Source organism: Botryllus schlosseri, chromosome 2 (assembly GCF_051294905.1).
Source record: "Botryllus schlosseri isolate E-star chromosome 2, Bs_hap1, whole genome shotgun sequence".
Taxonomy (NCBI): Eukaryota; Metazoa; Chordata; class Ascidiacea; order Stolidobranchia; family Styelidae; genus Botryllus; species Botryllus schlosseri.
The window spans coordinates 3,424,160-3,484,921 of record NC_137237.1 but is presented as its reverse complement, the minus strand read 5'-3'; the positions used below and the strand labels follow the sequence as shown (position 1 = coordinate 3,484,921).

The 60,762-nt window shown below is 40.0% G+C and overlaps 1 protein-coding gene across 6 annotated transcripts; it reads right to left on the bottom strand.

Annotated features, from left to right (window-relative positions):
• Positions 1 to 6,951: 6,951 nt before the first annotated feature.
• LOC145433034 (transient receptor potential cation channel subfamily A member 1 homolog) lies at positions 6,952 to 57,278 on the bottom strand. Of its 6 annotated transcripts, none has more exons than XM_080309925.1 (30): positions 56,049 to 57,242; positions 51,003 to 51,177; positions 49,961 to 50,052; positions 48,348 to 48,545; positions 47,475 to 47,633; positions 45,188 to 45,293; positions 43,422 to 43,544; positions 41,047 to 41,248; positions 39,959 to 40,142; positions 37,651 to 37,758; positions 36,003 to 36,205; positions 34,748 to 34,892; positions 34,608 to 34,628; positions 32,042 to 32,255; positions 30,894 to 31,009; positions 29,400 to 29,525; positions 28,597 to 28,617; positions 26,885 to 26,977; positions 24,634 to 24,868; positions 22,436 to 22,466; positions 21,507 to 21,648; positions 19,129 to 19,344; positions 16,992 to 17,192; positions 16,069 to 16,266; positions 15,249 to 15,317; positions 14,518 to 14,697; positions 11,397 to 11,567; positions 9,539 to 9,724; positions 8,044 to 8,252; positions 6,952 to 7,251 (listed from the first exon to the last, which is right to left on the bottom strand). In XM_080309925.1, the coding sequence occupies exons 1-29, from the start codon at positions 56,178 to 56,180 to the stop codon at positions 8,064 to 8,066; spliced, it is 4,236 nt and encodes a 1,411-aa protein (XP_080166051.1). In that variant the 5' UTR covers positions 56,181 to 57,242; the 3' UTR covers positions 6,952 to 7,251; positions 8,044 to 8,063. The 6 variants fall into 6 exon arrangements, with proteins under 6 accessions (XP_080166051.1, XP_080166054.1, XP_080166052.1 ...); XM_080309928.1 differs by lacking the exon at positions 56,049 to 57,242 and adding an exon at positions 55,510 to 56,015; XM_080309926.1 differs by lacking the exon at positions 28,597 to 28,617 and having other exon boundaries at positions 56,049 to 57,238.
• Positions 57,279 to 60,762: the final 3,484 nt, after the last annotated feature.

The window sequence follows — 60,762 nt, the reverse complement described above, 5'->3', positions numbered from 1 at the left end:
AGTTTAAGCGAATGAGAAATTGGTCACACTCCAATTCATTCCTGAAAATGACAAATGTATCATCTACATATCGGCGGTACAATAGTGGTTTGGCGGACTCACGCTGGGACAGAAGCTCGCCCTCGTAATACCCTACGAAAATATTGGCCAAAATAGGTCCCAGGGGACTTCCCATGGCTAAGCCGTCTATTTGGCGAAACATGACCTCGTTAAAGCTAAATTCCACGCAGCAAGTTGCCGCTTGTAAAAGTTCAACAAAGACGTTACGCGGGATTGATGGTGGCGGTAACTTACCACCGTACAGCGCGTTGGCACAAATATCAATAGTCTTATGCAGCGGAACGTTCGTAAAAAGACTAGAGATATCAAATGAGCTCAGAAACACGTCTGGATTCGGCAAATCCAGGTTTCGTATTTCACCAGCGAACGTGAACGAATCGCGAACACATTCCGTGCCGTACAATTCCCGAACCGGTTCCAAAATGTCAATAAGCCATTTTGCCAGCTGATGGTGAGCAGACCCGATCATGGAAAGTATAGGTCTCACTGGGACATTGTCTTTGTGAGTTTTTGGCAGTCCGTACATGCGTGGTCTTTGCGATCCCGTCGGTCTGATGGCGCTGTATGTTTCTGCCGTTAGGACACCGTTTTTCTTCAATGTCAGCAAACGGTTGGTCAGTCGTCTTTCAATTTTAGGTGTATTATCAAATTCCGAAACCGAACCAAGCGAGATAAATTTGGTTTTGTCATGCAATATTGATTCCATTTTCGAAATGTAGTCAGCTTTGTTCAGAATGACAACACCGGATCCTTTGTCTGGTTTGGTGATGTGGATTTCAGGGTTGGATCGCAATGCTTTGATGGCTAGGAAACACTCTTTGTTCATCAGGAAGTCCGCCTTGTCGACCGGGCATCCACAATACGAATGCGCCAAATCTGATAACCGAGCTTTGAGAGCAGGTATACCCTCGTCTGATTTAGAATCGTGGTGTTTTAATTGGCCGAGGAGAACTTCAAATTCCGCAAATACCTCCTCATTCTTGACAGTGGTAGGCGGCAGGCAAAAATTGAGCCCATGGGATAAAACAAATTCTTCAGTCGGGCTTAGCTTATGATCTGATAAGTTGAGTATATTCTTCTTGCTTGGACTTGCATTGCTACCGAATCGCTGGCTAACTAAGCGGTTAATGCCACGTTCGTTCCTTGTTGAATTCTGCTTTTCTTTGATAGTATCTATCGATGCCAAATAACGGCAGAAGCGAAATAAGTCGAAGAACGACAGGATTGAACGTACTTCCTTCTGCAGCGATCGACAAACACGGCGGAGAGTAGTAACCAACTTCTCATTCTTCCCAATCTCGTCATATAAAAACGCTTGTTCCATTCTAGGATTGAGGCGGATTGGCCCCATTTCCACCCGCTTTGAAAAACAATTGATTTCTGCTGTAGGTAAATGTTACGATACAGTCAAAACCAATGTGATTTTTACAACAACACAACTGCTCCCTTCAACACGCAAAGACGTGCTTCCTGCACTTCAACAAAGTAATGTAGTGTACGAATATAGGTGCCACTGTGATTGTGGCTACGTGGGAAGAACGTCAAGACGTCTGCAGGACCGCATAAACCAACATGTCCCCAGATTTATCAGAACACGTGCGTCACGCGATGTGAAAAGCTCACCCTTGACTCATCCACTTAAGATTGATGCTGATCGATCAAAGGCAATTAATTCTGCCATCGGCAAACATCTGTTGGATAATCCGATTTGTGCGAATAATTATCGAGACGACCGATTTCGAATCGTAGGTCGAGGCCGTTCACAATTCCATTTGTGTGCCTTGGAATCAACTTTTATCAAAATACACCAACCAAAACTCTGTCAACAAAAGGAGTTCGTGTATCACCTAAAAATAGTACATTGAACGCTCTCTCATTCGAAATTTCATGCTGGTGACGTCATATTTTGTGATACGATTGTTGATATACAATGTTCTTTCCAATTCTCTACTAGTTGCTGACGATTACCCCTGACGAGTGTCAGCCGAAAATATTCGGGTTCATTTCAATATGAATATACTATTTAAGTTTAGGAGGTATAATATTGTTCGGGAAACTGGAAATATCAGCACCGCATGCTCAGTTGACCATTTGTTAATGGCGGACATGGCGTCTGTCATGTTACAGTAGGTTAGGGTTACGCGTTACTGCTTTTTCAGAGTTTCGTAGTAAACAACCAACGCACAACTGTGACATCACAAGCAGCGTCTGGTTAAGTAAGTACAGTAAGTAGTGAACATCACGTGGAATAGATGTCAATTTATACGAGATTAGATGGAAAAGAAAGGGACTATATGTAATGATAAATGTTTATGTATGAAAAAATACGACCTAAATCAAACATGGCGTAATCAAACGTGGCCAGTAAATATTATCGGTGGGATGTCAGCGGATGAATACCACTCATTTTGAAATCGTTCGAGTGTCGTATCGTCGTCTGGCCATTATTGAGATTTGAGCAAAGGGTGGAGCGCCAATATGGAATCGGTGTCTCGCTAAACGTACCGGGATTCCAACCCGGGTGGAGCGAAGCTTGTTGTGCTTGAAGAAAGTGGATCGTTGAAGATTCCTAGGAATGCTGAATGGGATACGCATCGTAAAAGGTACAGTACTGCATAGTATTTGTTACCGTGAATATCTACGACTGTGCACACCACCAGGATGACTTTAATTTCATTATTGAAATATTTCATTCGCCGCATTCTCTGTTCTATTTTGGGATATTAGTCGACTTACATAGTGACCTGTGACACCACATAGTCCGCCACAGAGGAGTTGAAACTGTTGGCTTGTTCATGTAATTTTCGGGCCATAGCACAGAGATGTTTCCATCCACTGCTGGATTTGTTTGGCACACATGCCACCTCAAATGAGGAACCTTTTGCTTCAATACATTAGATCAGTGGCTCTCCACCTGCGGGGCGCGAGAAATAAACTAAGTCTGTCTGAATTCTGACTAAACATTTGTTTCACAACCATTTTCAGAAGACAATTGTTGAAGAAACTTATTTCGTATTCAAGAAAGCTCGCCAAATTCAAACTCCAGCAGTCGCACTCAACTTCATTGGAACAAATTTTTGATATTCTTTGAAGATTTAGAGCAATTCCCACGTGTAAGTCATTCATTACTTCATAGATTTGGCAGTAGCCTAAAGCTCAGTGCGCTGGGTAGCTGTTGGTAATAGCTGGTGAACTGCAGACTTGATGCAATATAGGTTGCTATGCGGCTATGCCCTGGAATGCGGCCTTAGGCTACCCAAGTAATTGAAATGTGACCGTGATTAGCAAAAAGGTTGCCTATCTCTGTATTAGATGATGTGCCCTTGGCGCTTCTTCGTTATACGATCATGACAAGCCAGTGTTCCCCATGACACCAATAAATGTTTCCCATGAACACGAACAAAAATTTATAAACGCCAAAATAAATTGTTTAGGGTTGGGGAAAGGGGGATTGGATGCGGGTTAGGGCCAAGGTTGGGGTAGGGTATCCCAAGATTAGGGTTGGGATATGTTAGGGTTGGGGGAAAGGGGGATTGGATGCGGGTTAGGGCCAGGTTGGGGTAGGTTATCTCAAGATTAGGGTTGGGGTAAGGGGGGATATTAGGGTTGGGGGAGAGAGGGATGTTAGGGTTAGGAGGGTTAGGGTTATGATTAGGGTTAGGGGAGGTGGGATATTAGGGTTAGGGGAGGTGGAATATTAGGGTTAGGGGAGGTGGGATATTAGGGTTAGGGGTTAGGATTAGGATTAGGGGAAGTGGGATATTAGGGTTAGGGGAGATATTAGGGTTAGGTTAGGGTTATGATTAGGGTTAGGGAGGTGGGATATCATGTCCCTAACCCTAACCCTAACCCTAACCCTAACCCTAACCCTCTTCTCCAACCCTAATATCACCCCTCTCCCCAACCCTAACATCCCCCTCTCTCCAACCCTATATCCCGCCTCCCCTAACATCACCCTCTCCCTCAACCCTAATATTCCCGTCCCCTAACCCTAATATCCCACCTCCCCTAATCATAACCCTAACCTAACCCTAACCCTAATATCCCACCTCCCCTAACCCTAATATTCCCGTCCCCTAACCCTAATATCCCACCTCCCCTAATCCTAATCCTAACCCTAACCCTAATATCCCCCTCACGTAACCCTACCCCACCCCACCCAAATATCCGTCCCTACAAAGACACAAAAAAACAATTTATTTTGACGTTTATAAATTTTTGTTCGTGTTCATGGGAAACATTTGTTGGTGTCATGGGGGAACACTGGCTTGTCATGATCGTATAACGAAGAAGCGCCGTGCCCTTTTTGACGTGGCAATAAGTGAAGGGGGCGCAAACTTTTTGGCCATCGCCGAGGGTGGCGCATGTCCAAAAAGGTTGAGAACCGCTGCATTAGATGAAGTAAGTCATGAATCTCTGCTATATCATGTAAACGGCGGAGCCCTCATCACACAATGTACCAGTACCGGTACTTCAAAAATTGTTATATTTCTGCTAGCCTATTTGTCTTGGTAGTTATTGTAATGTCATGTCTAGGTTAGGAACTTTGCTTAATATAGCACTTATGCATGAGTTCTTTTTAGTGGAACTGCAAGATACTAGTCGCACAGAAGGAAAGAAGACGAGAAAAAGAAACAATTGGAAGTTTATCCGGCGGTGGAATTAATTCGCCTTTTCTTGGGACCACTTGTGCTATATTTGCATTCCTCCTAAAGAAGAACTAGACCTCCAGCAGCAATACTTTTTCATCGTGAATCGTGAATGAATATACAGTTGTCCCAATGTCGTTTTTAAAGCGTGAAGAAACTTTTGCGGTATTTTGGCATCGCGTTGCTTTGGGATAGGTATGGATGTACGTGAATTTAGAAGCTGGCATGTAATCTGATTTACGAAGGACAGCATGTAGGGTTGTAGGTACTAGGTAGGCGGTAAAATTACAGTCTCGCTCGTAAATGTACAGGAAAGAATGTAAATTGAATATACCAGAGGTGACTATAACATTACAGTCTGGCGTGTAAAGCTAGATTACCGGACGGGTGTAAGTTGAATTTACATTGAGTGACGGTAATGTTATATTACTGCCAAGTGGCTGGCCACCCTGCTTCCAGACATTTCGCGGTAAATCGAGGTAAATTTTTTTTTGTGTGTGGATATATTCAGAATTTCTTAGATACACATAAATAGTGCGCCGATTTAATCGCGAAGCCGTGCGCGTTTTACTCGTCACTATTACGCATTCTAGACGGAAAACATGTAGTGTAGTGATTCTCAACTCTTTTGTCTGTGCGGACCCCCGTTTTAGTTCAAATTTAGCTCAATTACCATGCAGCGGTCATCTGTCGTGCGCTTATATTAACTGTTGGTTAGTGCTAAACAGCAAAAAAATGACATTTCTTTAAAATAAAATCATATTATTCATTTAGAAATTTGCAAGACTTTTATTATTTCAATGCGAGCTTTGTCGCTACATTCCTCGAAATATGCGGCCATGTCTTGAAAATATGCGCCGACGATTTGATATGAACTAATGCCGAATGCATTTCCACAAATATATTTGGTGGCGAATGTAATAATAATGCGTTACGCTTCCGACGGCAGCTGTGGGTATGATCGCAAAATATACGGCACCAAAATTGAGAAACAGATTTTTAATGAACATATCACGCCCAGCCTAGTCATTGCTACTTAGTAGAGTCATCTTGAAGTTATTCCGGATTAGCGATTATATATGTCACCGAAGAACATGGATTTTTTCAAACATTTTTTTCCAAATCGCACACAAAACATCTGTAAATAGCAATATGTTTGTATTAGTAGGCTATTGGCAATTTGGTAATTAAAATAATATGGCACAGTAGAATATTTCATCTTAGACGACCGTCCTTTTTATGTGAGTAGCCTACTGAGGTTTCAGCAGTTATGAAGAGAAACTGCCTCATGATTTCTCCAATTAAATATACATATATAAATTAGGTTATCAATCAGTTTGCAAATTTGGAGGTTTCGCGGACCCCCGGTTGAGAGCCACTGGTGTAGTGAATTCGATTATAATCATAGCAAATAACGAGGCTGGACTGGAAGAGGCATGCGTGATCATCGTGTTTGGGGCAGTTTCGTGAGCATATTAATTCAAAATTTTGTGAATAACGATATTTGAAGCGCGTGAAAGCAAATGGTCGTGACTTGCTTTCAGTATTTGGGGGCAGAGAGAGAGAGAGAGAGAGAGAGAGAGAGAGAGAGAGAGAGTGGGAAAGAGAAATGGTGAGGGGGGTGGAGGATACAGTCTGTTGAAGTCTGCAGGGAGAGGGACAGCGAGGGGGAGAGTAATCATAGCCTAATTACAGCCTGTTGAAGTTTGCAGGTCGGTCAGTTACAGGGAAAGGCGTTCTAAATGTAATGCGGCCACATTACAGTTGAGTGTGTGAAAACATTTCGGCAGGGTCGCCATTCAGGTTATTGAATAAACATGTCAAAAATAATGTGAATAGGGAGGATAAGCAATTATAGTGTTTTATATATTCGATAGTAGGCTAATGTATTAGATGTGCAACGTCGAAGATTTTTCTTTTTATGATAAGGCGAAAGTTTCGGGTTCGCCGGAGGCTTGCAGATTAGCGTACCGGTTTCCCAAGTTAGTAAAGGTTCAAGAACGCCACTGTCTTGAGCACACGATTCCGAAAGGCCACTTCTTGGAGGGTCGTAATTGTTCTTTGCTGTCTGCACGTTGCACAAACCTAACCTAACCTGCATAATAACTTTTTATACAGCCATGGCAATGTACATGTACAATATGTACATTGTACATGCCATGGCAACCATTGATTCGTACTGAAAATTGACGTACTGCGATACACCTGTTGCATTACACCATCTCAAATTATACGAATCACACCGTATATGGCTCCGTGTATTAAATCAAATAAGCCGAGACATTACCACTTTTCTATACTATAATACTATTATATGTACAACAGCATGTACTGACAAGCATCGTGGAGACATCAAAACAAAGTATAGGCCTATGACGAAAAATCCATCTTTCCAGATCTTGAAGAAATCTATATGCTCGGTAACAGGGATCGTCGGTTCGTGCTCACGGACGGTTTTATATCAATGCAACCTGTTCGCGTCCGCGAAGGCACAAGAACGGTCTTCTTTGTAACTCTTGCTCAATGACCGAGGTCTGGAGTCCTGGAATTGAGCAACGGATTAATTAAGTTCCAATGAATTGGAAATATCAAGATACTATTGGAGGTACAGAACTTCAATATATAATTGAATAATATATTCATTTTGAAATGAGCCCGAATATTTTCGGCTGACACTCGTCAGGGGAAATCGTCAGCAACTAGTAGAGAATTGGAAAGAACATTGTATATCAACAACCGTATCACCGAACGCCAAATATTTAGTGATACGATTGTTGATATACAACAAGAATACATTATGCATTCGAAAATATGAAGGATATGCAGAATATAATTCTTGAATATTTGCAGTGCCTAAAATGAGACGACGATGCCACTATTAAAAATATGCGAAAATTAGGATATCGTCAGAGAAGCAATTATACAGTACATAAAACCGCACAGGGTGTCATTTAGGATTTGGGGTTGGGGTTGTGGTATGGGTTCGATTTAGGGCTAGATTTACGGTAAGGTGTTTTTTGGTTGGGGTTGAAGCAATGGTCATATTTAGGGTGAGGTTAGTGCCTATGGTAGATCTAGGGTGATTGTTGATTTTGGGATTACGGATACTTGTATCGTCCAGAGGTGGTCAAAGTAGTCATTGTTGGTACTCAAGTAGAAGTAGAAGTAGTGATTCACACACAGACAATTAAAAAGGTAAGTATATGCTATACAAATTTCCCCAAGTCGAGTCGAGTCATTTTCCATATTTTAGAAAATTACTCCAGTCAAGTCGAGTCACTAAAAAAATCACGAGTCAAGTCATTACAATCCTGTCACAGATCTCAGAACTTACTTTACAGAGCATGGTAATCACTAAACCGATGTCATGTATTTCTCCTTCACTAAAATCATCTTCATTTCCTCGACGCTGTTCAGAACCTCGTTCCTGGTTTGATCGATTTTCTTGTTGCATTCCTCCAGCGCGTCCTCCAGCTCCTTCCCTTTCCTCTCCATGAGCTGCTGCTGCATTTGAGCCATCTGCTCTTGCAAATCCTTGCGTACCTGTTCGTAACATGTAGTTTGCGTCAGTCACGATATTCATCAAGCAACCCCGAAATAAGCCATCCGATTAATTGCTAGCTTGAGTACTTCTGAAACCTTAATTTAATACTTCCATGTGAAGAAGTTTTGGAATTCTTCAGAAATCAGTACTCGTACTTGTTATTGTATGGAATCAGATACTGTTACTTCAACTTCTACTTGAGAGACCGAGGCCGACAATTTTAACCGCCTCTGCACGATACTGCTACAACACTATACATCAGGGTTGTAACCAAGTCACAAGATTCCGAGTCCCAAGTCAATTTTACTTTTTTTAGTTTTGACACGAGTCAAGCCGAGTCATTTTATATTCACCACCAGGTCACGACCGAGTCATATTGTTAAGACTCAAGTCGGAGTCCAAGTCATAGCGTTTATTGTTCAGTATCGAGTTCAATTCAAGTTCAACTCAATTCTGTAAAACTCTTGGGTGACATCGAAGGCCTCGGATTCATAATATACTAAACACGTTTACCAAAGACATAAAAGATCGTTTCTGGGCCGATTTTTTAAGTGTGGGTCGTGATATACGAGACTGGAATCAGTCATCTAGAATTTGTGAAGTCACGTGACTTGGTCGAATCATGCGCAATGACTCACGTACAAGTCGAGTACAAATTGACTCAAGTCGAGCCGAGTCATTCTCTAATTTTACGAAAATGACTCGCAAAACTGCGACTCGAGTCAATACAGCCCTGCCGTACATGTAACTAGGGCTAGGCAAAATGATTCGAGTACTCGAATCTGAATCGAGTAATAATTTTAATGATTTGAGTCGAGTAGTAAAATACGATTTTTTCGAGTACTGACATTATACGCCTCTCGCCACTGAAAGTTAATTTGTCAACGAGAATTATAGTTTCGATACCAATTTTCACTGTTGAAGCATTGAAACCTTGATCGGTGGTATCGTAATATACGAAACATATAATACAAAGCGACGAAGGTTACTGGACATAGCACACTTCCGAAATCATGATTATCCCACAACATTGTGACCAAGTGGATTGAAATCGGTATGGTCGGGAAAATACCACAGTATCATTTATGAGATTGATAACAGGCATAAACGGTTTATATTTGAACTTTGACGATTTACATTCTGCGATGACGTCATAATGGGTGATACTCGATTACTCGACTCGACTCGAAGCATATTACATGATTCAGAAACGAATCACTCAGGTACTCGATTTTGCCCAGCCCTACATATAACATTAAATGTTAATCCACGAGAAAGCCTATACCTCCAAAATCACGCTCCTGGTATCGTTCAACTCATCGTGAAGACTCTGCACCATGGCCCGAGTGTTTTCTATCGACGTGCGGGTGTTGCTGGATTCAATTTTGGCGAGCGCGGTGAGACCTTCGCCGGTTTCCCCCAATTGACCGCCGAGATATTCCCGAGTTTTCTGAACCGACTCTTTCAATTCCTAGAGCAGAATGGAAACATGGTTGTCAAAGACGGGCATTTCTCTCTAGCCGAGGCGCATCGTGTAGCAATAGGGTTACCATATTTTGTGATCGGGAAAGGAGAACACTTTTACCAAATCAAAAAGTTAGTTGATCAAAACTGAAAACAGCCGGTTTCGCTATTTTTGGGGTAAAATTTGGTGAGTTGACTAAAAAAGGGTCATCACTTTCGTTCGACTCCCAATTTACACAGTTTTTACTTAAATTTAGTGGTATCGACTAAAAATAGGGTCGCCACTTTCGATCGAACCACGAATTTCCCGCTCGAACGTCCGTCTATGCTATATCTAACGTCATTTATGCCAATTTTCACTCGAATTTGTCCATTATCTTAGCTGTAAAAGCTGTAAAGGAGAACGAATTGCCAAAAAAAGAGGACATTTAGGCGTCCTCGGAGGACAGTTTCAAAAACCTGAAAAAGTAGTACAAATCCTTGTAAAGGAGGACGTATGGTTACCCTATGTAACAGTCGCTGCTGTACGCGCGCCTCACTCTTGGAGGTAGAGTACTTCAATATACAATTGAATAATATATTCATATCGAAATAAACCAGAATATTTCAGACTGACACTCGTCAGGGGTAATTGTCGGCAACTATAGTAGAGAATAGAACTTTGTATACGAAAAATCGTATATAGTTATCAGCAAGTATATAGTACATAGTTTAACAATCCATCACTGCTACAAGTGTAACTCGCGGAACCAAATTTTCCTTACTCAAATGAGGGACAATATTCTGTATACCAGAGCGGTCCGAACTACCTTACGTAATATGATTTTGCCTAGCAGGTTCATATGTCAGAGATGAGCATGGATTTGGATTGGAATCGAACATTTTGATTTGGATTTTACGACCCCTCACATAACTTGAAGTTAATACCTTATGGTACTTTATGACAGAATAAACGACTGTATTAAATTTGCATATGAGTAAGGTGATGCAGAGCGCCCTTGATACGAGACAGGTTGGAATTCGCAAAATCAGTTCGAATTTTTACCACGTAATTCAACTACTGTGTCGGCCTATATTCCGAACACACTGGGATTGCTAGATATTTCTATATGTCTACTTTACCTACTTTAATTCTAATTTAATTTCTAAATGTTTCTATGTTCTAATTGTAATTCTTATCGAATTTCTGGTGCCCCTGAAAATGGTTCAGGAAAACGGTATGGTGCGAAACGAGTCAAGCTTGCTGTACAGACATTTGCCGTTCTTGTGCTCACGAGAATGAAATCTGAACTCTGAAATTAAACTCATGCCGAGCTCATAAATCGTGATTGCTCTCAGCAGACTGCACGGCCCCAGCACATGCTTTCACGCCCACAATTTGAGAAACACTGTGCTGATTGAAATTTAATTCGGGAAAGATGAAAAAGTTTTCTAGGTTCACCAATCTGTCTTGATGCTTGATTCCAAAAACGGAGTTTTATTTGAATGCACGAAAATCACCAATCATGTCGTCTTATAGTCCGAGTTCCATACTATGTACAACGTTCTTTGCAATTCTCTACTAGTTGCTAACGATTACTCCTGACGAGTGTCAGCCGATAATATTCCGGTTCATTTTATATCAATATATTATTCAACACTATAGTAGGCCTAATGCTAAGAATATAGAGGCATTGTACCTTCGATGCGCTCTGGCTCTCCATCCTCGACTCGCGTACTTGCGAGCGCACCGCGAAAATACCCATCTTCACTTCTGACTGTTCTCCAATCACGTCCGTCAGCCTGTTTCGCAGCCGCCCCATTCCGGTCAGAACTCGGTCTAGCGAGTCCCGCATTTCGTCTTGCTCGCCCTGAATGATAAAAATATTGATACAGAAGCGCCTAAACCGATTCTTGAAGAGTAATGTAAGCTTGTTAGCACACTGATCAGAGTGTATGTTGACGCGTACAAGCTGATTGATGTTGATAAATTTGAAGTCGGAGAAAACAACTCAAAGATTGATTATGATTATCTCCACAATAGCGCACGCATAAGTTCTTGTTTGTTTAGGAAACTGCGTTGGGTGTGCTATGCAGTCGATGACAGACACGAGGGACGGTAAGTGTGCTGAGATTGCTTTCGAAAATTGCACCTATTTTGTAGTATTGTTTATAATTTTATGTTGGCTGCGAAGATGAGCCTTGATATTCCAAAGTCACTCTCGATTGTCTGGTAAAAGTGTGCGACCATATCCACCTTTTGAAACTACTTTTCAGGCTTTCATTTCTACTTCCATTGAAGTATGTACGGCATGTTTTAGAAATTGTTACTTGCCCGCTCAAGTACCAATAAGCCCATTTACATGGTCAAGTCGTGTTGAAGCCAAGTCGTCTTGGAGTGACGTCATGAGACGGCTTGCCAAAGTGATCGAGTTTACATGGTCATGTTTATCGCATCTCGAGTGATACACAGCACTTTGGGATTGAGCTCGGGAATATGCTACGGCAGTTGAGATATCCAGAAATACTTTAACACAATTCTAGAATGACCAAATACACCGTGTATATATTCTTTCTGATAGTGAGTTGGGCGGTTATATTGTTGGCTGTACCCGCTTCATAAGTTGTGACGCTGAACAAATAAGACCACGTGCATATTATAAAAGCAGTATCATGTACTGATAGAGCTTTCACATTCACCCAGTTGAAATACGTGCCGGTTTCGTGAAATATGAACATGAAATGTTGGAGGGTTGCTGCAGTCTGGATTCGTTCCCAAGTACCGTTACTATTCCAGCCGTCTCCGAGCGACTCTGCAGAACGGATTGAGCTCAAGACGGATTGAAGCCGTCTGCCTTTTTCTCTTTTTCAAAAACGAGAGAGTCGGATTGACGAGTCAGCTTCGAAGCTGACCCAAACGGCCATGTGAATGGGCTTATTGATAACTAATTGTGACCACCGTCATAACGGCTAGCGTGCATAAAATCTGATCAAAATATTCAAATCTGATCAAGGCACGCAGTAAATTGTATGGAATATTTGTTCGATAAGGTATCATCCCAAGCACGATAATCAGCAGGCCGATCTCATAAAAAATCACAACCACAATTAGAGAACGTTAAAAACGCAACCGCAATGCAAGATATATTTGTCGATCGCGGGATCGGGCGTGATTAGGTTTAATCATTTTCACGATCCTTACTTTTTCGTCCTTATAATCGCGGTGTCGTCCCTAAACGCATTGAAATCTCTACAATCAATCAGAAAATCACAGCATGGTTTCATTGAAGTGAAATCAAATATCCACAAAAACGTACGTAGGACACTTCATCTTCTACATGTACGAAAAAGGTACATCCAGCTCTCTTGGCCAAGTAGGATATTCAACTAATAGCAATGTGCGGAAGATTGTCAACCCGATGATGACCTTATTATGACCGAAAGTCTGATTTCTTGCTCGACAGAGGGCCTGGACCTGCACTCTTTTAGTCGAAATCAATGTATCTATAACTCAGGTCACATTAGTTATAACGATGGTTTGCAATACTCGCTGTATAAATTCCTTATTCAGTGCTGTTTCGCCGTGGTTGATGACCTAATGTGTGATCGCATTTCTTGTCATTAATGTACCATGGATGAATAGCAGGATGCATGATACATCATATACATCATATACATCTGAAAAAGGCATGCTCTCAGATGCCATACTCCTACATTTCAAATTTTTCTATCGGAATACGTGAATGTAGGTATAACAAGACAATAAAAGCAGATAGTCGACAACACGCAGTGATTTAATCACGAGATTTAATGTTATGAATGAGCTTTTTACAATGCGAGCACCGTAAACTCTAAAATCACCAGTGTTGGGATCAAGTCACTACCTTCGAGCCACGAGTCATTTCGAGTCATTGCAAATTTTGACTCGAGTCAAGTCAAGTCAATCGATTTTCGAAGGTGACTCGAGTCAAGTCAAGTCACTCGATTTTTGGAGGTGACTCGAGTCAAGTCGAGTCACGTCAAGTCAAGTCACGAGTCAAGTCACAATTCAAGTCAAGTTGTCTTGTCGAAGTATGAGGCATGATTACGTCATTGCAAGAAGTCGCTGTATCGGTCACATATACGTAGAACTGTTAAACTACGTAAGTAATTGCATAGCCTCAGATTATTGTTACCAGTCAAAATAGAGAATTGAGAAACGAATTGATAAGATGCAATACATTAGGGCCTATCCATTTACAAAATGACATGATACAATTCCTGCTTGCGCCAATGGTTCAGGACTATATAAACTATTCGAATTCAATTTCAATAACACAAGAGGTTTGGTTGACGTAAGAACAGAGAACAGAAAACATGAATGGACATGTTTCCATTAAATTATTTTACTATAGCTTACGACAACGTAAGCTGCAAGCTTCGATCACTTCGTTTGCGGTCAATTTATTAGTGAGAGAACAATGGAGGCTCAGTAGAAAGCACGATCATTGGATGATTGGTCGCTCTCACGGGTTACATCAGCGTTTTGCGAACAATCCGAACATGTGCAAGATACAGTGATTTTAATCGACACCGATTACTTGATGACTTGAAATTGACTTGTGAATTTTGCTCCGAGTCACGAGTCAATCCACATTTCTGATGCGCCGAGTCAAGTCAAGTCAAGTCATTTTAGCAAAGTGACTCGAGTCAAGTCAAGTCATACGAAAAAGGTGACTCGAGTCTGACTCGAGTCAAGTCATGACTCGAGTCATCCCAACACTGAAAATCACTGATTGCAACTTCTCGGAAACTCTGCATGCAGCATAGAGGTCTCTCTACCTTCTCGCGGTTCAGAGACTTGTTGATGTTTTCCACCGTGAGATCGGAATCTTCGAAGAAGAATTTCTTGAACGCGTTCGCCCGCCGGTACTTGTTCACTTCGATGGTCTGCTTCCGGAGACAGACTTTCTTCCGGATGAACTCCGGCAAGGTGAATTCCACGTCAAGCGCGAGATCAACCTGTAGTTATTATTTTTAGTAATATTCAGGGTTGTGACCAAGTAATAAGGTCCGGAGTCACAAGTCAATTTTCAAGTATCAATACTGATCGAAGAAATACTAATTCTGCGGAAATTTAACTACTCCTTGAAGTTTCAATGAAATGCCTGTCTATTACTACCCTGTCGTTTATAAATTGCGTAATGGTGAAATAATTACCGACAAGATAGCGTTATGGTGAAGCGTCCGGCTTCTTGTTCGGTAGGTCGTGGGTTCGATCCCCGGCCGGATCAGACCAAAGACCTGATTAGTAACACTGGTATCCATGGCTTCCCTGCTTGGCGCTCATGCATTACAGGGATAGCATGGAGGGGTGGTGCACGACTTAGAAAGCCGTAAAGGCTAGATCTGCACTTCCTTGTCCAGCGGCATATGCACATCAAGAGCTCATGGTATGCATATGCACAGATCGTGTGTATGTGTATAATGAGTCGGTGTATATGCCGCGAAAACATCAAGGACAAAAATAAACTACGTCCTTTCCTTTCCTAATCAAATTCATCGGTACTTACCGTCATGCCTAATCTTTCCAAAGTTGCGTGTTCTTGAACTTGTATAATATCACCCACTGCCAAACCGACCTATTGAAAGCATTCCACGATTAAACTTGTTGGCTAGGCATACCATATTTTCAGCACCCAAAAAGAGGACATTATATTTTGCCGGTAAATAAAAAGAAAAAGTAGAATTGTTGCTATGCCACGTTTCCTTGTCAGTTGCAGGCAAAAGTTACAAAAACGCGGCAAGCAAAAGTTTTTCAAGAACACACACAAAAGCAAATCAAATTTAATTTTCAGATTCAGCCCATGAATACTTTGCGGTCCCTTTAACGTTTTGCCGATAAAGAATGATAATATAATTTGAACGAGTTCGCGAAATTGCTCCCAGGATATCATTGAAATTATATACAACCGTCAGGATCTTCGAAAATGATTCAACCAATAAGCGTGTTAAGTTCGAACTTGCGCCAGAAAAATTGCGCCAGATCCTTACATGTAAAAAGGCTCTGATGTTACAGAGATTGTCGAACAATGTTTGCAACAGCAATCAAGAAGGCATGGCTGGTAGGGTAATTTGTTGGTAAACCAGCAATTCAGCACGTTTCATGGCTACAGTAATTTATTGGAAATGAATACAACGTCTCGATAAAAGTCTCGTTGAAAATATAAGTCACTAACTTAAAACGCGAAAAAAGTAGGCATTTGGGCATTTTTGAGGGACTTGCAGGACCAATCATTTTTCTCTGGAAAAGAGAATAAATCATCCTAAAAAAGAACGCATGGACGCGAAGATCGACCACAGTCTTATGTAATAGCTATGAAAGCGACTTACCAGCAAATTCATGATGATAATAGTCATCACGATGAGGAAGATATAGAACAGCACGTAGCTGACTGTTTTCGTATAAATGCTATCGAAATATCCAGCATTGTCCTCCTTGTCGCCGAAGAATATCGATCCGTAGTCCAATTCGCCGATCATCATCACGGTGGTTTTGATGATGGAATCGTACCACGTTGCAAATACATACTATAAGAGAACGTCATAGATCGAATTAAAATTTGAAGATTCATCCAAAACAAGTACATCTTTTTTGACAGCAAGTAAAACGAAATTAGGCTTGTTACGTTTTAGTTTGTTTCTATATATTTCTCTGAAAGTTGCAGGCAGAAGTTTGAAAATGAATAAATACAAATACAGACAAAAAACAATAAAATAATTTTTCAGATTCAGCCCACGAATACTTCGCGGTTCCCGTAACTTTCGTCGATAAGGAATGATCATTTTTAACGAGTTCGTGAAATTGTTTACACGAAACATCATTGAAATTATACACAGCAGTCAAGATGCTCGAAACTGATCTAACTAATAGGCTGTCTCGCCTGAAGGACATTTGGGCACTTTATCGTTTTCGGAGGACCGTTAGCTTTTCTTGCGAAACGAGGACAATTCGCCCTCAAAGAGGACATATGGTAGGCCTAGCAATAGTAAATATGCTTATGTAGCTATTATTATTTTCATTTTGAGACTTTGCACGACAAGCTGTCTGCGATTTCGTTGTGACACGTCGCTGAGTTATAGTGGTGTTATGTAATTATACTCAGCATATGCAATCTGGCTTTTGGGATATCATTTATTCGCCTATGCTATATATATGCCCACTGATATATATAAATATATATGATGTGTCTGTTTATGATTGACTTGGTTAATAGATATCGCCAAGTCATGTGTAGCTGCTACGAAAACGTTACCTGGTTTCCTAGTAAAATGTTGAAGGCGAACGCGAATCCCAAAATGAAAAATAAAAAGACGAAGAAAAACTGTGCAAATGTCTTCAAGATGTCCGTAAACATGACCACGAATATTCCCAGATACGGGATCTTTTGAATGAAGAGCAACAGCCCCATCCAGGCAAGAAAGATCGCAAATGCGCCGACTTCGCTTTGCCACTCCTGAAGTAAATAATGTTTTTCTGTAATCAGAAGTAACCATAACCAGGCACTATGAACAGCCGTGAAAAGACGATAAATTGAATCACTGCTTCAACTCATATTTAGTTTGTGCGATATTGTAACTGTGGACTCAACAGGCCCATTTTTCGTTCATAAATGTGCAATTTCGAACTATATACCAATTCTGAAACAATTGATTGAGAGAGAGAGAGAGAGAGAGAGAGTCAGAGAGAGTCTTTATTTTCATCATCCAAAATACATAACACACGGCAGTGATGGTGGTACAGCAAATATGCTGGCACAGTATTCGGTATTAGATAGGAATGATCGATAAGACCGTGAAGGTCATCTAGTCTGATCACACCAGCATCAAACAGGTACACTTGACTCTGAACAGTCTGGTTGTAAAAAAGGTTACAGTAGTTAAAAAAATAAAATAGAAGAAAAATTAAACGATGGTAGCAAATGATGAATGAAGCAATGCCTGGGCGAGGTAGGGCAACAGGTAGGGCACAGTGTTAGTGTAACGACAAGAGGTGATCAAGTAGGGCTTTTTTGAATCTATTATAAGGCAATTCACGGATATGTGGTGGTAATACATTCCAGATGATAGGTCCCGAGTAGTCGATAGATCTCTTAGTTAGGTTGCTATTAGGTGGGGGTAAGTAGATATTTCCTTTTGACGAGGATCTCGTGTAGTGGGAGTGGACATTTTTGGCAGGCATGAAAAAGTCATCAAACACAGGAGGCAAACTATTGAAAAAATATTTGTGAATGATTTTTGATACTTCGAAGCGATATAGTTTGTCAACGTGCAAAATTCGATGCTTACGGTAGTAAGGCGATAGTTTGGTACGTAAAGGTACAGATGAGATCAGCCGTATCGCACGGTATTGCAGGGTTCGAATTCTGCACAAAAATGTTGTGCATGCACTTCCCCATACTACGATTCCATATTGCAGGTGAAAATGGAAAAGAGAGAAATAGATGGTTCGTAGTATTGATCTGGAAACCAAAGATTGCAGACGGGTCATTATTCCCACACACCGAGCTAGTTTTGATATTGTGCATTCAATATGCTGCTTCCAAGACATTTTGGCATCAATGGTGACGCTGAGATATTTTGCTGAGTCACATATGGAGATTTGTTTATGATTGATGTTCACAGTGAAATTATGATTGGCATTATTTAAAAGGAACATCTCGGTCTTATCTGCATTCAAACTTAGTTTGTTCATAGCTGCGCTTAATCTGGTGATTTACTAGCAAATTAGAGCTTTGCATCCTTATTATCATGAGAACGACAAATGTATGTAGTCCTAGCTTAGCTCGTTTCGCACTCAGTTGTCCTGTAGCATTCAGGGTATTCAGGAAAACCAAAAACTATAATTAAATTAAAGCATAGAGACACTTCACAAATTAGATTAGAATTATATTACCGGCATTTCGCTCTAATTAGAGAGAGAGAGAGAGAGAGAGGGATGATATTATTTTTCGCCTGCACCATCGAGATGCTTTGACGACGGACACGCGATACGACCGACAGGTCACCTAGTTCTGCATCCCCGTTTTTTCTGCTCCATGCTATCCGTGGATGCTGCGGATACTAGTTTTCGAGTCTTTGGTCTGACCGGGCCGGGAATCGAAACCACGTCCTACCGATCGAGGAGCCGGACACATCACCATTACACTATCTCGCTCGGCAGTATATTTAGACAACTAATCTGCTACCACTACCCTAAGCCTAATTCCTTATACATGCCAAAGTGTCACACGCTGAAGTGTCACAACTATATAGCTAGTATGTCGCATGGTGTTATATCCAGACGCGAAAAAAGATATACAATGCATAGTTGAAACAGGTTAGGCAATATTTCAAACTTAGTTTAGTGCAAAAGGTGAAGCGTGTATTGCTAATCAAACTTAAACCCCATACCTGGCGCAGCCCAGTGTTGAATTGAAAGTCTGCCATGACTTCGCTACTATTACTGCTACTCGTGAAGGCTAGGTCCTCCGCCGGTACGGTAATAGGGTCGATGTAATAGCTCTCGTAGTCCAGCGTCAGCAACAGTGCCAGCACGTAGAGCGATACTTCGACGAAATTTGTGAATTCCGAAACGTATCGCAGGCGTTGGTTAAAAAGTTGGAAAAACTGTCAAGTAAACAAAGAGACACTATAACTAGATGGAGTAGAGAGGGGTCAGTAACGAAGTACTCAAGTAGGTTTCGTGTACCCGCACTACTTACTCAAGTACTTATGTTTTCAAACTGCATCCACCAATGCAAAACCACCAATAACTCTACAAATAGCAAATATATATTAAGTAGCGTGTTAGAGACATAATATCTATATGTAGATTGTGCGGTTGTGCATCATTCACCTTTAGTTAGAACCCTTTGGCGTCATGTCCGGCTTAATTCATTTTATGTAGTAGATGGAGCGAATTTGTAGTGAAAGTAGAGCCGGGAAAGTTGGGAAATTTTTCAGTTTGGGTTTGGATTAGATTGTGTATTTATTGAAGTATTTTGATTTCAGTTTACCGGATTCCTATTAGAGACATTGTGTCAACTTATTAAAGATTCAAGAGACGCAAAGAAGGTTGTGCTTTGTCTTCCATCGAGTACACGTTGAACACTACCGGAAAGATACCCCTGTGTGACCTTGCATAACGTAAATTGCCTGGGAACGCAATATAGCGCAGTGGTATAATCCACTGCTGCAACACCTATGGGTTGCGGGTTCGAGTCCGGCCGAGGTCGACTCCCGAATTCCTACCTAAGTGTTGGAGGTTTATCTAGGCTCCTCGCCATCTCACTCATCCGCGTAAGCGGCGTCTTATAGAAGTCGTCCGTGCTACAAGTCGGCAGCTTCGGAATTAAAATCAAGCACATTGGTCTGGCGGAATTGACCATAGTAGTCGACAAACACCATGAATACCACAAAACAAGCAAACAAGCAGTGACGTGCGGTCAGGGGAGGCCACTGAGACAGTGCTTCACCAGTCGTCAGGATCAGTAAAAGACAATTGTGACAACTTCAATGACTTTAACACCTATAATTATGTGTATTTTCCATCGATGATCATGAACGACTAATTTTTAAACATGGTAACATACGAAATCACGGAGTTCACATATTTATTGTTCAACAATATAGCGCGAAAGGGAGTTGAGGCACGGGCTGGCCAAGCCTTGCCTGTGATGGCGCAATCCATCATAAAAATCTCAGAATTTGTATTAACTGGCATTAATCGAATGCTATCGTCGCAATGATTCCGAAAATATAAATATTTATCACTTACGATTACCAGTACCCCTCAAAATCGCAAATGAATTTTGAAATTAGGCATTGTTACGTACAATGACAGCGTAGCGAAACAACGACCAGGTGAGGCACTCATTGTAACTAACAATCCGACAATCGCAGTGTAGTTATACAGTGCGCCGTCGACTTCACAAACCAACGGCGTGGATGTAGAATGAATCGTTTAGTGGCCAGGGCAAACATGTAGCGCGGAGCAAATACACTCCCTTACTGATGTATAGCCTGTATGTATTTATGTATTTTCCGTCCACACCTATACCTTCAATTGTGGATAGGGTTGCATTTAAAACATTAATGAATTTTAAAACAAACATGTTTATAAAAAAGTTAAAATCAATTGTGACGTCATAGTGGATTGACATTGACAATTAAAATATAGGGAAAATAATAAATATAGCTACTTTGACGAAATATCTGTACTATTGCTGTTGAACCGACTATTTTGAGGGTTCCAACCATCCCATATCGATATTCGTCGGCTATATTCGGCGGTAATTGTCCGTAGGCACATACAACATCTTTTTGGAAAGTATTTACACAATTATGGCATGATTTGACAACTTAAAAAGACACAATTAATTTTTGAAATGGCCTTTATTTAAAACACTGTTTGAAACATGTTTTGAACGAAGTGTTTTTAACAATCATTTGTTTTAAAATCAACCCAATTAGAAACTACGTCTGAGATAAGTTTTTTCATTTTTATGAGTGCAACTCAGTATAATATTTGGTATGACAACGGTCGTTTTGAGTTAACAGCGTATATATATCTTCTAATCACGACAGTTTAAAAAATACTTCCTTGAGCAGTACAAGTCAGATATTTCAATTTCTACTTCCAGTGAAGTAGTTTTGGCATGCCTAGGGAATCATAATAGCTTTTATTTGTAATTGAGTAGAAATGTAAGGTCTATGTGTGTTAGCTCTACTGCCTAGCTTAGCTAGTCGAACTTTCACACACACAACCTATAAATGGCAAGTTAAATCACCTCTCGCAACAGATTGAAGGCCGAAAATACGAATATTGCCCATCTAAGTCCTTCAAACGTTGTCGGCAGCCGCTGGCATCCCCGGTCGTATCCGGGAAGACCCAGCAATTCGTCACGATAATAATAACAGTCGAGCGATTGCCTGAGGAATTCGATAGAAATTTTTATCAGATGAAAGACAGTTTTTTGTATGGTAATCAGATTCGTAAACAGGTCGTGACTCGTGGGGAACGTCTGAGGGAAGGTGCTGATCTGTTATTCGTAATCAGCGCTCTAAATTTTAAACTGGATCACAGAACATTTTGGGTTGGATTGGGAAACTATGCCATAAGCCAGCAGACTTGGACAAATAGAGAATTCTAGCTGTATAATTATACTAATTACAGCGAAATGCCGGCAATCTAATTCTAATCTAATTTGTGAAATATTTCTTTGCTCTAAATCTAAATCGAATCGAATATGTGAAATATTTCTATGCTCCTATTTTAATTCTAATCTAATTTCTGGTTTCCTGGTAATGCTACAGGTGAACTGTATAGTGCGAAACCAGCCATGATTGCTGCACAGACATTTGCTATTGTCATGCTCATAACAATGAACTGACTTGATATTGATTGAACTTGACTCAATGTCCAAGTTTTCGTTAACTTAGCAATACTAATTCTAATCGAACCTGAAAAAAAACTGTGCAGCTATAATCCTAATTTTACTGCAATTTACAAAACGAAAACACTTTGTAGTTGTAATTCTAATTCTAATCTAATTTGAAAATGCGGAAAATTTTCTAGTTGTCCAAGTCTGTAGGCCATAGCATACAAAATTTTCGATATAATAAAGAAAACGTCATCTTGAACCGTGTAGTTCCTTGTGATGGCATACAACTGACTTAGTAAAACGATATTATCAGTTAGTATGATGAATTCACTCACTGATCAGGTTCGTAACCGGCTGCGATGATCTCTGCAAAATTAAGTCAACATATTACCACTCAAACAATACCATGTTCTACCAGCGAGTCGTAATGAACGCTCTCGGTAGGCATAATTTAATGCGGTCTGTAGTTTTGCTCTCATCCTTCTCAAATCGGCATTTGCGTGGCTGAAGAGTGAAGACGCGCGCGCCGTCGAGACAGCGTGTCTGCAACGCATTTATTTACGGTAATTGATGTCGGATTGTGTCGTCTTAGACATAATAAACATCAAATAACAAGGTATCAATGAACTTGCACGAGCAATATATAATTACAGAAATGAACAGCGGCCTAGCGCGATTAGAATGGAATATATCGTGGCCATATCGTGGACCTCCCATACCACTCCTTCAAAAAGGAATTATTCAGTCACCTCATCTCCCATTACCAATGATCCGCTTGTCTCCCACCAAATTTGTAGTTTCTTTAGTATTTTATTTTTATGCTGAGCTGAATTGATTGATCCCAACCAATGCATCCAAATTTATAACACAATATCTGTATTTGTTAATGCAGGGTGTGATCAGACTAGTTGACCCTACCCAGAGTCATATCGGTCACACCCTGTCCTATACCGTAAGTTCATTTATTGTTGTTGCATGTGCCAATGATGTTTTCTTTACGGTTGGACAAATCAATAAATATCTCTCTCTCTCTCTCTCTGCTATTGGGCGATTACGGTACCCTTCTCTCGTACCGGCATGTCGAAAAATAGACGCGCAGGTGCCAACCGGCTAAGAGCTTATTCTTGGAGCCACCGAACTTCAAATACAGTATACACAATTGAATACGGAAATATAGTGGCTGACACACGTCAGAGGTAACCGTCACCCCTGAATATGACTGTGAATTGGAATATACTATCCCATTGTATTCGTGTGGTTTTGGTAAACTAACTGATGCCGTTGCTACTAAATTGTTACTGCTCGTGATAACTACCAGAGCTGAGGACAATGATTTGAGTGCTGGAGTCTGAATCGAGTATTAATTCTAATGATTCGAGTCGAGCAGTGATGATTTCGAGCACTGAAATTACACGTTTTTGCCATCGAGAATTTTAGTTTCGATACTATTTCCCACCGTGGAAGCCTTGAACCCTCGATTGGTCTTATCGCAACATACGAAACATCAGGGTTGTAACCAAGTCAGAAGGCTCCGAGTCACAAGTCAATCTCACTTTTTTAGATTTGACTCTAGTCAAGTCGAGTCATTTTCAATTCGCCACCGAGTCAAGTCCGTGTCCAAGTCATCGAGCAGAGGTTCGAGTCCGAGTCATAGTATTATGACTCGAGTCCGAGTCCAAGTCATTGTGTTGACTGCTCAGTTTCCAGATAAAGTCTTATTAAACCCACTGTTATAACTCTGTTTGGTGATATCGAATGGTTCGCATTTATAATATACTAATTTTCCCCACTTGTGTTAGTTTTTGGTCGCATTTTCAAGTACCAGTACCAATAGACGAACTCCCAGTAGGGTGGTTATACTTTGCTACTTTTCGAAATTACAATGAAACGTCGCTCTTGGCCGTCTGAATCTCGAGTCATATGACTTGGTTCGAGTCATGCGTAATGACTCGAGTCCAAGTCGAGTCAATACACATATTGACTCGAGTCGAGTCGAGTCATATCCGTATTTTGAGAAGTCAAGTGAGTCAAGCCGAGTCATCAGAAAATCGTGACTCAAGTCTGACTCGAATCGATTCATGACTCTAGTCATTACAACCCTGCGAAACATGTAGTACAATGCTAAGCGTACGCACGTTGGTGGAAATGACAATAGCGTGACGTGATCAACTCACAGCATTGTCGTAAAGTGCAATGGAATATGTATTGTCGAAAAAATATAAAATCATCTTCAGTGTGATGTAGAACTGGAATCAAATTCCAGTCGCATGAGAGGTACATATTTGAACTTCCCGCATCATTCATACTGAAATGGCGCCATAAAAGTGATATACGAATACTTTACTCGAAGCCCAATCCTTGATTTATGAATCGAATCACTCAGGTACTAGATTTTGTCTTGCCATACTAACTACATTATCGCGTGCTATCCAACAACAAATGCAACACATATATTGTATGTACAATGTACATGTACAATTGTGAATCACACGTCTGTTTTGATTTGCTTACGCTTGAAGTTGATGAAACGTACCTGCCTCTCCAGAAGTACTGTTGTTTAAGATGTACTGCCTGGAATTGACGACTAAAGCCCAATTAATTTCGTACGGTCGCGGCATGACCATCATGTAGACGTTTAGCAGCACGAGGTACACGATGAACAGAGAGAGATTTGAGTAATAAACGTATCGGCCGAATCTCCGCCATTTATAATTCAGAAGTCCGGTGACAACGGGGTGCAGTAAAAGCTCTTCACGTTTTGCAGACACCTGCAAATAGACTATGATTATATGGCGACAGCTTGAATCAGTATATGCACGGATATATAGGAGTTGACGCTAGCTGACCAATTTCTTTCCTAATGGTTGTTTTGGTATTTCGTTATCACAAAGCAGTGAAGCTCGTAACGGAAGATTTCAGTCATTGACGAAGAGAATCCCGTCATTCAAATATGCAGGCAGGGCCGTAACTGCCGCACCAAAAACCCCCAAATTGGAGGGGGGGGGGCGAGCTCAAAGGGGGCCTAAATTATTTCGTGAATTAGCATAAATTATGGAGCATTTTTTGAAAATCCATGCAACTTTTTAAAAAGTTTTTCGCGATGCGCGCGATTTCGAGCCGCCAGATATCTTAATTATTGGGTCCTCCCCCCAAAAAAATACGCAAGATTTATAGAAATACACATATCGTCGTTGGCCATTACCGTGCCACGACGCACCAAGACATATAAAGTTTTCGGCCATGCAACATGCGACTCCAAGAAGTGTGCCAGAACGATCGGCAGCGAGACGACCTTGACCGTAAAGGACTGCCCTTATGCTGACCGAAAACTTCGTTATATATACAAAATACATATAAGCTTAATTGCCCATATGGACGCCTAAATGACTGGCGCCGAATGTTCCTATCTTGGCAATCTGAACCTCACAAGACAAATACCATCCCACAGGAAAAAAATTATATGCCAGTGAAGAAATACCGATCCGAAATCGTGTGATCGGGAGGTCACGAAATAACATCATGTAACGAAGTCATAGCAACGGGTCCGCCTGACCGAAGATGTTCAATTATTATTTACAGGCTTTACAGTTTCAAAGACACCTCACTAAGCTCTACTGGTAAATCTGATTACGTGATCAGAGAGGACAAGACATTGATAGCAATATATATGCATTTCCCGATCTTATTGACCGATTTTATGACGGATTATCGAAAATTTTCGCGCTGCGCGTTGGCTCACTGAACGGTACAGCTATAATGTCGTGGTCCAAGCGAACAACGTGATGATGGGGGTCAGTTTATCACCCTATGGGAGCCCAGGACTCAAGTTCGTTTTTTGGGAGGGGGCTGACGAAGTGCTGTTTCGTTCCTGCCAACGGGTAGGCCTACACACCAGGAGATGTTTAATTATTGCTGAGGGGTCCTACCCTTTCAAACACACTTCACTCAGCTCTACCTGTCAATCAGATTATGTGAGCAGAGAGAGGATAAAAATTGATAGCAATATATATGCAATTCCCGATCATATTGACAGATTCAGTCATGAATTATCGAAATTTCGCGCGCTACGCGCGTTTCCGCGAGTAGAGCCGACTCATTAACCGGACAACCAATGCATCAGATAAGTAGTGGCAAACAGCGTATAGCCTGAGGGGGTCTGGGGGGGTCTTCGGTTTATCACCACATGGGGGGACCAGGACCAACGTTTTTTGGGGGGGGGGGCTGACGAAGTGCTGCCGGATACTATAAATTAACATATCATACAAAGGCTAAATGCCCACAACTACCTATAGTTTAGCGGTTCAGAACCCGTGTTCAAACGAATCGCAGGTGTGCCCGAGCTCAAGACAGAAACCAGACTGGTACAGCAGAAGTCACGCTGGTCTACTGTAAATATTCATTATCATCATCTTCTTGTTTTGTGTGAATATCATGGTGAAAGTTTTTTCTCCTTTAACGCTGTTGTTGATACACAGTTTATGTTGTGCAACAGTATTCTATATTAATGCATTTAATGTGAAATGTGGTAGTTTGTCGTTTTTGTTATTCGGAGAAAATTTCGGATTGGCAGCCGGCTTGTAGATTATCGTAAGGTTCCACCGGTTGGTAAAGTTCAGAAACGATGTACTAATATGCAGGCTACTGAATAATCATATTCGAAAGCGAGATGCCAGAAACTAACATCAGTAGTTACCATTGAAGAAATTTCTCCTTGTATCGTAAATAGCACTGATATATTCTACATATATAGTAGACTGGCTCTCTGGGCAAGTTAGCAACTTTACCATTATCTTCAAAGGATGATTTTTCTGCAGCTCATCCGAATCTTTGGAATACGTTCTCGATTCGGGGGTGAGGCGGCTGTTGTCATCATACACCTGTGGCAAGTATAAAATCTTTAGTAAAACGGGAAGTGTTGCGTTCATGAAAGTTACTGCTCAGTACAGGGATAATGTAATACCCTTTCCATAGGCTAATTACAGAGCTGGCCAGTAACGAAGTACTTACACAATTCACGTACACTTAACTTACACTTACACTTACACTTACACTAGCAGTGCTTACTTGTACTACTCTGTCCAGTGGCATATTACTTCCACTTTTAGTTCGAAAATGTTTTAGAAGATTGCACCTATTTCTAGTATTAACACTAATTTTGTGCTAGTTCCAATGATGGAACTTACTATCACGAAAGTGAAGAATTTACTATCGCGACCGAATCTACCCTTTTAAACTACTTACTTGAACATATTTCATATCTTTCATTTGCTGCTTCGATTTCAAGCAGTTTTGAGATGTCTTGAAAATTAAAATTGCTACTTCTACTTCTACTTGAGTAGAAACGCTGATTACTTTGAGCATCTCTGTCCGATTGCGTAAACTGTGTCGGGAACACAAGTTATTTCAAACAAATATCATGCAATGTAAGTATAAGATGTAAATCAGAAGCCCCTAGGGGTGGATCGCACAGATGCCGATCAAAAAGTAATCTTCGATCGCCTTAATCGGGGATAATTTAATCCGCGAGTAAGGTCACCCGCTGGTTAAACGGCGATCGGGATCTGTGCCACCCACCCTAAGCCACTAAATTTCAAGCATCTGTAAGTCAGTACGGGCTACCGTTACTTTTTCTATCAAAACTGATTAGCAATATACTGAGTTAGCGGGCGAGGAAAACTAATAAAAGCACAAATCCAAATGGTATAACAGTGACTCATGACGAACGCACATGCTAGTCAGCGATAATACGGAATATGCACAAAATATTCGGGAGAAAATCGCAGTAGATCTTCACCAATGCAATGCCATTTAATAACCGTGTGCACAGGTGCTCACGGTTAGACGAAAAATGATGTACTGCCATATGCCTTCATTGAGGTGTACAGTAGCAAATCCGCTCCGCGTATTCCGGAAAATACCCCCTTTCTAGCGACACACTCAAATTGTACAAAATATAGTCTTACGGTCCCGGTTATGATTCCCAATACCCTACGCAGGCTTGGACAACTATATAATTCTAGCGGTAAACTATACTAATTAGAGCGAAATGTCGGTAATATAATTCTGAACTAATTTCAATTCCTATCTAATAACGGGTTTTCCGGATATGCAACCAGAGAACTGCACAGTTCTATCTCGTGCTTATGAAAAGGAATTCTGATTTAATATGAAGTTAACTGTATTTTGTTACGATGTATTCAATTTCAAAGTTTCGTTAATTCGAAAAAAATTATGTGGCAGTAATTCTACTTATGATTCTATTTGGGAAATCCGAAAATTTTCTAGCTCTCCATCTCTCCATGCGCAAATCTGAAGCGTCGTATGGCAATTCTTGAATGCGCAGATGAATTCCCAAACAAGGCGTTTGTTTTAGGCTTTGGCAAATAAAATATCACGCGTTGACTTAGAAACGAAAAATAAGAAACAATAATATCTTCAATATTATTATTCGTTAGTGCAACAACCATAGCGAATGACATGCCGATGTAAAACTCACGTCTTTATTGCTGCGAACAGTCTTCAGAAAGAAAATAATTTATTATACAGTATATAGATTGAACTGAAGAAATACATTGTAGCTATAAACGCATAATTTCACGGTGGTACAGAGTACATATAGAAATATGATGCGGGTGATATATAGCCTATATGCTGTTGGTTGATCACAAGTTCATATATATGCCATTTAACCTATGGAGTGGGTAGCTTTGTATTACATGCTTACTATGCTGCGATACCACTAATCAAGGTTTCAAATCTTCCACGGTGAATAATAGTATCGAAATTATATTTATCGTTGATAAACTTTTAGTGGTATGGAGTGTTTAATTTCACGACTGGAAAAATCCTCACCCGCCAGTCGACTCGAATAATTGAAATTGATGCAGATTCGAGTGCTCATTGCGCCCAGCCCTGGGCCCCAACCTATAACATTGTCACAAGCGCTATTTTTGAATTATCCACGTTATCCATACTTTTAGGAGGTTACATCAAGTCATAATGGACTAGAAGCTTAACAATCGTTTGATTATCGATTCACTCGTCAGGTACACGACTTCACTTTTGAGTATTGCATGGCAAGAGAAACTGTATCGCACCAGTATTGATTCTTGATAAGGATAGACTTTTAGACTAAAGGTGGCTTACGCTGCATATTTTGGAATAGCGTGTTTTCAATCATGATCTATAACCTTTCTTCGTTTCGTGAAAACAGACCTTGTATATGCACCACATATATTGGTATTCAATGTCACCATAACCTATGTATTGGTCGCAGAAGAAATTAAAGGTTCTATGTACCACGTAGGCGTTGTCATCGCCGGCATCGTATATATTCTCCTTCCTTTGGCTATCTGCACTGCTAGTATAGTCGGTCCAAGCGGAGCTAGCGTAGACATCATCGAGAAATTCGTATAACAACGTAAGCTGTAAAATATTGCCGATAATGTAATAAGCGCTGGGGACAGAGCACAGAATATTCTGCAAGTTAATGTCAATTTCTAGTGTGTCCTCGTGAGCCTATGAATAAATAAATTGATATTATTGTTGTTGCTGCTAACTTGGTATATATATTAATGGTGCTTGGTATATGTGACCTTGTGCACATCAGACGCTTCTTTCAGTGATAAGGACCAATATTTTAGCTTTATTGGTCAGGGGTAATCGAAATATCCGGGTTAAAGACAAATATGGATATATTACTCAATTTTAAATTGAAGTTTTGTACCTCCAAGTAACCCTTCAGAAAATATATGATATCGGTGTCGAGAGTTATCAAATCAATTAGAATATCTGACACAATAGGTAGCATTACATAAATAGCCAAAAAAAGTCGCGTCTTAATTAGTTAACGAATGCGGTTACAACAAAAATAGAAGTTCGGAGAAAACGTAGCATATCGTGACTGCGCGAAATACCGGTCTGAAGGAACAACCCTACAAATGCTGCACGTGAACAATACACGAAAAGGTCATTTGAATAGCTTCATAGATCAGCAGAAGTGATTTCATTCTTTCCTAATCGCATTACGTGAATACTTCGGTAACAAAGCACTGATCACGAGTCCCGCACTCATACGATCAGTAACAGGTCACGTCAGGAAATGGATGACCATAAGTCACGGAGGGATATGTTCTTATTCTGTAATGGACAGTTCCTGAATTGACTTTTGTTTTGAAAGCTTGAGATGAAACAGCGTATCACTGCAAATTCAGCTGAAGAGAAAACAATATAGCTGCTTCCCAAAAACTTTAAAACTATGTCTGGCTTATTTTGAAGGAAGCCGCTGTAGCCGACATGTCTTGTTTTCATCGAGGAAAATCACAGAAACACGGGGAGAAATATTGCAAAGGCTAACGAATTTATCATTTCAGAAGGGATGCACCATCATTGAATGCAAATATAAAGCTTATCAATGACACTACTATGTCTGATCTTATTGGGTTTCAGTTGTGGTATATAATCTAAGGATTGCCTGAATCAGCCGATTATGCTGGACACTTATCCGATTCCTGCAGTAAATTGAATTCGCCCATAAGTTCCGACACACTCCTCAATGATGCCGCATAATGAGGTGTAAAGGTTAGCACAGGCAATGCAGATATGAATAGGAAAACGACTGCTTGCTTGTTGCGCGAGTTGGTGACCCCTGGTTTAAATCATTGTTTTAAACACTACGTTCCTTCGTGTAATTCTGAGCTAGGTTATATTTTCATGCGTCACCCTTTGGGTGTGAACACGCATTACGCCGAAGGTGTGGGTCGTAATTACGGATACAAACGATGCAGCGTATACCTTATAGTTATCATCCTCCGGTTTTTTACCGTTGTCTGTGATGCACTGGTTGTAAACTATTTCGGCCAAGTCCGGCATCTTCTTGATCAGTTTCCTCATCGGAGTGGTCATCCGACCTACGCGCGTATAAAAATCAAATAGGTTTCCACCGAGGGTATACAAATACATGCATCAAAAATTAAAGTAATAAATCGTACCGGCGGCGTCCTCCATTTCTTAAGATGTGCGGCATGAGAAAACAATTTTGAGCGCGTGACAAAAATACATCTCAAACATTGCAAAATGGCCATTGGCCATCCATGTTTATACAATACATACATGCGTATAACCTATATGCGCACCCCACGCGTACATGACAGCAGACTTTATGGACAACCAGATGACTAATTAGACTAATTACCACGAAATGCCGGAAATTTAAATTTAATCTGTGAAATGTTTCTATGCTTTGGATTATAATTTGATTTTTGATTTTCCTGAAAATAATAAATGGAAATTGTATAGCGAGAAACGATCCAATCTCGCTGAATACAGACATTTGTCGCTCTAATGCTTGTGAGATTGAACTCTGACCGGATACGAACTGAACTTGCTTCGATTTCCAAGTTTTTGCGAATTCAGTAATTCTAATTCTATTCTAATTAAAAAAATACTGTGTAGCAATTATTCTAATTCCAGTATAATCTTGAATATACCGCGCAGCTATTATTCTAATTCTAATATAATTTGGAAAAAAACTGTGTAGCAATAATTCTAGTTTCAGTCTTAATTTGAACAAACTGAGTAGCTCTTACTGTAATGCTAATATGATTTGGCAGAAGCTGTGTAGCAATAATTCTATTTTCAGTCCAATTTTCAATGAACCGTGCAGTTATAATTCTAATTCGAATGTAATTTGAAAAAAAAAACGTACAGCTGTAATTTTATTTCATATACTTATAAAAACTGCAGCAATAATTCGAATTTCAGTCTTTTTCTGAATAAATTGTGTTGATATAATTCTAATTCTAATTCAATTTAAAAAAATGTGCAGCAATAATTATAATTTCAGTATAATTTTGAATAAACTGTGTAGCTATAATTATTATTATATTATAATTTTGAAAAAAAAGTAAATATTTTAACGGTCCAAGTCTGGCTGAACGTACCATTCACTGGGTTATAAACCGCGTTCCGAAGAGAATCCTTCCAGGTGGAGTGTCTCAGCAAGGCAACGACGCAATCCTTTTGGTTCGAATCTATTGCAAAGTCCATGGCGTTCTTCCCGTCGCTAGATCGAAACGTCACGTCAGCCCGCCAGTTCAACAGGAGATTGACCATTTCGAGATGGCCGTTCTTACACGCGAGGTGCAGAGGCGAGACCTAGACCCAGGAACGCAATATGCCGGTTAAGTTGTATCACACGAATGATGAAATTAGCGTCAGTCAACACTGCCCTTTTAGGTGAGAAAATTTTGTATATTATGAATCCGAGGACTTCGATATCACCATAGAGTTTCACAGAATTGGGTTGAACTTGACTTGAGCTCGATACTGAACAGTAAACACTATGACTTGGACTTGGACTTAACGCGGTGGTGAATTGAAAATGACTCGACTTGACTATAGATTCAGAACTATACAAGTCAAATGGACTTGTGACTTGTAGCCTTGTGACTTGGTTACAACCCTGGGTGGTGGTCTTGAAGTGATGTTTGATTCTATCCGCATTCTAAATTAAGCATACTTCGCTTTTCTCTAGTTGTCTCTATCTCTAATGCTTAATGACAAGGTATTTGCTTTTCCTTAGGTACTAAATTAGGTGGTCTCTATTTAATGCTTACGTAGTTTCATTTTTCGAAGCGAGCAGATTGACAATGGAATCATTCAATTGTCCTGTCATTCGAAACGTGTTGGTGATGTTTGGAGTCAGGTTTTGTACCTATATACTCTTTTGATCAATGGAGCCATTGCTTCTATAGCCTCTTTGTAGTAGTCAGGGTTGTAATGACTCGAGTCACGATGTTTTGGTGACTCGACTTGACTCGAGTCATCTTTTCAAACGCGTAAAATGACTCGACTCGAGTCACTTTTTGTATGGACCCGACTTGTACTCGAGTCATTGTACATGACTTGAACCAAGTTATATGACTCGAGACTAGGACGGCCAATACAGACATTTCATTGTAACTTCGAAGAAAAGTCAAGTTACCACATGATTGATATTTCGTCTATCAGTTCTGATACTTGGAAAATAGGACCAAAAACTAATAAGACAGAAAAATTACTATAACATGAATGCGAGCCATTCTATATCTCTCGAGCAGAGTTGAAAAAAGTGGATTGAAACCGTTTGAAGAGGTAACTGAACAGTGAACTTAATGACTTGGACTCGGACTCGACCCTCTACTCGCTGACTTGGGTTAAGACTTGACTCGGTGGTGAATTGAAAATGATCTGACTGGACTCGAGTCAGAACTATACAAAAGCGAGATTGACTTGTGACTCAGAACCTTGTGACTTGGTTACAACCCTGGCAGGACTTACTATAAACACGAAGAGTCAAAACCGGTCGAATGCAAAGGATGACATGCGTGTTGTCCCATCAAAAACGTACACCCACAATGTCAAGTTTTACAGAAAAGCGGCAGCATTCATCACATTAGTCATTCGTAGGGCTGGCCACACTCGAATACTCGAATCGAATCAAAACCTAATACTCGAATCAGAATCGAATCACTCAGGTACTCGAATTTGCCCAGCCGTAGTCATTGTCATTAGTGAGGTTAAATCGAAAATATTGAAAACAAATGCCATTCGCTATTACTTATATTGATTAAAACAAACATACGGTATGCAATACCAAAACTAATACATTTTGATCTTAGTGTGTTATGTCCATTAGTATAAAAAATCTCCTCGCACAAGGCCACGAAGGGGAACACGTAGCCCCCCAAAATATAGGGGTAATGGTCTAACACAAGCAACATAATTTGCATGACTTTGGTAATATACATAGAGTTGCATTTAAAACAAATGATGTTTTAAAACACATTGGTATAAACATATTTTAGTGTTTTAAAAATGCCTTTAAAATATTGTGTTTCTCAAACGTTGTGTAATTACGTCATAATTGTGTAAATACTTCTGAAAAAATACGCGGTATGAGCCTATGGACGATTTCCACCCAATATAGTCGACGTATACGATGTGGAGTGATTGGAACCCGCAAAATCGTCGCTGGTTTAACCATTATAGCATGTAGATATAGATGCTTCGTACGGAATGGGTGTTCTGATGACGGTGACCGCCGACAGTAAAATGCTGCATAACGATGTAATCCCGGTTAAAGATATTTTTGATCTGTTTAGGACAGTGGTCAGAATCCCATTACGTCGAAGGAGCCATATTTACCCTATATTTTCAATTGTCAATGTCAATCCACTGTGATAAAACAAGAATTCGTGACGTCATGACTGAAAAAACAATAAAAAACATGTTTTAAACAAGGGTCCTGTTTTAAACATGCTTGTCTTAAATAGATTTTTATTTTAAATGCGACCCTACACATACATAACCAGACAAAAATAAACGAACTGAAATTCTTGAAAGTCAAACGAAATAATGAGATAGTCACACAGCAATAAACCAAACACATCGCATGCTATGCTTTAGCAACAAAAACACACGCATTAAAATCAAAACGAATGATGATGCAATATTCCACCGTTTTACCTTGTTAACAGACTTGTATGCCTTGAAAAACAAAAACCGTATCGTTCCACTGTTAGAAGCGATCTGGTATCTCTCGACCCCATGTATTAAGTCTCCAAATAAAAGTGCATCGAAATGTATAACTCTACTGAATAAGTTACCTTTATTTTCCCCCTAGGTTGTACAGATGCGCCGGCCTCCAATAAAGCCCTAGCCGGTTTCTCCCAACCCGCTGCCGCAGCGCTGTCTAGCGGAGTCCATTGCTTTGCGTTTCGTAACTCAATATTTGCGCCAAGTTGTATCAGTCTGCGTACGAATAAAACCAACAAGAATTTACGGAGAGTTGATTAAATACTGTAATCTTTTACGGAAAAGCGATATATATTGTTTACTGTACAGGTGTAAAAGCATCTGAGCTGCAACCATACGTAACGATATAAACGTAGAGCATCGATATGAAAGTTCGGGTAATTGTAAAGTGCAGCCTCGAGCAACGATATGTCCGTGAGTCCTCAATAATCTCTCTATTTACAAAATATGGAGTTACCTGCGACTGTTTTCTTGCAATAGAGTATTTAAAATCGAATTATGGTTATAAATACGAATGACCTATATGCCTATATCAAAATTGATATTTTGAAAGGAAATTGATTGCACGAATACGGTTTCAAATATGATCTAAATACTGGAATACCTACTTCTCTAAAACGCATTTACATCGTCTTGAGGTCGGTGTCGGGGTATTTGACTCGACCTATTTCATAACTCTCAATATGAACATTGAGCATTGGAAATGCGCGGTTTGGCATAGGTATACGTGGCCTTAAATATGCAGTGGTAGTCGGACGTGGACAACTAGATAAGTTTAGTTGCCTGATTAGACTAATTAGAGCGAAATGTCGGCAATCTAATTCAAATCAAATTTGTCAAATGATTCTATGGTCCAATTATAATTTTAATGTAATTTCGGGTTTTCCTGAAAATGCCACAGGAGAACTTTATCGTGCGAAACGAGCCAAGCTTGTTGTACAAACATTTTCCATTTTCCTGCTTACGGGAATGAACCGTGATTTAAGATGAACCGAACTGGATTTTTGTTGTATTTCTTTCCAATTAGGAATAGAATTCAACTTCCAAGTTTTATCGAAATCAGTAATTATAATTAGAATCTATTTTGGAAAAAAATATGTATAGCTATAATTCCAATTCTAATCTTGGTCGGAAAAGCTGACAATTCTCTAGCTGTCCAACTCTGTGTAGTGGTAGTGATAGCAGTGTAACAACAGTTCTAGCTGGACAAGCTGTACCAGGAGCAATAATAGTAATAGCAGTACTATAGCTAATGCAGTATAGCAGGGGCATTAGTGCGACTTAATGGGTAGAAAGGGCACTAAATATCGATGCACAAAAACTCACGTATCTACGCATTTCACATTTCCCCCCATCGCGGCCAAATGCAGAGCCGCGTTGGCGTCCTCGTCGCCCGCGTTCAAGATGGACCTGTCTCGCGCAATCAGCTCGGGAATGACGAGGTCGTTTCCGTTCAACGCGGCCATGTGCAACGTAGTTCTGTCGTCGTCGTTCTTGATGTCGGCGGGCGCGCGATATTGCAATAGAAACTGCGAACATATACATCAGTGGCGTGAAGAGGCAGAGGTGACGATTATCAGTACTACTACTACTACTACAGAATCAGGTTCTTCGTGTCATTGCAAAGGCCCCGAAAGGGTCTGGGTGTGCAGCTGACATATCGTCCCTAAGGATTTGGTGTTTTGGACGTAGAATATACGAGGAAGCCAAAAATCGCGAAGTTCATGTATCAATTCCATTGCGACCACTGCCGCGCAATATTCGACGTCTACTTATCCTCGGAATCAAAAGCGCGTAAGTGCAACACACGCGCGTCATGACTAGGGCTGGGCAAAATCGAGTACCTGAGTGATTCGATTCTGAATCACGTATTATGCTTCGAGTCGAGTCGAGTATTCGAGTATCACACATTATGACGTCATAATAGAATGTCATATGTCAAAGTTCAAATATGTACCTTTTATGCCACAGCAAAGAATATAATGCCTGTTATCCACCACATTAAAGATGCTTTGATATTTTTTCGACCATACCTATTTCATTGCACTTCGTGACAAGGTTATGGGATGATTATGACTTCGAAAATGTATTATTTCACGTACGCTTTGTAGCTTTGTACTATGTTTCGTATGCTTCAATGCAGCCAATCAGTGTTTAAGCCTTCCACATTGGAAACTAGCATCAAAACTATAATTCTCGTTGATAAATTAACTTTCAGTGGCGAGGAGCTTGTAATTTCAGTACTCGAAAATATCGTCTTTTACTACTCGACTCGAATCATTAAAATTAATACTCGATTCAGATTCGAGTACTCGAATCATTGTGCCCAGCCCTAGTCATGACCAGCCAACTACCACTACCATTATAGTCAGGACGAATTACATGAAAACACACCTCTCTATCAAGTATGCCGGACGATACCCGTGGAACAATATCTCGATGACTATCCGACAGCCGACGAGCATGTCCGGATTGTACAGATGTCCGCATTCAAGTCGAAATACAAGTAGTTTCTACTGAATAAATACCCAACAATCCACAATTTGACACATCGACCTCGCCTATACCGATACATGTTACATTCATGTTCATCGGGTTTCCTTTTTATGTCATCTTGTATTACTTTTCAGCCAGCGTGCATGCCTCTTATCACATGTTCTAGCTACGGCAATGTGGATGTCTGATCAAAAGACTACTCCAAGTCGTTCCTCCTATCTTTTCATTGTGTCGCAATCTTGTGCTGGTTTGATCTGATGGAATAATGCAATTCAGTGACTGAATGTGGAACCAAAAATCCAAGTTGGAGCATCAATTTCAACACCTACCATCGGGTATTAAGGATAAGGTAGATACATCGAATACAGTAGGATATTCCTTTAAAAGCGAATGTAGCTTTTGCTGATCCGGTGCGTTGGGTGGCATAAGCGTCACTTGGTTCGAAAAATGTTGATGACAAAATAAGACGAAGTCTTACTTTTACGGCGTTAACATGTCCCTTCGACGATGCCATATGTAAAGCTGTGTTGTTATATCTGTCCCTCTCTTCGATGAGGCTTCTACCTTTTGAGTGTCGGAGCAGTAACTGAAATATACAATAGCATTAACCAACACATCAAGTGTTTCGGAAGAATAGCATATGTGGGATATCTGAAAAGCCATTCGGGGAAAGCTTGAATACTTTCCTAAAGCCCGAATGTACCTTGTTATGTTACAAATTACAGAATGCATGCTGTATACACATATATAATATTATATATACACACACCACATTGCATATTTGCGTATAGTATATAAGCCATCGGTGATCAAAGCAGCTATCGTTAGTGCTCAAGTTGAAGCGGAAGCAGGATCGCAAATTTCTATACAACTACAAGTATGAGCAACTATTTCAACATGCCTAAAATCCTTCAAGTCGAAGTCGGCCATGAAGATCTGAAAAGAAGCCAAGTAAGTTGTTTCAAAATGTAAATTTGGTAGAGAAGTCGCACACTTTTAATAGTCGGTCAACGTTGGCTGTACTTTAGACAATGCAACTAACTCAAGACGTCTTATGACGCTACAAATCGGTGGAATTTTCGAATATATCTTCGCGGTGGAATCAAAGTACTTTATATCCATTTTTTTCAAATTTTCAGATCCATTTTTCAAATTGATAGAAAATCAAGTTTTTGTAAATCTTTCGATTTTTTCGCGCATATCTTGGCTGTGTTTATGTTTGTCACATCGTGTCAAAGTCAAGCATTGCCATGAAAGAAAATGAAAACTCAAAATATTCTCAAAATGTGTAATTTGGGCATCAGCCACTCTAATTCAACGGCGATGATATACCCAGTTATCGTATTGCATGGGCCAAGCTTAAAGCAACTAGTGTTGTCTAAAAAAGTCAAGTAGAAGTGGAAACAGTCAAAAATACATAACCTCAAGTACTTGATTACTCCGACAAAGTAAAGGTATTGTCTTTTGGTTTGCCTTGTAATTAGCGCATGGCCTTGGAATATAAGTATACGATATCTATAACGTATGCGTCTTTATATTCCTACATTCTTTTGATAATCTTATTATATAGTCACGCGTAAATGGTGCATGGCGTAATATTGCCTTACAATGAATATGCATGAGTCGGTACTCGGTGATGTTCCACACTTTATACATTGACGGGGATTATGAGGTGGATCGCCAGACAAAAGCATCGGCTTCACATTGTGTCGGAATCCAGTGAAGTATTATAGTCACAGGTCCTTAACCTGTTGGTGATTATTCTCAGAAGGGGTAATTTGGCATTCTCGGGATTAATCGTCCTTATAGCTTCCAGGTTGGATTTTAATGAACAGTATTCGACACCGCGAATTAGAACCTGTCCTAAACACTCGGAATTTGCCTCGTGCCTTTTGTGGAATTACAGTATTATGGTATGTTATGTATTGTAAAACTTGAAGATAGTCATTCACATTGCAGGTTGAACTGATCTAGTCTACATTCAATATCAGCACTAAGAAAATGCATTCGTAACTTTCGGGCTAACGTCCAATTCGAATAGGCAATACTTTTCTTTGATCTAAGTTACTTCAATATACGGTTGTGTAGTATACGGAACTTATGAAGCTCCTACGTCAGTGGTTGTCAAACTGGGGGCCGCACCCCCGTCAGGGGCGAGGAGCTGGAAAAAATCTTTTTCGTTTTCAAACTATAATACCGGAGGAGAAAACGGCGATCTGGATTTGTTATCGAGTAATAGTATGTTGTTGTTTGTGATATTCATGGTGTGTGCCGACTACTATGGCCATTTACACCAGGCCGATATTCCTTATTTTTGATTCCGTACCTGCCGACTTGTAGCACGGTATACTTCTAGGCTTTTTGTAAGACACCGCTTATGAAGATGAGATGGCAAGAAGCCTAGATACCCCTCCAACACTTGGGTAGGAATTCTGGAGTCGACCTCGGTCGGACTCGAGCCTATAACCCATAGGTGTTGTAGGTGTGCATTATACCACTACGCTATCTCGCCACTAAGTAATAGTATATTGGTTTGACTGTAAAAAAGGTCATTTTTCCGATCTCGCTTCCTAAATACCCGTCGGGCGTATTTTTCGTTCATGTTTTAGTACGTCGGAGTCTAATTATTGCAAGTATTTTAACACTTTTTCTAGAACAAGAGGACAAATTCCGAAAAAGAGGGCATTTAGTAGTCCTCCAAGGACACTTTCGATTTCTTGAAAACGAAAAATGAACAGTATCATGTTCCCCACACATGCAAATGCTGGTTTATATAGTCAACTCACGGCTAAGGCGTCGGTTCTGTTTTCTTCCGCGCACCATATAATACACGTTTTGTCGTCCTTGTCGGTTTCTGTGATGTCAGCGTGGTAGTCTAGCAGATGCTTCATAGATTCTAAGTGCCCGTGCTTCGAGGCCATCAGCAGCGGCGTGAAGAAATCGTTGTTTTTCATATCCACGTTCGCGCCACTGCAAAATAAAGCGACAGGCGCAGTTTATCAAGATGCCGTGATCCAGACATTGATTATGGAACGAACTGGGTATGGAAGCAAATTAATCATGTCGACATGAAAAGACGACAAGATGCAGATTGGGATTGTTCAAAAATAACTTTTCCTTTCAGATTTTACTGGCTAATCGAAAAACCAAATTTGGCTAAATTCCAACCTCTAGTCTAGAGCTATTAGAGTTGAAAAATATTAAAATTTCTGATTTGAAATAATGATATGTACGGTCGGTAGTAATTTAATTAATAAAAATAATTTCCCGTCGCAAATACTAATTTATTCAGATCCAGAATTTTGTACTCCAATAACTTCGTTTCTACCGGTCGAAATTGAGCTAAATTTGGTATCCGTTGCATTTTTAGACAACATAACAATTTCATGGGGTTGACAGTTAAATTTGAAACATCTATTTTTCATTTTTTTTTTAAATTAAACGTTTTCTAACTCTAATAGCTTCGCAATTTTAGGTGGTAAATAATTTTACTGGCAATCCCATCAAATTGTGCAGTTTTCTGCAAAAACGGTGCACAGCAAATTTGACTCAACTCCAAACAGTAGAAGTGCAGATATTGGAGCTCAAAATTTTCCATTTGAGCAAAGTCTAGTATTTACGGTGGAAAATTGTAAACAACTAACAGTAAAATTTGCCGAAGATATGCAATAAACAATAGCTTCCGAGCTAATAGCTAATGAGCAAAATCTGGTGTGAGTCGTTTTGTAGCCAACCTGACAAGTTTAACTCATAGCCGATACAATTTGAAGGAAAATTTATTTTTGTCCAACGGAATGAGTTGATCAGATTCAATGATATAATATGTATCCTGGCCAGATCCGATTAAAGTCGGAAAACCACTACGTTTACTCACTTCGCAAGAAGGTGCTGAACTATCACGTGCGCGTTGAATTGGGACGCGACGAAGAGAGGCGTCGCCATGGCGGAGTTTCGCGCGTTCACGTCGACGCCGTGCTGCATTAGTAACTTGACGATTTCCAAATTGTTTGCCAGAACGGCGAGATGCAGGCAGGTCTCTTCACGCGATCTTCGCACGTCGACCATGGAACCGAGACCTGAGAATATCAAGTTCAATGTATGTGGCCAAACTGGTCTTGGACAGCTAGAAAATTTTAAGCCATTCTAAATTTGATTTGGATTAGAATTATATCTATACAGTATTTTCCTAACTAGATTAAAATTAGAATTTTAGCTACACATTCTTTTCCAAATTAGGTTAGAAATAGAAATACGATAAAGTCTCCTGCAGCGTTTTCAGGAAAACCAGATATTACATTAGTATTAGAATTAAATCATAGAAAAATTTCACAAATTAGAATTAGAAGTAGAGCAAAGAAACATTTCATCAATAAGATTAGAATTAGATTATCGGCATTTAGTTCTAATTGGTCTATTTAGACAGCTAGGGCAGACTTGGACAAATAAAGTAATTCCTAGGAGCTGGCGTTGATATAATTCTGATCTAATTTGTGGGATGTCTCCATGCGATAATTGTAATTGTTACAAAATTTCTAGTTTTCCTGAAAAAATGCTGCAGGAGGACCATATAGCACTAAACGGGCCAAGCTTGTTGTACGGACGTTTGTCATTCTCCATGCTCATGAGGATGAAGTCTGATTTGATATGGACTGAGCTTAAATTTTTTTTTATTTCTTTCTATAATTAGGAATTTCATTCAATTCCCACGTTTTTGCGAATACGAATACAGTAATTCTAATTTTAATCTAATTTGGGAAAAAGAACTGTGCAGCTATAACTCCAATTCTAATCTAACTTGAAAATGGGGATCAATTTTTAATTGTTCAACCCCGGACTTGAGCATCTGAATTAAGATTAGGGTTGTGGTTTAAGTTTGGAATGTGTTATTTTCCAATAAAGCCTCTTACATCACCAACACGTAATTTGTGCTTCGCATATAAACCTATACAATCCTACATTTGCGTGTTGCGCAATTTTACTGTATGGTTCGTGTAACCGCACAATTATTACAAACCAATGACATATCACTTTTCATACAACGATTTTTCATTCACACACCGCCAGTTACAAGTAAAGGCCACTTTACTTCAATAGTTCTAAGTCTAAGACGAGACACGCGGAATGATCTGCGTCATACGCGGAGTTGCGCAACTCAAAAAAATTTCAGCTTTTCCAAAATAGGTTGTTAGAAATAGAATTATAGCTACACAGTTTTTCCAAATTAGAATAAAATTAGAATGATAGCTACAGTTTTTCCAAAACTAGATTCGAATTCGAATTTTAGCTACACACGTTTTTTACGAACTAGATAGAATTAAAATTACTGAATTTGCTAAAACCTGGAAATTGAATTGAATTCCGAATTAGCAAGAAATTAATTCGAAATGTCATGCAGGTGACGACATATTTTGTGATACGATTGTTGATCTGCAATGTTCTTTCCAGTTCTCTACTAGTTGCTGACGATAACCCCTGACTAGTGTCAGCCGAAAATATTCGGGTTCATTTCAATATGAATAAACTATTCAATTACCAGTAAGTACAGCACAAATCAAGTTCGGTTCATATGAAATCAGAGTTAATGCTCATAAGCACGAGAACGGAAAATGTCTGTACACTAAGCTTTGCTCTTTTAGCACTATACAATTCTCTGTAGAATTTTCACGAAAACTGTATAACAGATTGGAATTGGAATTAAAAGTAAAGCATAAGAACATTTAACAAATTAGATTAGAATTGGGCCAGACTCGGTTTGACCAGACTTTTCCAAGTTACAGCTACACGTTCTTTTTCCAAATTAGACTACAATTAGAATTATAGCGGCACAATTTTGTTTGAATTAGACTAAAATAAGAACTATAGTTACACAGATTTTTTCCAAATTAGATTAGAGTTGGAATTAATGAATTCGTGAAACCTTGGGCCTTGAATCAAGTTAAGTTTAGATCGAATCACAGTTCATTACACGAGTATGAGAATAAAAAAGGCTGTACAGTGTACAGCAAGCTTGGCTCGTTTTGTGCTATACAGTTCTCCTGTAGTATTTGCAGGAAAACCAAAACTTGGATTAGGATTATATTACCTGCCTTTCGCTCTAATGCATCCAATAGCACAACTAAAATTATATTGTGGTCCAAGTCTAGACGTACGACTGGGGCTTATAGCAAATAAATGTCGTGCCGAGTCGTGATTGGAGACATTGCAAGCGATTGGAGACATTGCAAGCGATAGAATAGAATACTTGCTTACCGGCTTCCTTCGATTTGTTGATGCAGAATTCGACCAGCTCAAGGTGGGCGTTTTCAATGGCCAAATGCAGCGGGAGGTTTTTCTCCCCGTCCGTGTCTTTCAGAAGCTCGGCGGCACCGACCGCTGTAATAAACAATGGGAATTATTTGAATGCACATCAACTCACTGTCGTACATTAAACGAGATTTCCTATGCCCATGTCGGTGCAACAGCATTCTACTGGTCTCGTGCAAAATTCAATCAATTGGTGCCAGTGGAATGACTCACAGCGTAAACTCCGTAATTTACCTTATGCAAAGTTCACAAAACGATCTTTTGACTTTCAGCTAAATTTTATTTGCAATGACGATATTGCATTTATTTGATTCCTAATTGTTTTCCAAGATGCTGTGTGTAATTTGTTATACTTAAACCAGATCCGCGTTTTGTTAGTTATTCTAAAATCTTAAGTTTTGATGCTAACGCATTATGTAGTAAGATGCTCCTTGGCCTGGGTGGCTAGGCTTTGATGACTCAGTTATCTCGAGTCCCTAGTCTATACCTTGCTTATATGTACAGACCTATCACATATCGTATCACCCAATTGTTTTTTGTTGTGTATGTTAATAATTTGCCGGCTGAGAAATGATGATTCTCTCTCAATGTATACGGCTTGGGTTGTATTCTCACGCAGGTTTGCGCAACTTGCGGTACGAGATGTGAGGTCCTTGAAATGGATGTTCGATTTAGATTTATCCGGAAAGCTTGGGTTAAGGTCAAGCGGTCCATGAGAAGGGCAAAAATAACACTAAATTCACTAAAGTAGCTATATGCGGACTTTAGCTTGAATATGTTGACAAAATGCATTTCATAAGCTAAGTCCCGTTATTAGCGTTATCAAATCCAAATAAGACGTTGAGTCTTGCAACTATACAACAAAGCTTATGTGCGACCCGCGGTTTCACGGATATAGTTTTTATCTCGAACGCTTGTCAGTATAGGGTCGGATTTAAAATAAATGGTTGTTTGAAACACTTTGCTTAAAACATGTTTCAAAGAGTGTTTTAAACAAAGGCCTTTTTAAAAAAATGTTTTTTCAAGTTGTAAAATTACGCCATAATTGTGTAAATACTTTCAAAAAACATGTTGTATGAGCCTACGGACAATTACCACCCAATATACAGCAGACGTATATAAGATATGGGATGGTTGGATCCCTCGGAATAGTCGGTTTAACAGTTATAGTACGTAGATATAGATCATCGGTACGGAATGAATGTTCTGATGATTATGACCACCGACCGTAAAAATGCTGCATGACGAGTAGTCCTGATGGTTAAAGATATTTTTGGTTAGTATATGACAGTGGTTGAAAGCCTGTTTCGCCAAAGGAGCTATAGTTACTCTATATTTTCAATCATAACTGTCAATCCACTATGGCGTCGCAATTGAATACTCGTGACGTCATGCTTTAAAAAACGCAAGTTTTAAACGAGGGCCTTGTTTGAAACACGCTTGTTTTAAATTGATTTTTGTTTCAAATGCAAACCTACTTGTCACACTGCAAACACTGCACTCCCATTCCGCAGGCCTACTATGTCCCGAATGAATGTAATAAAAACCTATAATCATATACCCCCCATTTAGCAGATTTATGCATATCGCTAACTTTCCAAAAATTCGATGACACTAACTCTATTCCATACCACTTGCTACCAGGGGGTGATAAATAACATTACACGTTATCAAGACCACCGATATAGGTGTAACTGCGTGTTACTTATTACCTGTTGATAAAGTCGCGTAGTTTGGATCTTTCTCCTTGTTATTTTCATCGGCTGATGGTTGGCGCTTTGCGAATTCTTCCGCCTTCTCCAACAGCAATTCAGCAATCTTAAAATTACAAGCCATCCATAAATTTGCTCACACTCATATTTCGGCTGGGTCAAAGTCAAAGAGAGCTCCTATAGTACTCTTGATCAGAGCTCGGCAGATATCCGATTTTTTAGCCGAGACCGATAAAACCGATCACTTGCACGGTTACCGCCAACACCGATATATTCCACGGACACGGACATGTGTATGACATCCAGTAAAGATCGCATTTCCAAAACTGCAGAACATTTATTTGGACAGCTTTATAGCCATTGCTACGCCTGGACATGAAATAAACCAAGTTTTAAAATAAAATAATTTTGAAGCGACAATTCTTCTCCAGTAGGTGTGCCGCGAGTCATTTCCATATTTTTTAGTGTGCCATAAGCTTAAAAATTTGCCCTGATGGGTGCTACTCTAATAGGCTCCAATTCGAATCACTCAGGTAGTCGATTTAGCCTAGCCTTGGCTATATCGTAACTCGACTTGGCACATAATTTCCTTGATGGCTTGATGCAAAATACGCACCGGAAACTTTGTAAAACAAGATGAACAGATGCGGGTCGTAAAACCGGATCCGATGACTTCCCCGGAATCTTAAAAACGAGTTGAATTCCTCCAATAAAAAAAAACTGTGGCATAAAATTTTAGTTGTGGGTGTTCCAATGTCAACTCCCCTTTTCCAAACAAGCGACACCCTGCAGAAGGAACCTGCTATTGTGCGGCCCCGTATATGTGTACGCGACGTAAATATCAAGATATTAAAATCAATTTTTCGGAAGCTGTTCGATATTCCGGTGATGAGCCCGTTTTCCGCACAAATATACGCCCATTGTACGAAATTCCATTCGGCGACGGGAATTTCAATCATTGGACGCAATCCCGTGCGAACTACGTTGATATGTATAGATTTTACGTCATTATGATCATCAGCATCCTTCCGACCTCAAACACTAAACTTTATGCACTCTACATAGTAGTATAGTAGTGTTAAAAGTACTTCATCAGAATGTAACAACCCAGCATCAAGTAAACCGGGTAATCGCAGCTCATAAGTTAGTTTCAATCTTATGATTTAACAAACCGGAACAAACTATAGATAACTAGTTATTCATAAAACAACGTACACTGTGTACCATTCCTACGCGCAAATATTTCCGATAATGACCGTGCCGATTGTCTCCTAGGCTTCACTAAACAATTAACGAATTATGTAATCACCATTGCAGAGCGATTTCAATATTCTATAATCCGTTTCTTAGCTGTACGATGACGTGACGCGATGGCAGGCTGTCGTTTCATTCAACAAATTGACAACATCCAGCCAAAACCGCGTATTCGCATTATGATGCAACAGGTTACACCACTAGATTCAAAACTCGGGACACCTCAAGTAATCATCGCGCGTAACCTTCTCCAACTTTACGAGTCACGATTGGCAGTATTTTATCGCACGGTTAGCATTCTGCGGATCACCTAACTTTTTTTCTCCACCTTGGATTACAATCGGAATTATACCTACACACTTTTACTTCATATCACATCAGAATTAATTCTCAGAAGCATGAGAGTGGCAATAATGTATGTAGGCCAAGATTGGCTCATTTCGCACTTCAATTCTCCTGCATCATTTTCAGTAAAACTAGAAACATATAGAATCATATGACAAATTAGATTACGGAGACACATGCGTGATTACCGTTTCCAATTAATTGGTCTGGAGTGTGTGTATCGAAAATTGTATTGCGAGCTGTTCACAAAAACTCATTTTAACTGTGGATACCAATACTGGCGTCACAAACGCATCCAGCACGACCAGTATTATGTGAAATAACGCTTACGCTAAATTTCGAGGGTTACAATACGGTTCACAATACGTTTATGTTGGAGTTATAGGCGATTGTCTGCGTGCTGGTGTGGTTGTGTGTCTTGGGTACTTGAACAAGCAAATAGCTGCTCTGTAATGACATAAGTTAAAAGGAAATACGACAATGGTTTTGGGTAGTGGGGAATGAAGACTCGGAATAAATCTGAAGTGGGGAATGCAGACAAAAAGGTTGGGAACCACTACAACTATAGTCTACCGTAATTAGATAACTAGATTTATCTAGTTGTTGCAGTCTGACATGTGTGGATCAAACATTCATTGTGAAGTACAATTGTTTTCTGCATTAACTCCTCATCACGTAATCACTTTACCTTGAGTCCACCTTCAGCACAGGCAAGAAGTAGGGGCGTCGTCTGATCCTTGTCCCGCGCCCTCATGTTCGCACCGGCATCGATGAGAATACGCACGATAGAACGCTTGTTATAGAGGCAAGCTAAATGAAGCGCTGTCATCCCTTGATTGTCTGTCATCTGCAGTGGGCATTTGATGCGTTAGAGGTGTGATTCGTGATATGGTGATGGTAAAGCAGTGATCGGATATGGTTTGATGATCGTATTCTCACCACGCATAGTGAACTATACAAAATTCAAGCGATCTTAGACGCGAATGCATTGATTTCAAATAACTGTTGAAAGTAGATATGCGGGAATCTTTGATAACGGCCACTCTGTAAGTACATGGGTTGAAAATATGCTTCTTACCCGATTTCAACTGTATAGTGTAGGATGTAAATCATGCCATAGATAGGTCTTATTTTGATTTCACATACATCGATTCTAATGGGTGAAAATTGATTCAGATATATCCCAGCGATGTATATTGGGTTCTGACTAAGTGCACCACCATTTTGTACCTTCTTGGGCCGATACACGAGGAAATGATACACTATAAACACATGGGATATATCTTGTGTATTTGAATTTACACCTTAAAGTTTAAGGCTTAAACTATAGTGGAACTATAGGTCAAACACAGGATTTTAGATGTACGCCATCGATTCTTAGTCCGTCCTCGTATGCATTGCCTTTGTAAAATCGCACTGAAAATTTTATCCAGTGCATAGCTCTGAATATGCATTCTGTAATTATATAATACACATAAGCCTGTGCATGCAACCCGACAAGGACAATCAGGTGCTAGTATATCACTTCCAGCAGTATTTAAGGGAAGTAATATGTTTTTACCTCAAGCCCTATTCCGGCGCACATTAAAAGCTCTTTAACCGCTTTTGTATTTCCTCTCGTGCAAGCGTGATGCAGCGGCGTAAGTCCCATCGTGTCTTTTGCGTTGACTTGAGCGCCGTTTTCGACCAGAAGTTTCAAGCAACTAAACGTCTCCTCGGGAGGTAATTCCTCCTCCTCCGACTCTGATGAGTCGCCGTTCTGAAACATTAGAGATATGCTTGAAGATTAAAATAATGTCGGGATCACATGATACAATTGTGCAGATATTTCTTTTAGCATAAGGATTATAATATATTCTTCTGATTTCATGCGAGTTGTATCGTTCAACCACATACAATTGAATAATATATTGATACTGAAATACACCCGAACATTTTCCGGTGACGTCGTATTTGGTGATATCTGAAAGCTGACATGCAATGTATTCGTTTCAATTCTCTACTAGTTGGTGATGATCAGTCGAACATATTCAATATGAATATACTACTCAATTGTATATTGCAGTTCTGCACTTCCAAGAGTCTCATCAACCATATCACAGCATATTACGTGCTACCACTGATTGAGACGCCACCTCCAATTCGGATAAGGTAAATTTCGGGATGACTGATCCATTGGTCACGGATGTGAGCATAGCTTAATTGCGATTCCGTTACTAACGCAAAGACTGTTCGGGTTATACACGGCACGCGGTCATTAACGAATTACTACTTTTTGGAGTATCCATGCAGGCTTTGACTAATTGCGGTATACTTACTCAATTAGTAATGTTTTTAGAGCACTTCCACTTGTACTTGAACGGTTTGTTAAGAAAAATTGCTTACGTTTTACATTCTGAACTTTTGAAAGTAAAAAAATAATTTTGGGACAGATTTGCATCACGTTTTATGAGTTAAGGTGTTCTAAAATCGCGTTAAATAGCCTCTGTATCACGGTAAGTAAATATATATTTGCACCTATTCGGTGTGTCATGAGTATTTGTATGTTATAGTCTCGAAGAAGCATCTTACAATCGCGAAAGTACCAACATCCGATTAACTGATAAAACATCCGATCCCTCACCTAAACCCACTTTTTGAAACTACACTCCTAGAAAATAAACTTGTGTATTTACACCAAAAGGGCCGAAAATGATGGTACGCGAAACCTGAACCTAACTCAGAATTATATCGCAGTCACGAATCCTACGGTAAAATGTTGTACTCGATTTATACCGAGGTATGAGCCTGAAGTAGGTTCTGGTTTCGCGTGCCATGGCTATATAGTCACACACGCATACGTATATATATATATCAGGGGTGGTACGCAAGTGGAAACACGCTCATTTTGCCGAGTACGGAGTACTTCTCAGAGCATTCATTTCTACTTTGATTTGTGGTAATTTTGACATGTTTGGAAATCGATACCTCAAGGAATATTGCGGGGTTATACGTCAATGTCCACTTGAGTAAAAACTTGAACTGCTTTAACCGCATCTGGATGTATAAAGCATAATACCGCCATCGAATTCATATATGACTAGAGAATTTCGCAACATACCCCATCCCCATTAAAATAAGGTCATGTCGCCATAAAATAGGTAATATTATGCTCGGTTGTGAAATACGTCTTACGTCATTTGCTCCTTCAACTGCTATCCGCTTTTTCTTGTACTTTGCCAGGAAATGCAGCGCGGTGGCTCCATCCTCCGCCTTCAGGTTGGGATCTGCAACGCAGCGCGTTCAATGAGTGAACTTTGCGAATATTTACAACGATATACAAAATACGTGCCATTGATATAAAGCCCCCTAGGCTGATGTACGGCAGACGTAGACGAGTACATTAATCCAGTTGTATTATTAAACGAATTAGAGCCAAATGGTTTTAATCCAATTCTAATCTAGTGTGACAAAAGTTGCAAAAGTGTCACTAAAAGACCACACTTTGCTCGGTTGACTAAAAAAAATAGTCAATTTATCGGCTCAGCTCCCGAAATACCCGTACTTCGGTGCTGATTTACGGTGTTTCAGTCGAATTTGGCCGTGTATTTCACCAAAACCGAAAATACTTCATGAAAAATCGAAAAAGTTGCAAAATGTTGCAAAGAGTAGCATGAAAAAAATGGACAAAAGTTGCGAAATGTTGCACTATAAGATTCCTTCAAACAGCTTAAAACAGCATTCTACATATCTTACGAGTATTTAGGAAGCCGCCGGAAGCTGTCAAAAAAGTTGCAAAAGTTGCAAAAACTTGCCCTAGACTGTTGACTGTATCTTGGCTCTCATACTAATTCTAATATAATTTGTGAAATGTTTCTGTGCTGTGATTTTATTTTTAATCTAGTTAACGATTTTCCTGAAAATCCTGTAGGAGAAGTGTATAGTGCGAAAGGACATAATCATACTGTACATATATTGGTCATTCTCAAGCTTATGAGAATGCTTTTTAAGTTTGATTTGCTATGAACGGGACTAGATTCAATATCAGGGTTTTCGCGAATTCAATAATTCTAAATCTAGTGTAATTCGTAAAAGAAACTGTGTAGCTGTGATTCTAATTCTAGGTAAATTCGGAAGAAAAATTGTTTCTATAATTCATATTCAAATCTAATTTTGAAAAGCAGAAAATTATCTAGCTGTTCGACTCTGGTTCATGAATTCCCGCAGCGCGTCTTACTTGCTGCATTCTTCAAGAGGTACTGGAGCATGTGGTAGTGCGCGTATCTCGCCGCGTAGTGCAACGGCGTGAGCTTGTTGTCGTCTCGCGAGTTCAATCGCTTCTTCTTGGCTTGGGAGGTTTGATATTTTTCCATCAGCCTTTCGATAATGGCGACATCGCCCTCTCTGGCCGCCTGCGAAATGAAACATGTTACAAACTTGCGCAATGAGATAATTCTAGTCGTTTTAATTAGACTAATTCGGACGAAAGACTGGTAACCTATTTCAAATCTACTTTGTGAAATGCTTCTATGGTCAAATTTAATTTCTGGTTTTCCTGAAAATGCTATAGGCGAACTCTGTAGTGCGAAACAAGCCAAGCTTGGTGTATACAGACATTTGCCATTCTCGTAATTATAGGAATGAAGTCTGATCTGATACGAACTGAATTTGATTTCGGTTGTATTTTTTTATAATTCGGAATTTACTTCAATTTCCTAGTTTTTGTGAATCCAGTAATTCTAATTCTTCTATAATTTGGAAAAGATGAAAATATTCTAGTTGTCAACTCTGGTTACGTCAGCAGCTGCGTTGAGTGACGGTTGGTTATTGTCACGATATTTCCCAAAGTTTGCGTTCCACAAATAGGTAAACACACGGGTCACTGGGACGGATTTGCTAATGTGTCCGGGCAAGTGCCTGGCAAAAAAGAGATCAAACATCGCCAACGCAATAAATCAAGGGCCCATATACATTATATCCTTAACATAAGTGCGGTTGTACTAAATACCGTTTGAAAAACTATTAGAGCATGATTTGGTATGGGTTAAGCGGTCATGGTCGTATCAGATTTCTCTGATTATAACAAATCGCTGTCCAGGAGTGTTACTCGATTACGTGTACAGTTGAAAAACCTATCACGATTCATTGCAAAAAGTAGGTTTATATATGCGGTCCATTCTATGTGCTAAAGAATATCAATTACGGACGGACCAATATCTTTACCAATGCGTGTCACGCAACCCAACATAGTTACCTGTTGGGCTGTTACAGACAAAATATGGAACAAGCATGCAATATCTGTATGTGGTAAGTATTAGACATGTAAATCGTATTCTATCCACTATGATGTATTTATCGAAATCGACTTCTTCACCGAGACAATGTCCGGATTGTATATCATTTTTGAAAGGTTGTGAATTATATGCGGGTGAACAATACTAGGAAACATCGGCGCGGATGGGTTCATCATTTCGCATACGATTAATTTTACGATTATTTACTAAACGTGATAAAATCCTTGCTATTAAAACAGGTCGTGCATCGACGACCCATCGCCAGCGCAAAAGTCGCAATATTGTGGTGGCTACCAATAGCATGCTTCCACCGCACAAATAAAACTGCTGTTTTAACACTGTAATAGTGACAAATATCATTCTCTAATTCACAGTGAGATAGTGGACACTATTGCGAATGTGCAGAGTGAGTCTTTGTAGCTATTTATAGCTATCTTGATAAGTATCCAGTAATTTTTACACTCTATTTTGTCGAAACATATCACACAGCCCAGATATGTGCTGACCTAGCGACCTACACATAACACAATGCCAGTTTTACATTCCATTAAGAATAATTTCGAATTATTTCGACTTTATCCATTTCATTGCACTTGTGACAATGCTGTAAATTGATCAATGCTGTCATTTCCATTAACGAGTCGTTTATATCACTGTAGGCTACTAGAGTGTTTCGTATATGCAGTAATACAACCAATCAAGGTTTCAGGGCGTCCACGATGGAAAAGTAGAATCGAAACCATGATTCTCGTTGATAAATTCTATTCAACTGATTAGAGCGTATAATGTCAGCGCTAGAACATAAAAGGAGCCCATGACATTGTACAATCGTACATGTACAATACATGAGATATCACTACTACTAGGAGCTACTCGTTATGAAGTCCCACGTTAAAAGATTCACACCGTTCTACGGGATGACTCACTAAATTGTGCCAGTTAGACATGATCATCAAAGAACTAACATGGTACGTTAAGATACGATACGATTGAATTTCGGCTAAATTCAGGTTGCCAATTCACGGCACGGTCTTGTTCGCCAAGTACCGTACTTAGGGCTGGGCACAATGATTCGAGTACTCGAATCTGAATCGAGTATTAATTTTAATGATTCGAGTCGAGTAGTAAAATAGGATTTTTTCGAGTACTGAAATTATACGCTCCCCGCAACTGAAAGTTAATTTACTAACGAGAATTCTAGTTTTGATACTATTTTCCGGTGAGGAAGCCTTGAAACCTTGATTGGCCGTGTCGCGGCATACGAGACATAGTACATAGCTACGAACGTTACTGGAAATGATCATTCCACATCATTGTCAAGAAGTGCAATGAAATTGGTTATGGTCGAAAAATTACCGAAAAATCTCTAATGTGCCGGATAACAGGCATTATGTTCTTTGTGGTGGCATAAAAGGTACATATTTGAACTTTGACATAGTAAATTCTGTTGTGACGTCATAATGAGCGATACTCGAATACTCGACTCGAAGCGTAAAACGTGATTCAGAATCGAATCACTCAGGTACTCGATTTTGCCCAGCCCTAACCGTACTGTACGACTGGGGATGGTGTGAGCGTGAGGTTCACGTTCGCGTTCTGTGTGTGAACCTCAGATATTTAGAGGTTCACGTTCACAAACGAACCTTGGTAGGTTCTGCACTGTGAACCTTTTTCATATATTACAATTTTCACTTCATTGTAACATCTTTGGTTGAAATTTATTGCATTTCAACTGCAGGCCAATCATGGTGCTGACAGAATAAAAAAGCAACACTAAACGAGCATGCACCTTGACAATCTTAAAAAATTTAATTGCTTTGTTGCAATAGTTTGCTCGAAATATCCAGCTTTTCGTTTGTGACTCTCTGCTGTGAGCTTGACCCGCAATCACACAACATCAGAGCGAAATAAACTACATGTAGTCAGCGAATGATGCATTATTCAACCAATCGATGGAATTGATATCGTTGTCTGATGTAAAAAATGTAGCAGGCGTACAGGGTCAATCTTGACTTCATATATTTATTGTGTCATAAAACCAAATCCGTGCGATTGGGGTATTGGCTATGTTGGGTAATATCGGTAGCAAGTATAGAAACCCGTTTCACACTCTGCTCAATATCAACGTAGCAACTATAGCAATACTCTGACGCCGAATACATTGTCCGGTCTGGCCTCGACCGCTAAGGTATAAGCTTATATTCACCAGCAAGTCCTCGTCGAAATTGTTGGCAAAGCGACGGAAGAAATTGATTTAATGGGATTATTATATCATTTGATTGCCCCAGTTGATACATTTGGCGACGTTTAAACCATATGTATGTATTTGTATAGTACTTCAGCTTTGCGGCATTATGCGGTCCGAGTCGTCGCCAGGTATCGTGTACAATGATCATTAACACAGGCTGTCACTTCACTGAAATGATGGGTTGGAATTAGCATTATGACGTCTCGTGACGTCATGAGGTTCACGTTCGCGTTCACACAGAACCTTTCAAAAAGGTTCGCGTTCACACGAACCTGAACCTTTCAGAGGTTCATACCATCCCTACGAATTAGGATATTTATCTAGTCTCGCGCGAAGGTGCAAGATTGCTTTTAGCCATTCAAGACTTCAATCAATCCAACCAAGAAAACCAAACCAACAGAGCTATTCCACATACCCGTGGTTCTTGAACTTTTTAGCCCGTAACGCAAACCTAGAATTTATTAACATCTCGCGACCCAAGCCTCACATATCGAAATGAATGTATTTCTAATGTTAGTACCGGCATGCTACGTTTTTACAGACATGCATGAAACGCAGATGGTGCCGACAACCAGTTGCACGAAACGCAGATCTATGCAACTGTCATTACTGCCATTGCTTCAATGAGGTTGGCGTCTCATGAGATTTATCTTTCATATTATTATTTATGAAGGACTCTTTTGTATTCAGCTCTAAGCTATGTCATGGTTTCCAACATTTTCTTCACACGTACTAATTGCAGGGTGTTGAAAAGGTCATTGACACCTGAATCATTGAACTTCTTTTATGAGACACATGCGATTTTAAATTGGGGCGCACTTATTTCCTCTACGGGGCTCAGATTAGGGACTATTCGGTGCGGATCTTTTCTACTGTCAGACATAACAATATCTTTTGTTGCAAGACATTCAGCAAGTATTGCTTATTCTGGAGCGGTCGCGACTCAAATTCATACCATTCGTGATCCATACTTTATCGTCGAAAGCGCCTCATCGAGTAGGCAACTCACTTACATCACACGTCTCTACGCGTCGGAACGTGCAGCGTACAGTAAACGCGCATAACCGCAACGGTACGCACATAATCTTACACGATAAACAGGCACGAACTGAATGGCACAGATTGCGAAATGTAATCAAATTTAAGATGATAGTCATATTTATGAGACAGCGGCTGCTTCGCGTCGATGCTGTACTACAAACCTGGCGAATTTTAACGCTGTGCTTGTCACGTTTCGAGACTGCTCTCGCGCCTGGGCGACCCGTGTCCGTTTCCTCTTTTATATTCTCCAATTCCATACCCGTTATATTCATAACTAGTGTCCCCGCACAACTTAACTAACCAACTTGGATGTAACAGCCTCTTTCTAATCCAAGTGTAAATGCTTAAAAATGTAATTTCGTGTGGGGTGATTGCTGTCTCGATTCCTCTCCTATGACATCGTAACTTCACAATAAGAAGCTACAGTCGTTTTTAATATATTCGGGCTCTGAGCGTTCTCTGAGACGCTGCTGATGTCGCGAAATTTCGGGAAAATCACGGTAATCGACCTCGCCAACAGCTACAACAGTCGAGTATGCAAGATCCTTGCATTTTCGTGGAAATATGAGGAAATATCGAGTACGTGTATAGAACGTGACCGTAGCATTACTAAAGTGAGCGTGCAGGGTGTAGCACAATATAAACGAACCGTATCTTGTACGCTCAAACTACCAATTGGAAATCGTATACGATTCATTACCTGGTGTACGGTGAGATGGTTGATATCATACTGGGTCAGGCGTATGTTACTTGGCGACAGCTGGTCGGATGCATACGCCATATTTTCCATTTCCATCGTCACCCCGCCGTTCTTTCTCGCCGGTAACTCCATTATGCCAACGTATATGTGTCACAACAGTAGACTTGAAGGCGTTAACGGCGTTTTTCGGCTTCTACATAAGTGATCTGACAGTGATGGGATAATTTTATGTTGTGAAGATATTATATCTGAAACACAAAATATTCAAGCCTACTTCAATGTCGTGCTCCATAAATTTTTATAGTAAATGCTATTCGAAACCCAATCGTGAAAACATTCACATTTCTTTTCACCACTTCATAAAGCCTGTCGCTTTTGAGTTGCTAGTAATTATTCGCCTGAAAGGTTTTTTGGGCAAACCTATTATCTTTCTCCAATGATACCCTTTGGGTAACCCGCGTAGCTTTGTTCTCAAGTCAAGAGCGTACCATTCGACAATCGCGACCCCATCATAAGCTATATTTGGCAAATATGACCAGCATCTACTATAACCGCTTCGAATCCTATTATTACGTGACATAATGTTTGCTAAATCCATCTCCCAGTAGCTCAGTTACCAATTAATTACGTCTGTCTCAATATTTTTATGCTTGTTTTATGACACCTAACACCCCTCTTATGTTCAAAATCTACCAGGTATATCATATCATATCAAATCGATTCTCGTAGTGATAATATAGCGATGTGTAGCTATAAATATTGAACGGGACTATACGCTAAATGACTTTCTTACTGTCTCTGTTTGTTCGCTGACATTCTTGTCAGCAATTAGGTAACTTTCTCATTACTATGTAGTGACCTGCGCGATGTGATTTATGAATTGGATGTCATTTTTCGAAGCAAGTCATCAAGTTTTATAGCTATTTAACAGCGGTCCGTTGGTATGTGCGCAACTGCACGTGTTGCTCAATTCACAGCTCCAATTCTGCAGTCAGTCATACCTGCACACTTCATTACGACGTATTGGTCAATTTCGTCCAACACTATGCTATTTCACAATAGTAGAGTACAGATAGTCGAGGAATCGTTCAACTATTTGGTGACTAACCAAACCTTCTCAAGTCTACAAATCTACAAATACCTCCGTGCAAAGCGATGTTAAGTTACTTTACCATTGCTGCTAAGAAATCACACAAATGCAAAGTAATGCTGCAAGCATCTAAACTCTACAGCCTAACTATATACACCATTATGATAAGGAGTAGCCGAACTTATAAATGAAATGGTTTAAGACACTAGCAAGAGAAACACCGTTACATGTGTTGAATATGTAAGAAGTACTATAATAAAGATCTTTAGGGGTAACACAGTAGATTAGTGATTAGCATGATGGTTTAACTGAAGTTTGAACTCGGGAAGGCTTTCCAGTCCAGATTGTACCCCTGTCGATTAGCCGGCCTTGGTAGTACATGGCTGAGATTTCAGCCAACCGACTTCTGTCGTAATGTGGGTAGAGGTGTTTCGGATATATAAATACTTATGTATGAATCTTTATGTTCTTGGCGCATGGCAATGCTGCACACGTCATGACATATATTCCATTATCATACAGCAGATCCATATCGATTACTGATGCGATCAACTGTTCTATGACTCTGAGGAAATACAGAAAAATGCCCTTCTCTCCTCCAAGTCATCGATACGGGGATTAAGTGTACTGCTAGTTTTGCCTGACTGCCGACCCCTTGTCACCGAGATGGTGACGGTATGCTTCTTATACAAGTCATACCGTAATAATAGTGATTATTATTTGAAATTACGCAGCGCAATCTCCGTCAAAGTTGCTTCAAAAACCGTTCGCGACTTCTATATATTCAGACCTCGTCCATACATTTGTATGGGCCTATTTTAGTTCAACTCCTTGAATGCAAGGCTGCAGCTTCCTGAAAGACATCCGACTGCTTCTAGATCACAAAACCAGCAATATACCGCCGGTCTAACAAAGAGGATAGTGAAGCTTTTGCATTCGCAACGCATTTCAAAACTTTGCTAAGTTTACTTTAGGGGCGTACCAGTTTTGACACAAATAACCGTGGACTATAGTGCAAACACAGGAATATTTCGTATTAATAAGGATACTGGAAATATGCCTGAAGGAATTTTGAAAATGCTCTGGACAGTCGACACTGGACATATAAGAATTTGCTATGATGAGATGTTTAAGAAACGTCACTAACTTTGTATAAAGTTTCATTTCTAATAAATCATCTATACGGATGTAGCGGATGAATGTTAGGATTTACATGAACTTGTATTTATGGAAACTAACAATTTATCTCAGACATATTGTGGATATTATGAAATAATGCTTCCAATTGGAGATGGGGGTATTGTCAAGTTCATCCCAATCATTGTTTTCAGCTTTTAAACTCGCCAAGTGCTTGTTTACATAGCCTGTATGGGGCAGTGTATAGCGTGTTTAACGATCAACGTTCTTTTGACGTCGCTGTGTGAACCAACATACTGATGTCACCCGAGGAATTAATACCGCATCACCACTATCGTCACAGGTGATATTGTCTTAGCAAAGAAAACTCTGACTTCCCACACTTTTACGTAAGCAATCCAGATTTCAGCGATGACATCAAGACAGGCATTGTTTTTATACTTGGGTGGCAAACGAAGTATTGATACAGACGAAGCCTGTGGCCAAATTGGCGCCATCGAAACAGCGCCGTGCCATACCAACTTCGATATTCTAATCGCATCAATGTCGCAATACGTAAATTGAGCTGCTCTTCAAGTTTTCGAATTAGACTTATTAGAGCAGTGTTTCTCGGAGTTACCATGTGTCCTCCTACATGACGATTTGTCTTCCTTTTTCCGAAAATCGACAATGTCCTCCTTGTTTGGAAATTCGGCCTCCTTTATAGCTCTGACAGTCAAGGCTAAAGAGCTGGACAATAGGGTTGTCCATAATTTGGAAAATCTTACAAATCCTCGGTTGTAATGTCTTATTCGATAGATTATTGATAAAAAAACGACAATGAGCCTGAAAGAAGCTCACAGAAAGGCCGTTAAGATTTCGTGCAAAGCGTTTGAAAGTAGCTGCCGAAGAATGGGCGTGCCACTGACCATAGAACGGCGAGAAGACTAATAATCAAGAAACCACGGCTCTTGATTGGATAATCGGCTATGCTTCAATGACCACGTCAGCAGCAGCTTGCTGATTAGGTGAACAAGGAGTCTGCTACTTGCTGCGATTCTGAAAGCGCATTGTATGTAGGTTGACAGATAATGATTTAGGATTGATTAAGGGTATGTTGAGGTACGAAATACATGATGAACAAACAACAGCTGCTTCACAAAAACGTCTAAAGCATGACTGCTTTATTGTGAAAGAAACCGCCGTAGCCTATATGCCTTGTTTTCAACGAGGGAAAGCATAGGCGCTTATGCAAGTGGCGACGGATTCCTAGTTTCAGAAATAATATATCATTATGGAAGACAAAGACAAAGCTTAACAATGACACTATAGTTTGTGTGATCTCATTGGGCTCAGGTTGTAGTACATAGTTGAAGTTTTGAAAGCTCTAAGGGTCGGCTGAATCAGCGGGTTATGCTTGGGACTTGTCAGATGCTTGCATCAAACTGTATTCCCTTGCAAGTGTTGTCAGAGTCCTTGATGATGACGCAGAAAAGAGGCGTAAAAGTAAGCACATAATATGCTGGATATGATATGTCAAATATCTTAATAATCGCGCAGAAAAGGGGTGTAAAGGTAAACACAGACAATGCTGCATAGTGCATAGTATCCAGCATAGTTTGCATATCATATCAAGCAGGGCCTGTGCTTGCATTTAAACCCCGTTTCTGCCACATCATTAGGGAATTTGAAAACATTTACAAGTGAATTTAATTTGCTGCAAACATCTGATGAGTGCTAAGCCTAACCGCCTGATTCAGCCGATCGCTAGAGCATTCAAAACTTCAACTATGTACTGCAACCTGAGCCTAATAAGATCACCTAACTTATAGTGTCATTGTTAAGCTTTATCTTTGTATTCAATAATGATATATTATTTCTGAAACTAGGAATCCGTCGCCACTTGCATAAGCGCCTATGCTTTCCCTCGTTGAAAACAAGGCATATAGGCTACAGCGGTTTTCTTCACAATGAAGCGGTCATGCTTTAGACGTTTTTGTGAAGCTGCTGTTGTTCGTACATCATGTATTTCGTACCTCAAGATACCTTGAATCAATCCTAAATCATTATCTGTCAACCTACATACAATACGCTTTCAGAATCGCCGCCAGTAGCAGACTCCTTGTTCACCTAATCAGCAAGCTGCTGCTGACGTGGTCATTGAAGCATAGCCGATTATCCAATCAAGAGCCGTGGTTTCTTGATTACTAGTCTTCTCGCCGGTCTATGGTCGGTGGCACGCCCATTCTTCGGCAGCTACTTTCAAACGCTTTGCACGAAATCTTAACGGCCTTTCTGTGAGCTTCTTTCAGGCTCAGTGTCGTTTTGTATCAATAATCTATCGAATAAGACATTACAACCGAGGATTTGTAAGATTTTCCAAATTATGGACAACCCTACTGGACATGCTCGACTAAAAATCGCCATAAATCTGCAACGCGGACGCTCGAGCGCGTCATTCGGGAGCAGGACTGGAGAGAAACTACATTTAGTCAACACTCAATACCA

Bases quoted from the DNA above. Each gene is read 5' to 3' on its own strand.
- LOC145433034 (XM_080309925.1), bottom strand. From the start codon at position 56,180: ATGGAGTTACCGGCGAGAAAGAACGGCGGGGTGACGATGGAAATGGAA. The intron at 51,178-56,048 runs GTAATGAATCGT...TTCATTTCGCAG, and splicing joins ACCATCTCACCGTACACCAG to GCGGCCAGAGAGGGCGATGT. The intron at 8,253-9,538 runs GTATAGGCTTTC...TGTTACGAACAG, and splicing joins CCAGGAGCGTGATTTTGGAG to GTACGCAAGGATTTGCAAGA.